Raw genomic sequence first — 72,089 nt, forward strand, 5'->3', positions numbered from 1 at the left:
GTTGAAACAACGAACGCGCAATCGAAATTCATTTACGGTAATGTTTAAGACCAAGCAAAACCATAAAGAATGTTTTTCACAATATAGTTTACTGGTAGTACGCACTTACTTACTTACATCAAACAAAAGTTGTTCTTTTTCAGTGAGAAAATATCCCCAATCAAATAAAAACTTCTTAGTTCGCGTTTCATTCATTATGCTGAGTAAAGCATTGCCATTGTTGATTCATATTGCAAACAGTGCCAACTCGCATCCACTCGCATAAAAGTTGCAACTATAATCTACTTTAATAAGGCTGATTATATAATTGCCCTCAGAAGCGGTAAATCAAACTCTTCAAAACCCAACCGGGTTCCCAACCGATGAATTAGCTGCTGCTTTCGATTGCTACTAACAGTGGCAGGAAAACAAAACCACCCTTCATAAAACATCCCTCTGCCAGGGTGGCCCCTTGAGTACACACCTTAAGACCTGACTGGTTAACGCCTCCGTTCGCTGACAAATGGATTAAAGTCACCGGCTCTCGACGCGGTGCTCACATGCACCACCTGAAGCACCGTCGAATGCACTCAGAGTTACCGGTGCTGGCGGGTATGCCGGGAAAGCTTTAACGAGTCCTTGCCCGAAGTGGTAGCTGAAACCTGACAGAAAGTTATTACATTCTATCATGAACATGGCATTCGTGGCATTACATTTGGGGTCTGTGTTTGCGGATGGAGGCATTCGTTTTTTTTTTCTTCGTTCGCTTTTATTCCACTGCCTATTTTATTGCACTCGGTACGAATAGCACAAGTGGATGCAATCGGAGCACATTTCGACACTCGTTCGTAAATGTGGCATCGAGTACGGGTTCCGAGAGGAGGGCACAAATAAAACCAACCAAACCAAAGTGGCGTAAAACTGCACCAGGAAAAACAGATTGCAAAAGCTTGGAGAATCAACGAGAGTGGCCGCCATTTAAGTGTGTGTATGTATGTGTTTATGTCTCTCCACCGTTTTCCACACGATGCACCAGGTTGTACGGTGCCCAGCAAAAATTTGTTGCAGCAATGCGACCCATACTGCACCGAGCTGCAGTAAATGAGCTCTGAATCGAGATGCAATCGGTTGTGTTTTTTTTTTCGAAGCGGACACTCCATTCTATCCTTCTGGGGATTTTTTTATCCAAAAGGAGTGAATGTTTAGCGGAATAAAAAAACATAAATAAAAACGGTTCGTTTCGCCATTCGGAGTGTATGGCTTCCGGGGAGGAGTTTGGGTGGTTGGTTTTCAGTCAGTGAAGGGTTTCTTTTATCTTTCCGTTTCCTTTTTAACGGTTGCAATTTGATGGTTTCTGCCTCGGACTCGAAACTTGGATGGAAATAAACAAAACACAAAAAAAGAAAAGAAGCAACTTTCATTCACTTTCCACCCTCAGGGTGACAGAACTTAAAGGCCCCAGAGACGCTTTAGAAGACGGAACAGTGGAAGGATCTTTATGCTACAGAATTGTTGGAGATTGTGAAGTGTGCCTCCGGGCACCCGATCCTGAGCCGAGCTGGGAAATCGGAAATGAATCAGTTAGGGAACGGTACTCGGACGAAATTCATTCCCTCCCACAAAAGGATACATCCGGTCCGGTTGTACTTCAATACGACATTCTCCCTGCAGCGGCAGGGCTTTGCTGCCTTGTGGATAAGGTATTGTCGAAATCGATTGACTAAAACCGATTTCCAAGTGCCAGGAACAATTTCCGGAAAGTTTTCACTCGATGTATAGAAAGGAGTAGAGTCTCCAGTACCTGTGCGGCCGGCAGAAGTATGGGAGCCTTTTTTGAAAAGAAAATTTACAGAAAGGAATCGCACAAGCAATACCGAGCCCTAGCGCAGGTTCGTCGCTTTTGTGCTTAAGTGAATAAACACAGCCTTCCCTGTTTGGTGGCTGGCCTGTTGACATTTCCCAAGGAAAGGTTTGTTTGCGATTTGTCTGCAAACAACATGCTGCCGTTTGCTCGCCCACAACCCGGATCGATTTAGAGTACCGAAAATCGCTTAACTTTAACGAAGAGCGCCTTCGCAAAAGTTAAATCTTCAATTGAACTTCGACGTCACTACTTGATCGTACGCTAAATGGATTGAAAACAAACCATGTTCAGGACGAATAGCGCCGGGTGATTCAGGTGACGGGATGCCTTAAAGGTAACGCGTTCAATGGCAGACTATTTCGGGATCAGTAGCTGCAGTAACTTTGACAAACTTTTGACGGCTTAGTCGGACTGGTTCTTGGCGGTTCGTACGGTGCCTGCGGCACGGGCTTGATGGGATGGGCCACCTCCGTTGGCATTTTAAACGATTGGTCGTTGAAAGAAGCACATCACGCCCATCACGATCCGTGTGCATTTCGGCCAGGCAATGGAATGTAATTAAAACCGTTTAGTGTTAATTAAACCTTCTCGATCGATCTCAACCAGGCGACGTTGGGCGTGTGGAGTTGCGAGAGTTGTAAAATGAAATGTAACGAGACGGTGAATGGTCTCGTACGCACGACGAGTCACCGGTAGTTGGTCGTTGGGAAAAGGATTAAGATTGTAGCTCCGAACCGGAGAATGTTCTGCGGACCGGTGAAACCGAACGGGTTCTTCAATTCATACGACACTGACACGGGCAACCCTGTTCTTTGATGCTCTCGTACTCGTCCGCCCGCGAAAAGTGTTACAGTTTAGCTCTTAATGAGAAGTCATCGAGATCGAATGGAACCAGAAGCCTCGAAACCCACTGGTACGGTGATGAGAGCAAGTCGCGTTACGATGCTAGTTGATGGTGATGATGGTAAATTTAGACGAACATTGGTTCGACCTTTCTCGGGAGATAATGTAATAATCCTATTAAGGGTGTTCAACGATGCCAGCCCGACCGGTGTGTGTTTTATAGACGGTGGATCTGTTTAGCATAACGTTACGTCGTTCGAGTTCGCATAATTATGATTGTGGCTGTAACGTGAGGCAGCTGATATTGTTTTAATGTACCGCACCATACGTTAGGCATCAACGAACATTGGAGGAATGGACGATAAAAGAGGTTTAGTTAAACAGTTCTACTGTCTTCAATGCGGGTAAAATTCAGAAACCTTCTGTGAATTATAATGGTAAATTAAAACAAGCTGGGAAGAGACAATGCTAGAGAAATATGCGAATGGATTCTGCTATGAATTTAATGTATATCGGTAGAATAATTGCATATGTTCTAGGTATAATTATCATGTTATGTGAAATATACATCAAGCAGCAATTCAGTTAAAGATTTGCAAATGCTGTTACATGCCTTGTTACAATGGCTAAAGTGTGAGAGATATTTGTAGTCGGACTCAATTCTAGGGATAGTCTAGATACATTTTCAAATATGCTTTATATTTTATTATCGCAGATTCGTTAGAATTTTCATCATACTAGTGACTCCTATCCTATCAAACAATTATGCTAGAACTATTTTTATGCAAAGCGAGCGAAATTTCGTATATTTGGATTTTGAATACTCTGGATATGCATTTATTTGTTCCATGTTTCTTGTTACAATGCTCTAGCGCTAACCTTATAAAATATGCAAAACTCTAATACAATGCTTAGAACATGTTGATGGAAAATAACAAAACGGTTTTTTTTAGTTTTTAATGTAATCCGCATCAAATGCGTCTATCAAAGCCGAAAATCGAACATAAAATTGTGATAGAAAATCAATAGAAGCTGTACTATAGCTAACGAGTGATATTCTGTATAATATTTAATAGCTTCATAATAATAATAATAAGCTTTCGCTTTCGTTTGATAAATAAAAGCTATCAATGAATCATAGATGATTTCGTGTTAAGGGTCTATAAACAATCTCCAAAGTTAATAATAAGATTTTTTATTCAAAAGATAACAGTTTCAAAATTCTTTTTCAACAAATGCTGGTAATCCATACCATCCATTTATGTGCTAGAAATGTTTGCATAAACGTTGGCCATGCAATAGCAAGTGCCTCTGGTTGAGTGAATGATGGCTTCAAACAAAGCATACGGTTTAGATTGATCAAACCACGTTGCGCACAATATTGGAAGTGCTTGACAAATCGCGCATTTCACGCTAATCTCGACCGATGAAAGAAGCTACCCGAGCCCAAATGCCATGGCTAACGATCAGTGTTGAACACAGGTTTGTACTTTGATACCAGTCAATCGGTGCACATCGATGCGACTGTTTTCCACACTATTACCATCTGACCAGCTTAGTATGTTGTCTTGCTTCGAAAAGAAAATACGATGGAATCCACTTCACATTTCCGTGTTCAGTAGCACCGTAAACTGAAAGGCGAACTGTAGAATCACCCATGCACGTTCGCGCCATCTCCATTGTACGGTGAAAAGTGATTTTTCGCGTAATGCCAAAGGATTAGCGGATGTGGTTCGAATGGTGAATGTGTGTATGTGTGGGTTGTGAGAGAGAAAGCGAGAGAGATAGAAAGAGAGAAAAACTAAGAGAAACCAAATGGCAATAGAGCAACAGAGTGCATTGGTTTTGATTTTTTTCTTTCTCCCACAGTAGTAGCCGTTGGTGAAAGCAGCGCGAATGTATGCAAACGTTCGATTTGTGTTTGGGCGAGTGTGGTAGACCGGTGATAAAACGTGATCGTTCTTAAAAACTTCCGCACAGCCGTTTCGGGAGGCAAAACGGCAAACCGTGTGCAAAGCAAAATAAAGCGAAAGGAATCTTCGATTGAGCAACGGCAAAAGTCGTGACCCGTGCGTTACAGGTGCCGGTGAAGTGAAGCGTGTGTATGCGAGTGTTGTGGGGGTGTCTTTTTTTCAATTCCGGTTGAAATTCGGTGCATGTGAAAGGTTCCCTTTTGAGCTGTATTTTCTGTTTTCTCTGGTGCTTTTCCGGGGAGGGATTAGTTTTACGTGTGTGGGTGCGCTTGTATGAGCGCCAGTGGAGAAAAAAAAAATGTGTGCTCTTAGCCGGCAACCATCTACCGCCGGGTCTAATGGAGGGAACAACGTGAAAAATCACCGTGAGTGAAAAGTGTTGTTTATTTTATTCAAATCTACCAACGGCAACCGGGAAGGAAGTGGTAGCATCTATCGGGATGGCACCGGAAGCATCCCGCGGTCTGGTGGTCGTGGTGCTGTCGTCTTACTTTTCCTTTCAATCCGTAACATAGTGGAGGATTCGTGAACGTGACGCGATCGTTTAAAGTGTAACCCCTGTTTGCCGGGCTTCCGATTTCCGACAAAGTGGTGGTACGGTGCAAACAGCTTTTCTTGGCGACTCAAACGAGCCGGGCTCTCTAAATAGAAGCCGTTTCGCTGTGCGGGACAGTAGTCGGGGGCGCCAAACGGTGGTCTTGTTGTTTGGCTGACGATAGGGGAGAAATAAAAACTCCAACACCGCTTCCCGTCGTCGTGGGTCGCACTGCCGCTGTGCGCTGAATGTGAAATCGGTTTTTACAGGCAGAATTGAACGTGTCAGAGCAAAAGTCGATTCGATGCTTTTACGCCGCTCGCCGACAATGGAGACGGTTTGCATGCAAATTGTGCTCGTGCTGCTGCTGCTGATAGTTCACCGGCTGGATGGTTCGCTTTCACCGGCACTGCAAGGTAAGTTTTCCACTCAACGTGGGTGATGATTTCGTTTGTTGTATTGAAGTTGGATGGAAGCGGAGTACGAATGAAGCCGTATTCTTGTAGAGGTTTTAATTTAAATTCTTGCAAAGAAGGTTTGAAGCTGTTGTGTAGCAAAGACGTTTTTTCCGTTCTGTTTCCGCTCGAGGGATTAAGTGTTTTTTAGAAGGTATTATGATTCAAAATTAAAAGTCTTTTATTTCTTAACAATTTAAGGGCCTGACAACGTTATTCTTGTGTTGATAGCAGAAAACCCCCTTTTTTAAATGATTTCAAAATATACTCCAATCTTCATTAAATGATTACTTCAAGTTGATAAGACTATAGATTTAACTTGAAGTTAACTGTGATCGACCAAAGAAACATAGAAATCTGGATGTCTGTAAAATTTTCTTCACAGAATCTTTGATGTAATTGAAGGTTAACCTCGAAACCTCGAGCTCGTTGAACTTGCACCGTCTAGAGCTATCGAAACCCTAGAAAGTTTTTTTTTCACAGACAAATTAGGAGCTGGAATTTGAATTAGTAGAAACCGTAGGGATGTGTGAATGCAATGTATATAAAATGAAAAATTGACAAGATGTAACCTAATATCACATTAAAATTTGCAATTACATAGTCTACTGTGGAAACCAGAATGTTGACAAAATGAGTATGGTTTTCAATTTCAATTGTTAATTGTTAATTTAAAGAAATTTATTCCCAAAGAGTATACTTATCCTAATTCGGAAACTCAATTGCAAATGTGTTTTTCTCCAAATAATGTACTGCAAGTGAGTATCTACCATTTTTATAACAAAAGAAACTAATTAATCAAGAAATACTACAAAACCTTTTTTTTTATATAAAATTACTATTTCTGTTTCTATCAGTAGAAATACTATTTTTTGAATCAGTTTCAGCTGAAAAATTTACGTCTAGATTTATGTTACACCATTTAATAGTAATTGGCGAATGATTTTTTCACGAAGAAAAACTTTTTACTATTTTGTTGAAATAGTCATAAATTAAACTTTAACAATAACATAAAAAATCAACATACCTTTCCTGTCAAACAGCACAGATGGTTTCCGTTGAAAAAACCACAAACAAAAATCCATTTTGAACCATTCACCAACAATCTTTAAAATTGTCGCATGTTTCGAGTTGAAGCAATTTTTTATGCCGACTTTCACATACAATCATTATTTTTATCCATTGTCGATGGAAGCAATGTTTCGTTTGGAACCCTTGAAAAGTATTATTTAATCAATTAAAAAGCTCTTCAACATTGCAGCTCCTAACGAATGCCACCGGCACTCACATTTTAACGAGCTCGTCCCTGGAACAGTGCTTCATATCTGTGGTTCTCTGGCCAAACTGTGTGCACCATGGGTAGTTAGTTTTCGGAAGAAACGTTCTCACTCACTAGAAATAATGTTTAGCAAACATGTTCGTTGCGCTGTTCATTCAGGCCGGTGGCAAGCGACAAAGTTCTGTCCAAAGTAAGAAGTTGTCAAATTATAGAAAGATTACATCGTTTCCAACTAGAGTCCATCCTGTGGGCCGCTTGAAAGTCGGTTGCATTTTATTTCCAACACTGACCAGACATGGCAGTGAGGTTTTGTTTGTGGATGGTAAACTTTCGCAAATACATTCCCAACCGTACCCGTCTACCATATAATGCATCACCCCGGGTAGCTGCATGTTGGAACGAACCGGAACCGCTGCTGGTGCTTTCCATTAAGTACCAAAAAGTGTACTACATGGAAAGCATATCCAGCTGATGTAAGTGGACGGTTGGTAGCGGTGGGCGCATTGGTGTGCCACTGCTTCAACTGAACGAAGCGAGAGAAACATTTCATTCATGTTTATTCTCCAATTAATTCATTAGCTTTATGGAGATGAAACACCAACACGGTACACGGTAGTGTCAGTACGAGTTCCACGGTAACCGGACCACGGTAACTTGAGGCTGAGTTCGGGCAACACGAAAAACATTCACAAAGTTCCGTCAGCTTTCCGAACTGGGCCGAGTGCAAGGGGAATATTGTACCTCGCAACTGACAACTATTGTTGCGGTGAAATGGAGCATCAGTACCATTGTTGTTTGGGTACATTTGTAAGCAAAGAAGGCAACATGTTTTGTAAACAAAATTGTAACTCAAAAGGGTGAAGCTTAAATTAGCTTCCGTGAATGGTTGCTCGTTGAAATTAATGGCTTGTCGTAAGATGTAATTTCTTGTTCAGATAATTTGACTAATTGTTGGACTTTCATTCCTTTTGTTCAATGCGGACGAACGCTCTGATTGCATGAAACAGTTGTTTAGATTGTTGTGACGATTATGCATGTAACAACGTTGATTTGAGTAACAGTGTATTAAACCCGTTTGTAACCGTTTTGGAATATTTAAATCTATTTTGTTTACCCGGATCTTTTATGTATATAACTTTTTTTTGCAAACAAAACAACCAGCTTCAATATAGCTGTAAAAATCGAATCAATATCGAGCCTGCAAACCATGCGAGCCTTGGTAGTGGCAATGAGTTGTATTGCCGGGAAATCTACGTTTTTGTAAATAGTGTCTTCGTTTGAATCTGTTCCACCTTCAACCAGAATTGCCGTCGGTGCTAACTCTAACGGCGAAGTCAACCAGATCGATATGCTCGAAGGCATGGGAAGTCGTGTGTCGTTCGAGTTGTTTTCTCACCATACCCAGACCGTTTCAAACTGGCTGAAGTTCGTGAATGGTTCCGTAATCGGTAAACACTTTTCCGAACAACCCACCCATACTCCGCATTGCACATCGTACAACTACGAGTGCAACATTAAATCCATAAAACGGTGTGTTCTACAGTTGATTGCTTTGCATCTAGTATAGTGCATAACAATTCCTTTAGAATTGGAAAAGGCACAATTTGTAAATGAAGCAGTAAACAAACTTTACATTGTACTATGTAATGAATTTAACGAACAGTAATTAAGTAACCAAAACTGTTGAAATTAGCTCAAAACTGGTAATTTTATTCAACGTATTTTTAAAACCATAGATGAAATAGGTCGCAGTATTTTAGTGGGTCTACTGAAGTTAGGGATTATGTGAACGGAAAGCTCCTAAGGAAACTCGTTTTTAGTATAATTTTTTAGTATAATATGTTTATACAAGTCATCGAGAACATTAAGTTGCTTAACAATTTTTCTTTGCCGTGAGCTTAATTTGAAGAATGAGAATCATTTTTCTTTTTTTGGTTTGATTCAGTATATGTAAATAAAAAACTTTAGAATGTATGTTGCCAAATAAGGTTTCTTGTTGTGAGAATTTATTTAAAGTTTTAAAGGCTTTTCGATTATAGTCGATAAATCTTCGGTGCTGGGCATAGACGGCTTTGACCTTGAGGCTGTGGTGGCATGCTGTTGAAAGCTTCTAATTTTTCCTATCTACCCGTAATCCGTACCAAAACGCTTTTGTGTGTAGTGATTTTATCTGCTAATGCCTAGTAGATGCACGATTTTTTACTTCCCTTAGGCCACGAAGAAATTGGACCCATCATGAAAGTGGATTTTAAACAGAACAAAGAGAAGGGGCGAATTTGACAGAAAATTCTCGGAACAGAATTCGAGAATTCGTTAAACTTTTACCCTATTTTTGTGATAACCACTAACCCAACCGACCGGGTTGTGTCTGCTTTTCCAGTTACAGTCCACTGTTGATTTGATTTGGTTCACTCCACATTCGGTGGGTTTTCGTGCCTTTTAATGCATCGCTATTTTTTTCTACTTGTGCTTTTTTTTTACACTCTCACCGATTTTGTCTCAGGAACAAAACCCCAGTTCAGCCTAAAAGTATATCTTTCTCCGTCGGTACCCGGTTTTTCCCGGCCAGCTACCGGAAGCCGGTGCTCGGTGGTTTTGTGTTTTAAAATTATTCATCAACTTCGGCCACCGGAAGTAACGGAACGATAAAGCCAGAGATAAATCTGAAAGCATTTAGGTTCTGTCCATGCACCGGAGGGGTCATTCGGCGTGCAGGGCTCAGTGTGGAGTAGCTGGGAAACCGGTGCTCGGTAGGAAAAACCGAAATGGGGTGGTGAAAACTTTCATATGAATATGTTAAACGAATGTTACGGTATTTTCCGGTGCCCGGTCCAGCCTGTTCCGATGTCAGGCATTCTATTACATTATGGTGTTGGGTTGGGTTGTGGTAGGTGATTGTGGATGGGCCGAATGCATGAACCAAAGGATTTGTAGATAAAATCCCAACTTTGCAATCAAAACCCTTTTTTTTCCGTTGAACGGATAAACCTTCAGACCGGTAGGGATAAAGTTTGGCTATGGCTTCAATTAGCGTAGGTTATTTCGTTTTCGAACAAATATAGCACATACCCTCACATTGGGTTATGTTTGCATTTAAAAAACGAAAAGCAAAATTATGTCTATGAATGAAAGTATAGCAATTCGGGATCAGGACTGGTGGAAATGATGGAAATATTCTTTTAAAATATTAATCCAAATGCACAAGGAAATATATATTAATGAAAAGCGTAATACGAAATGAGTAAAAACGGATAGGAAAAATAGTAGCGCTTTGATATCGGATTGTGGTTTTCAACTAAAGCATGAGCCTAAAATGAACATTACAGGGCTGCTGCGATGCGATAAGAACAACATCCGGAGAGCATTGAAATGGCATCGACTTTGCCAGTTTAACTTGAAAACCTTGTGAATAATGATTGGGAAGACAACGTCAAATGTCCACTTGAAAAAAAGTATTGTTCAAATTTTCGCATTGTTGCAACATTCAGATAAGTTTATACACAATACTTTGCAATTATTTCATACAAAACTATTAGAATGAACTCGTAAGTGTCGTAGGTTAGACAAGTCAATGCGGCGGCCAGGATCGTTACAAAATCCCATCCGGACCAATCCTCCGTACTGAGGATTGACTATTCGACTACGGGTAAATAAAGTCGAAGAAAGCCAGAAATGGAAGGCTTAGATAAAGAAGAAGACAAGACAAGTTCTTCAATAGCATGTAGTTTTACTAAAATCCTCATGAAATTAAACGATAAAACAATGCTTCATTCTGTGACAAATATTTTAAAAACTAGTTCTGTCTCCAAACATTTGCACATATATTTTTAATGAATCTTCATTGTTTTAATGAAATAAAGCATTATAAAATCATAATAAAAACTTCATAATGTACGTAAAACTTAAATATGGAAATCCTTTGCTTATTCGTTCACAGATTTAAACCAGCCACAGCAACTTCCGGTCGACCTCGAACCAGAGTTCGAGGGCACCATCCAGAACATCTCGTCCCCAACCGGTCGGGAAGCGATCCTGACCTGTTCGGTCAAGAACCTCGGCCGGTACAAGGTCGGTTGGTTGCGGGCTTCCGATCAAACGGTGCTAGCGCTACAGGGCCGTGTCGTGACGCACAACTCCCGCATCAGCGTCGTACACGAAGATTTTCGCACGTGGCGATTGCGTATCCGACAGTTGCGTGAATCCGACCGAGGTTGCTACATGTGTCAGATCAACGCCAGTCCGATGAAGAAACAGATCGGTTGCATCGACGTGCAAGGTGAGTGTCCATGCCCGCCAAAGGCGTTCCTTGCTGCCGTTGGTCGATTGAATTGGAGCTGTAGAAGAGGGTCCCTCTTGACTCTGGCCGCACCAGTTTCGCGCTTAGCGGTAAATATGTAGCGTGGGAAAAATAGAAGAAAAGCCTTCCTCTTATACTCGCCTCGGGCGGATCGGTGCATAACAGCTTTACCGGGTATTTCAAGAGCATTTCGCTGTGTGCCTATTTCGCGCATTTTTCCCCGTCAATCCCACCAGCGCGCGTATGTCTACCGATGCGTTTCATGCGTAGCACGTGGAGCTGTGTGAAGCACAAAATTAAATTAAATATTGACCGTACACCATTGTGTGCGGGTTGGGTTGAAGCATCCTTTACGTTTTTGTGAGTGCGTTCGTTAGCGTGTGTACATGTGTGTTTTGCACAAAAGTTTTCCAAACCCTAGTGCATCCGTTGGTGGGGATGGAGCGAGAATAATGGGGAGCGAGGGTGTGAGGGTGCGGTAGGAACTATGTTTTTAATTAAAATTGTATTATCCGACCAGGACCCGTGGATCGAACGCGAAAAGTTCGATTGATGGAACGATTCGAAACGAAGGTCTTCCGGTGTTTGGGAGTGGGTGGGACGGGTGCAGGGTAAAGGTAGCAGTAAAGTGGGAGTATGTTAAAATTTAGGAATATTTGCATCGATTGGCATGCCATCGATGATGGAGCAATTCGGGGACCGAGCGGGGTGCTTTATGCCGTCTTTCTCTATTTTGGGACACACCCGGGAAAAACTTTGCCCGGGCAGGCGTTTTTCGTTCTGCCCGGTTTGACAGGGTTGAGAAGAGTTTTTAGTTGGCGGATAAGAATGTGACGTTCATATATTTGAATATGCGAAAGTGGCGGCTTGTTTTCGCTTTGCTTTCTCTCTCATTTTAGGCTTTTATTTTCTGTATTCTATGATTTTATTTTCATTTTATGAACAACTGACTTCCTATTTGTGTATTGCGTTATGTACGTATTTTAACGTAAACTTAAATACGTTGTATCATTTAGTATCGGATAATATTTTTTCAAACATCATGACATTTTTCAAACACTCAAACATCAGCATCAGAAGGAACAGATAGTGCGATGCACGGTTAACCGATACAAAAATATACGTTATCCAACTCTATGCAAAAAGCTTCTTTCACGGTTGATTAGATTATCTATTTGCCAAAGTTGATCATCCCTGGAGTGAAGTAGTGAAACGCATTTAACCCTTAACCGATAGAAAACAGACCATACCACATTTTTCCGTCTCCCAGCAGTGACAAGTTAAGGGTTCGATTTCACTACGTGACCCGATAATGAAGGCGGGTGACGCCGACCCATTTAACGGTTAATACGGGCCAACCAAACGCAAATGCCCCATGCCTCCCTTTGTTGAAGCTGAAAATTTGCGAATAGCAAAATCAATATTGAATATATGATTGGAATTTTGGGATACAACTTTCGGCGTGCTCGTACGGCGTGTCCCAATCGCAGGCGGGCAGACTGGCCTGGTGGCACTTCGCTACCCATCCTAGGCCCTGTGGATGGTGGAACGTGACGTACGAGCGGAAATAATGCACCCCCACAATACATGCACAATTTCACGATCCTTTGAGAGTTTTGAACGGATCGAAAATGAACCGTTTATTTCTCGTAGATGGCCCCCGCCAGGACTTTTGCTCACAAAATCAAATAACGGAGCTATTTTTTTTTGTCGGAATAAGGGAGGATGGTGATACGATTCGATTTAGTTTCATAGCTACCATTTCTCGAGCAATTTCTTTGCTCACCCACCCACTCTAGCACGCGCACGCAAGCAGTGTGTATTGGAAAAGTTGTCTAGATCGACTATGGTGGCTTTGTGCAGGAATTTATCCACCAGATGACAGATCCCAGATGAGACCTGTGCGTCAAGAATTGTACCCATGTACCGTACCGGCAGCACATGTAGCATGTGGTTTGAAGCTAGCTGCTAACTTGTTCGATTGCATTATCGAAGGATGGTAGCACGAACGAAAAGTATGACATTTCATCCTAAGAATCAGTACAATATGAGAAATGCTTGTTATAAGATTTGGTTCCATTCGGGGCTGGTGTTCAATAGGACGTACTGGACGGGACTGTTGGGATTTTCCGATTGACATGGAAGCTATTCTTGGCGAATGATGACATTTAAACGATTGTCTGGCGGAAGATGGTAGGAGAATGCTTGAAATCGGAGGTATGAAATAGTGATATTAAGAGGTGCTGTTTGCGACATAAAGAAATAGTAAAGCTGTATTATTTCCTACAATGATCCGATCGTACGCCTGAAGTTATGCAATGTATATAGATGAAATTGTCTAACAACGGTAGAATGCTAAGGAATGTACAGGGTCGTGTTGTGATTAAGTCTAAAGGAATTTCATGAATGTGTCCCAATATCGCAGTGATGGCGAAGTATTGTGTTTGCGATGAGAAATTGCATACATCGAGGCGCCCCAGTATAGTTCAGAGAAATTATGTCGATACGAATCCTATCAAGCTAAAATTACATTGTATTAATAGCAGCAAATCAAGATATTGTCTATCAATGGATTTTTAAACTACTTTAGATGGTTTCTCATTCTTTCCTAAATGAATGCAATTTGGTACAAGAGTTTCTCCTACATATGATATCAATACGGGAAACATTCTTTCATACAGACAGTCTAATGTGTAAACTATTAACGAGCTAACGCCAATAAGCCAAAATGGCCACAAAAAATCATTAGTCAAAGAAACTATCTAACTAACAAGAACAAAATGGCACTAAAGGTTATAATACTCACTTATATAATATACCTGCATGTATAAATAAAATACAAAGAAAAGATGATTAGCTAACCAAAACAACTAATAAACACTCAACTTAATACACATCGCTTTGCTTCAGCCGTAACCTCCATCAAAGCCTACTAATTGCTGTTCAAGAGAATAATTTGTCTAACCGTAAAGCTTCATTAGACCTTTTATGATGGGTATTCTTTGACCCGCACAAAACAAACGTAGAACAAATAGAGTATTAATAAAGTAATTCTTCCAAAAGTCAATGTGCTTCAATTGCCACCTTTTCTGCGACCACCGTGAGCAAGGACAATGTTGCTAATGAATTATTCAAAGCCCTAACTAGCCGCAAACGGTCACCGCGTCGGAAGAAACGAGCGAGAAAGTGAACCGCAGCGGAGCATTAGTGCTTGCTTATAGTAAGGAGAACATCACATTGCTGCAGTAACCCGTCACTGATCGGTATTTGCTGTATGTGTGTGTGTGTGTGTGTGTGTAATCTTTTTTTATACATTTTAGTTTGTCCCGCAGTCTGGGCAAAGTTGTGCCAGTCACTTCATTATACCGTTCCGCAATCACCTGCCGCAACACGAACGAACTACGTGCACGAGAGTGAACATTTTTTGCCTTTCCTTTTTCTTATGATTTGCGATTTCGATGAATGCAACCGTTCCGTTACGGACGTATCGACACCGAGAAAGGACAACTTAATTATCGAGAAGCAAAAGTCGGGCTTACCATGCGAAGCGAAAACGAGTAACGTGCCACATTCCACGTGTTGCCGCCAACAAATCCGAGTTCTCGTCTTGTTCGGTTCGAAGCTAAGAAGTTGGAAAATCCTTTGCTCATCTCATTTGCCACCCCGGGTGTCCAGGCATGACGTGGGATACTGATACAGTCACACCCTGGCGCAGACCCGTGATTGGCTTTTGCACGAATGGTGCCACCAGTAAACTATGGCGTAAGAATTTGCTTTCAGGCAACTACCGACACTACCCGTAGGTGGGCTAATATTTTCGGGACGGTTGCGGTTTTGCGTGAGCTGGCGAAAAGTTTACCCACGCCGCAGAGGTTTTGTGTGGGAAATTCTTTTCGGTTTGCTGTTCGCATTTGTCTTCTGGTGGTTTCGGGTTGGTGCGGTCGGGTAGGATATAAGGACCGAAACACCTACATCGACAAAAATCAGTGAATTATCTCCTCCATTTTCATTTAATTAGCACTCTCTCCGGAGCGAAGGTGGGTTTGTTTTGTGATTTGGGTATTTTTTTTGTATGTTTTATTTGACCCTTTGCGTATCAGCGAGATACTTGTTGGTTACTTTACTTAATTGCGCGCCAGGTCAACCTGTACATGAATATTTAAAAGAATGTGAGGCAATTAGATAACGAAGGTATGATTTGTTTTATTCTGGGATCGAGCTTCCAAGTGGTAAGGAAGAGCTAACTGTAGCCTTGAATGTTAAATCGGTGGGCTCCAACAGTCGTGGATGTGATAGGTTGATGTAGGCCTATAAGGACGAAAGGAGTGCTTTTCATCTCTTTCACTAGCTTGTTGCTAAAATAATACTAACTTAAGGTTATTTTTCATACACGCTAAACAGCGACAAGATTGCTTCTCTTACCATAGTTATAGAATTATTTGGACTGCTTAATACCTGCTGTATTACTTAACGTATTGAAGAGTTAATGATTTTTATAATTATTTTTGATAGAATTTTACATAATTTGGGAAGAACCAGTTTATGTTTTTAACAACCGTTGCAATAATTGCTAACAGTATATCAGACTTCAGATAATAAACTAACAATCAGATAACCGATTGTTTGTATCTGGTATATTAAAAATAGATCAAGGCGAGTACAATTTTTTTAAGAAATGTAAATATGAGTTAATCAAGCAACAATTATTTTCGCTATATTGTCGCATAGATAAAATGTTCAAAATAAATATCTCGTCTCCAAAAGCCGTTTCAGTTTGTCAAACAACATACCTAAAACGTAATTCGCTTTCTCGTACGTCGTGTAGCGTTTTACGACTGCTTTATCTACGCTGCATTTATGCTTAGTAATTGAAAAAGGTTTCGAAGAAGTTTAATGTACGAAGATGGCTTTTTTTCTGTTGCCGATCCAGACAAACGCGTAGATGCATTCTGAGTGGTTTTTCTCTTGAAGGTTTCCGGCACTCAATTTTGCATTAATGCTTTTTGTTTTTGTTTCCTCGCCGTGTTTGTTGATTTTTTTATCATCGCTCTGCTCCCGTTTTTCATCGTCGATTCCGTCCATTTGGGTGCAAAACAATATCCCACGCGGTGAAGATATGACAGAGATGAGCGTCATACAGCTCAGTGTGTTAGTGACTCCGTTTGGGACATTGGGAGAAAATGGCGTAGCATAGAAAAGGATAAATTTTCTTTCCTACAGCATCGCAAGCGGCTCCATAGTACGTTTTGAGTTTTGGTGCCATTTGAATCGTACGAGCAGCAATTGAATTCTATTTTGAATGCACTTCTTGCTGTTGAGTCTAAATAAGCAACTCCCGCAGCAGCATCTTTGCAACGTTCCAATAATCGACCACATCGTACAGGCTTTTTCTGTGCATGGTGACTGTGGTAGAAATGGAAAAAAGCTCGATCTGGGGAATTTTTGCTTCGCTCAGCATCTTTTAGCCCAACCGGTCCAATTGAAGAAATTGCATTTCAAGGCTCCCCGGAAAAGGGAAGGAAAACAGAGCGCATGAAAGCATTGGACGGAATAATTAAACAGAGCCGTCCGCAGGGACTCGAGGCTCCCGGTGTCGGATGACTTTATTGGGAAAAGATTATCCCAGGGCCTGAAAACTAATCACATTCGGGCTCCGACCACAGAGTGTCAGGTTTCGATGGTGCACGAAGAGATAAACGTGGCTGGAAGCTCAAAGGACGGTATTACGGTTAAAAAGGGCGGAATAATTAAGTTGTTGAAATGATTCCTGCTGCTGCTGAGGTTTGGTTTGGATTTCAATAGGGATAGATTTTTTTTTCGTTTTTTTAGAACAGTTGCAATTATGTCAGACGAGTTTCTGCCACCCAATCCGATAATGAAGAAAACATTTATTCGACGAAAGATAATTTCTGTCCAGTCGGCAATGGAGGCAATTTGTTCTTCATTAGCAACTTTTTGTTTAGCAGTAGTACCAGTTAGAAAAAAATCAAATTTTTACTCGTGTAAAAATTTGTTCAAAATGTACATCGAGGTAAGCATTATCTCAATTAAAGATTTAAAAAAGTTTAAATTTAAATATTACAATCACAAAGATTTTTCATATAAATAGTAATAAAATGTTTCATCGGAACGCATTGTAGTGTTTCTTATTTAATCTCTTTTATCTTTTTTTCTCGTATGCGAGCTTGAAGCAGGGTTTAGTGTTCATAGTATTTCATTATGATTTTTATTAAATTAAATGTTTTTTTTGCTGATCCATTCAACCCACACAAACAAAACACATACATTCTATAAACTAAAAATAAGTCCATGACAACTTAAACTATTTTTTTCAACTGCTCGATAGTAGGTACATTAATAGCATCTACTTTCAAATACCTTCAGTAGTCATGTCGTTCTTAAAATACCAGTCACGAACATTCCCCAGCCACCATAGGGCAGGACGCAGAGCACAAATAAGGCACCCGTTACAGCTCAAGGATCGTTAGACAAATATTTGCATAACTTATTTGCTTCCAAAAAAGAAAAGCGATTAAGCGGGAACGAGAGGGAACCCACGTGAAATGCGATAGAACGCGGCAAATCGCATGCCAACCAGCAGTAATGGTTGTGTGATAGATAGTCATGTACACACTGCCACCACACCACAGAAACGGACAGCATCATCAGACACATCGCCTGTCTCGCAACGCAACGCGGTACTGCGTTGATGAATGTTTTTATTTCAGTTGCGATTCTTCTCGCTCTCTTGATCTGCAAGCTGGGAAATGATCAAAAGAAGGCATTTTTGGTCCAATGAGCTGCTAGATGATGGAAAATGCAAAGCGGCAACATAATTCCAAACATTCAGCTCAACATTCCAATGTCAATGAGTGGTAGCTGTTCGCCGGGCGGATCCGTACATCGGAGGTACCTTTCGAAGACGTATCTGCCTGCCTTCGGAAACCATTCTTTGCCGAACATTTAGAGTGGTATTCTTCTTCGAAATACCTTCTCATCATTGCCAATTGAAGGTATTGCCAGATGGGAGCGAAGTTGCGCCGCACGGTTTTGCTGGTGCATGCAAAAGATAACGGAAGGAAACTGTGTACCGTGCCTTTACCACCGCTGCAAATGATCCGAAAATCGGCACCCTAAAGATCTGTCGGGTGTGATTCCAACAACAGCAATGGGGAAGCGTTAGCACGGAGCACGCAAATCGTAAGGTGAAACATCATAAAAACCCAAAACAAAACACGAAAAAATCTTCCTTCCCTGACGTTGTTCTCGGGCATCCTTTGTGCTTTCTATGCTTTTTCTTGGGGAGTTTTTTTTCCATTTTTGAGGAAAAGCGGGAAGTGTAAAAAGGATTCATTCGCCTCTTTGTGGAGTGTTCCACTTTCTCCCTTCCGACTTTGTTCATCCGTTTATGCCTACCCGTCCGAAACCATTCAAAACAGCCACATTGTCGTTATGCTCTCAGCTTCGGCAGCTACGGTTGGAACCATGCGGCATCCATTCGGTGTTTTGCCATTTTGCCGAACTCGAATCATCCATTTTCCACACCCTTTGGAAACCGCCGGTGGAAAGCCCCCACAGATTTGGTGTGAGGAAACGATGTAATAGCCGGTTCCAGCAGTGGTAATAGTAGCAACAGAAACAGTAGCAGCAGGAATCTTTTCATTAACGACAATGAAAGGAACCGGAAGCGGCGCTCACACCTTTTTGTCTCACGTCCAAGCGCGAAAGGAAAAGATGCCGTTCGCTCCCTTCCAAACTCCGGACCTTCGGCACCGGCGGGTACCAGGACAAATAGGGCACGAAAAGGTGGTTTCCACCCGGTTTCGGAATCATGAAATTACTTTTCCCGTAACGTAACAACACCATTTCCTCGTCGGTTACTTGCTAGAGGTCGTCGTCTGTATTACTGAGAAATTCTTTTGCTTCTCGCTCATTTGCTTTCTTCGCTACCGTCGGTTCGTTTTGCAACCGTATCCATCTGATTTCGCGCCAGTATCAGTCTTGTTCAGGCCTAGCTGTTGTTTTTTTTATATTTTTTATCCCCTTAGCTTTGGCTCTTCAGCAAGCGTTCATCGGCACATTGCTGCCATATCTCTGGTGGGTAGTTTCCTTGCTTCCGTACCACCGGTTACACGGTTCGGTGAGGTATCTTTCGGTTTTCCACACTCACACATACTCATCCTTTTGCTCAGCGTGCACCGATTTTCGAGGTGTAATTACTTTCCCGGGGCTTGCACCAGCAGTAATTATCCTTTTTGCTTGCCACGTTGCTGTTGCTTTGTTGCACCCCGTATCCGTGCGGTTCCGTTCTGCTGCTGCTGATTGCTCTCTTCCACGGTCTGTCCGAGCTAGGGCTAAAGGGGACAAGCAATTTTCTTCACGTTGTGCCATCCCTCCTTCGGGAGAACCCCACGCTGTAACGTTGTTTTGTTCTCAAAAAGGAAAAAAAGCGACTCGTATTCACCCGCCAGGGACGTAATCAGACGAAGCCAGAAAGTCCATCCATGGGCGCGAAAGTACGTATCGTACCAGAAGGGTTTTGGTGATCGTCCATCCGTCCACCGACAGCGTGCGCGAGTAAAAAGAAAAACCTTCTTCGGGCTTGCCGGATGGCTCGTAAGCATCGTGCAAAGTGGAAAACTGGGACTGAATAAAAAAAAAAAAATACCACAAACCGGGATGGAGAAGGTTGAGCGATTGCAATCCGCGCTTGGGCTGAAGTTCATCCACTGCCAGATAGTGCAACAGCAGCTCGATAAGAGCATGATTAGGTTTTGGCTTCCGCAATAGACAGCGGCAAAGGATCTGGTTTCGGTTTGTATTTTTTTCAGCTTTCGTATTTAATTCGCTTGCAAAGATTCACTTTAGATACCCTTTTTGCTGTATGGAGCGGAACTGTGTAATAAGATGGTCTTGTTGCCAGTTCATTAGCTCGGGCGAATATTTTAATTACAGGAACGACTGTTGGCTTGGTCCGAGATGGGTTTTATCTATATGAAATGATGGCTTTTCAACAAACAACAGTGGATGGATCGATTATTTATATTATGCAAACATTATAAGCTTTGATTCACGATTAGTTCAAAATCCATTATGGGATAGATAACTTCAAGCTCCTTGAGCTGTGTACTCCTTGCAATTAAGTTGAGCAAGTGCTTTTCTTTGAGAGTAGTTGCATAGTATGCATTACACTATACACTTCAAAAGTAAGTTTTCATGTACGTTTTGAATTTGTGAAAAGGCAATTAGAAATTACCCTTCTATGTACACGATTACCAATTGCTGGACATGTGTGCCACAAGTAACTATCTTCATTCACGTGTTGTGTACTGAAATTAAGCTTCAAATGCTGGAAACCTGATATCCCTACACGCATGTTGACATGTTTACATTGTAGGGAAAACGAATGCAATACTTGGAACTTGGAGTGCGTAATCATTACCTTCGCCCAATTTCATCTAGGGGCATCTCCTACAACAATACACTAGTATTTGCTTCATGAAGAAGCCATTATAATCAATCTTTCCTTTATGAATGATGCTTGGATGAAAGCCGATAAAGGTTCTGAAACATTTCCAAGAATGTTAATCTCCAACAACAATGATCTTTCATTGAATTTTAATGAAAAGGCATTTATGTTCCTACCATCTCAATACATGCTCGATTTTAATCCCAGAAACAATACCGACATGTGCCTTTTGCTTAAATACCACGCATAAGAGCTCGGTTCAAACGGGCATGTGCATCCTGCACGTACCGCAATGCACCTGTCAATGCATTTTCTTCCCATTAGTGCAACAACATGACACTGCTTGCGCCTCATACCTTCGCACCCCCCTCCCGCCCGGTAGCCTAGTTAAGGTCTGTCTGTTTCATGCTCTCCAATGTCGAGTTAAACATCATTAAATGTGAATATAATATTCAATGTTCAATATCGAATTACTCTCGCTTTCCATCGCTGCCTGTGCTGTAGGCTTCAAAGTTACGCTCCAGGTGTACAACCGTACTCGGATTATTCCCCCAGCTTACCGGAGCGATCTCCCGGTGATGCCCGGTTGCCACCTGCTTCGTGGCAGGCTGGTGCCACCACTTCGCACTCCAAAGTAGCTGAACGAGGTGAATCTCTTGAAATTGAATATTGATGAAACCCGAGCACAGCTCAGGGCTTTAAGAGTTTGCGGTGCAAACGGTGCAAGGATTTCGACGCTGAAGCTTAATCCGGCCATTGAAGATGTGCACGAAAGATTTCTTGGATTAGTTCAGTGCCAGCAACATCACCAGACAAGACCAGAAACACAAAGCGTTACGAAGAAGAACATCTTACCTACACTTACGTGTGTTTTGCTTGGGGCTAAGATTCTCACACTATACGATTCCGTTTACTTGACTTTATCTTCTACATAAGCTAGTACTGTTTTCTTTGTTATATCCGTTTTACTCACTTGCACTCAACAGTTCCGCCGGACATTATCAACGAGGAATCATCAGCGGACATTGCCGTGCAGGAGGGTGAAGATGCCACGATCGTCTGCAAAGCCGTCGGACATCCAACGCCCCGCGTCACCTGGAAGCGAGAGGACGGCGAGTACATGCTGCTGAGGAAGCCCCAGAGTCGCGAACTAATACGAGGTAGGTGAGAATGGCTGTATGTTTGCAGGGGTCCAGCGGGTTGATGCGATACACGGTCGTCCGTGGCAGGGAGGTTACAAATCCTACTTACATCTTACCGGTTAGTGGTTTGAAGTACATACTCGTACTTCTGCAGAACTAACGACAGATTATTCCAGACTCCAATAGAGGATAATTAATTAATCAACAAATTGACTGTAAGCGTACAGGTTGGCGAACTTTCCAAGCACTGCTACCGTCTGTTGTTGCATTGATTTCTGTCTACAGTTATCACGTTGGTTAAAGAAGGATTATCTTTACTTAAGACCACTCGAATCCGTTCAGATATGTTCACCGCGCTCAAGAAGCAGCATTGCTCAGCTTAGGATGTGTTATCCACTGCAAGAGATGTTTCACCTCAGCCAAGGTGAATAAGCTTCTCACGGTGCACACGGTCTTTGCGATGGAAGAAAGCAGGTGCTTAACACTGATTAACGGAAAACTAGCTGAAAATTTGAACACACAACACGTCATTCTTCCACTTAACGCGCTAGTCTGTGCAAATGTTCGTACTCTTCTCATTCGCCACAAAAGCAACCTTGTATTCTTCGTTAGTTAGAACTCGCTCCATTGTCGCTGAAGGGCAATCGAAACTTTCATCACTCCCATCCGAACGATTGCTTCATCAAACACGAATATAGCACTGAAGGTAAATGGAGTAGCAATAATGAGATTATCATGGCCATCATAATTTGATGCATGGTACTGTGTGATGCAGTAGGGTGAAACTATGCACATACTTAAGCTTTAAGCACATCCTTCTTTGCACAAAGCAATTGTTGTACACTGTGTCATTCGCAATTCCTTTATGCAGTGCACAAACAGGTGCAACGAGATCAAGGTAGCTGTTACTGGTGAAAATTCTTGAAGTTTCGTAAGGAATGCTGACTAACTGAGTTAATTAATCTTTTGAATGGTTGGGTGCAGGCATCTGCTGCGTTTAAGGCATAATATAACATTAGATGGAACCTAAATTTTTGGCTCTCGCGATTTTTTGTTTTTTTACTGCATTATTTGTTCATGAGTCAGTAGAATATGGTAACGGTTTTTTTCGTATGAAGACCGACGTCTCTATCACGTAATAGTTAGGTCTCTCCAATGTTCTTTTTTGCTGGTTATTATTTCGTTTATATGAATGGTAACTATTTGATGCTATGATTGTTCTTCTTTTTGATAAAATATATTAAATAACTGATAAAAAATCGATAATGGATAAAACTGTACAAAACATACATTACAGTAAAGCACACGTTATTAAAATTAATCACAGATCTATATATTTGATTGCTTGGGAATTGAAGCATTGCTCTTATGTGGAGTAAAGAGATTTAATTTTTTTATTATTATTTATAATTACAAAACCTTAGGTTACAGCAAACCTTTTTTTATCAAATTGTCTAAACTGTTACAATAATCCTTAATAACGTTTCACTTAGTTCATTCGTCCAAGTTAAATCTGTCAATGAGTATGAACATCACCGTCAATGTAAACGAATTGTAATTTAGTAGTGTATCAAATTCATCAAGATTTATTGAGTTAAAAGACGTGAAAACCAATTTGGACATGCCTGCATTTTCTGATTCAAAGTTATTTTAACACATGTCAGGTTACGTGTCACAAAGTCAGTCGTTGCTATGCCTAAGCGGGTCGGATGAGATTTTTTTTACCATGTTCCGTCTCGTTCCCAACCACCTGTATAAAATCTGATCACCTATTTAGTTTTGAGAATGTTACCAAATTAAATTTCAAATGTACATAAATAAACAAACATACCATCGAACGACATTAAGTTCAGATATTATGTTGTAAGTCATCTGCACGGGAAAAAAGTGTGCTTGGAATGAATCAATCCCAGCACAGTTTAGTTCCTACATAACAAATTATTGTTCCCGTGAAGAAATTATTTCTTCTGGTGCGCAATGTTGCAATGTACACAGCCGTATCTCACCGATACGACAACTATTGCACATTTTTCTCCACTTCTGTAATATCCGCTTTGAAACATTATCACTCACCCATTCACTGGGGGGAAAACAGACATGCGAAATGTGCACATCGTAATGCATGTTGCCAGCGCAAAATAAATATCTTTCAACATCTCCCTGTGTGCATGGTGCTGTTTACAGCAGGGAACGTCTTTGCCCGGAAAGGATACTTTTTCGTGTACCTCTCCAATGAGCGAATCGTGTGTGTTTGTGGGGCGCTTGTAATATGTCAACTGCTAGGTAATGCCTGGAAACACACCACCCGTTAACCGGATCCGGAAACATAAATACACCATTAAACTGTCACACGTGGAGGGTAGGTGGGCGGTCTATAGCAACCCTGTGCAAGAGGCCAAATGGTTCATTCAAAAGAAAACTACTAATAAGTGTCACTTTGACGAACATTTAGTGCCGAACGCACTATGCATGCATGGAAACCCCGTTGTAAAGTGCACCGCACACACCAGACCAAACGGATGCTGGCTGGAAGTATGCAAAAATGATGTGCTATTATGTAAGGGAGAAGGGAACGGGTGGAGCAGATGGGTGGGAAGCGAGAAATATTCGCATAATTTATGCTTAATGTCGTGGGAAAATAAGATTAAATGTCGTCGTCTTGGTTTGGGCGCCGTTTCGTGCGCGTGTGTGCCAACCCCTGTTTCGTTCGCGCCCTTTAGCAGCACCACCACCCACCTGCAGCAAAAGGGTATCTCTTCATGGGGGCAAATGCCGTGGTAAAACAATGATAAAAGCGACTTCCAACTGTAAACCTCCATCCCGTGTGCGTTGGAACTTCGAAAGAGCATAGCAAGGATGCTTCTTTTTTTTGTTGTTGCTGTGCATGTGTGTGTTTGTGTGTCTGTTAATTCCATTTTCTTTCGTTAACGCAAGAAGGCACTCATGCGAATCGTACAAACATACACACACACACACACTCAGTCATACAACCGTACGTATGAAAGCAGCAAAAGTGTGCAGCTAAAGCATTAGCACCGTCGTGCTCACGGTTCGTGCACGCGTTTGGTGCTGCGAAGGTGCATGATGATCCAGAACATTTTCCCATAAACGCGTTGGTGGTGACATGGCGAGGGAACCGTAGTCCCGGACACGGCAGGGTGGCAGACGGGGGCCACGAAACGTGAGACATAATGCTCACGAGCGGGAAAAAGGATTTCATTGTTTTCAGTGTTTCGCCATAGCTGTTGCTGGCTCTGGCACTCTGGTGGCTTATGACTTGGTTCCTGTCTTTTATGTTGCCACCTACTCCGCATGGCATTCTTCCACTGCCACTTTCATCCGTACTTTAACATCCCTTTCTGCAAGACTGGGTGCCCTTTTTTTCTCAACCCACCCAAAACGAACCACCTGTGCAAAGCTTGTCCTTTGCACGAGTTTCCCGTTTTTTTCTGTGCGTTTTCTTCCTTTGCATGTCTCTACAATCTCTTCCTTGCTAGTCTTTCACCAAGTGCTTCTTTTGCTACCTTATATTGTCACTTTGGCTGTACAAAACACACACACACACACAGACGCGCACAGACATGCACGTGCACAAATTTCGAGGCAAACATTTTATCCTTAATGTGACCCCCCACTGCCCACGGTTTCCCCATCGTGCCGTGTGTGGGAAGCGTCATCCGTATGTTGCCCGGTTTTATGTGCGCAGAATGGTGCAGGACTAGAAAATGCAATATTTTAGCAACACCTTTCGCGCACTCCGCTCGCATTCTTCGGTGCTGTCGGTTTTTAATGTCAGCCCGGGGTTTTTTTTTTCTAATGCTGCACACTCTACATTCATGAAACGAACCGGAGTGCGTAGTGTTGCGTATGGTTTTTTTTTTTGCTTTTCTCTCGCACACTTGCTACGCGATGCTTTAGCAGCATCAGTGAATTTTCAATCGAGTGTAAATTCAAGCGGACGGTTGGCGCAAATTTTGTACCTTAAGGCGATACAAGGCAGGTTAAAGATTTTGTTTTTGAAGTTCTAGGAAGGAAAAAAAGGAAGAGGAAATTGAACTTGTGTGTTTCTCCGTTTGTTATTATTTTGGTCAACTTCCAACAGGCATTTTATAATGCTTAATATTTTATATATTTTTAAATTATGTTTTGTAGAATAATAAAAACACCAGGCCTGATAATACGGCAAATGCCGTCATTATGGAATAAATAAATACAAAAAAAAACACCAGGGCTACCTGACCAGTTTAGTACATTTTTATATACAAATAACAACTACAACTTCATTACCGTCATTGATTCCAGGTCAGAAATATCAGATAATAATCACATTTTTAAAGAATATTAAACAAATTATGATCAAAATTTACATTCATAAGCACAACTAGCTCCTTTTACGAAGCCATGAACAATTTCTTAAAGTTAGAACATTGTATGAAACCATGAATTAAGATAGTTGATTAAATAGCCTGAAATATAGTTTTCAAATTTTAGATGTGTTTTTTTTTTAATTTCTACTGCATGATGTGACTGTCGTTAAAAAAAAAAACATGTTAAGCATCACCTAGTTGTAAACTAGCAATATCGCTTATAAAAGCACGAATTTAAATACTAAAGGAATTTTACACCCTTGTATCGACCTATGATGAAAGTGTTATTTTTTTTTACTATGGATTAAATTAAGGTGACATATATGAACTATGTGAACCAATTTTAACAACGTAAGAACGTCTTAGCCAACACAGCCAACACTGCCTTGTGGAAGTAAAAATGCATCCTTTTATGTCGTTTCCTACTCCTCCTAGAATGCAAATATCATTTCTCCACATCATCTACAGACCACACACATGCCTGCGAATAATAATGAAACTCTTTTCCTTTGCCATCGCGCGTCGCAAAACAAACAGTCACTCAAACCATCACAAACCGGCGAGGTGTCGTGTGTGGTTTTTGTAATCCGTCTATTTCCCATTGTTGCGCTACCGAAGGGATGGGTAAAGTTTGCAACGCCAAGAAAAACATATGTCCACGTATACTGGGTAGTTTCGCGGTGTGTACTGTTCACACTAAAAGCTACTGCTCATCAGCCCCATCATCATCATCATCATCATCATGAACCAGCCACAATGCGCCATACCGTACGTCTTTCATTCCCCGCCTCGAACAATTCCACGGTAGGAGGCGGTAAGTGTGATCCTTCCTGAGTGAATTATTCAATTTATTTCGTAAGGACATGATTTACTCGCTTTCACTCGCATCTCGCCAGCGTTGCGTGGCACGGTCGGCCCCATTCACCAGCCAGGCGTGCGAGAATCGCGACCTGAAGCCTTGTTTCGTGGTTTGAAAGAGTTGAGCAGAAAGACAATGGGTTCTTCAACCGTCCCGGGAATCGGATTCCGGTGCGCTACACGGGATGGGCTTTTGGATAGTAAGCGGCAGGCGAGAAAAACGCCAGGATAAGCATAATGTACACATTTGCATAACAAATGTAAGGCAGCCGGCGTACTTCCCTCTTGCCGAAGCTGGTGCGTTTTTCGCCAGCATCACCCGCTGTCTGTGTTGGCGGGCAAGATGAAAAATGAAATGTATCCTGTGCTAATATTTGACGTGATCTTCACCGGTATCGCGGTGGTGGCGGTACTGGATTAGACGAATGATGTGCTTTACGCTCCCTGTGTATTTTCTTTGCCGAGATTCTGGCCATTTTTTGTATTCATTTTTATTCCTGCCTGCCCGTATTCATTTCCGAACGCAAGAAGACAAACGGTCTGTATCTGTGACATTAAGTGATACTTCGCAGTGGTTTGCTGACTGACTGACAGATTTATGGTTCACACTAGCACTTGATGAGCTGGCAGGAACGTATTTTAAAAACTTGGGACAGTGTTGATGTGAGAAAATAAGAGATTTTTTATCTCTTCTTGAGGGTAAAGTCCTATTTTAAATTTGGTACTCATCTTTTTATTTAGATTTTAATTAAGTTGTGCAGGTAGTCCCCGAAATACTCAGTATTTCAGTAACGCAAGTTTTGAAATTTGACAGTTGTTGACAGCTAAGTATTATTTTTGTACAATTTGTTTTATTATTTTTGGGTGGCCCGAAATTCTAAATGTGTAGCGAATAAAATTTGATTTTTTTAATTGATTTTCGTTTATTTAGTAGCAATTAGCAAACGAAGCAATTACTAAGAAATTTCTACCATATAATGGGTGAATAATGAAATAAAAATTGAACATCATTTCTCTGAAGTTTGCTTTGTTCTTTATTTTTAGCAATTATTCCATTGAAAAGCAACCAAATCAAAATTCATTTAGACATGATCAAATTTGGTAAGCGAAAACAATTTTTATATCCACTTCGAATGACTTAATGAAGTTTTCCGAAGCTTTCATTAACCTTTTCCAGCTATAACCTAGCCCAGTACACCACAAGGTTAGAACACCTATTTTCAATCATTTACATTTTATGATAAGTCTTAAGCGAGCATATTTTTCTTCTTCTGTCCAAACCTCCCCAGTTTCCCATTCCGATATGGCGAATAATTAATTTCCATAACCTTCGCTACGTGAAACGTGATTTCGCGTATGATTTATAGTGCCCAACAGCACTTCAACTTGAGTTTTTCCGCATTCACCTCGGCGCTGTCTAAATGGTTTCCTCTTGTGCTTAAGCTCGGAAAACAATTTCCCACCCACTGTGAGTCATCCATTGATTAATGTGTTCTAGCCCTATTGCCCTCGTTCTAAACAGGCACAAAAACAACCAGCCCTTCAGCCGGGATAGCGATGTGCCATCCGGTATCGCCCGTAAGGGCCAGATGAAGGTTGGAAAGATGTAGACGATGGGCAGAAATATATTTATACATCCCCCGTGAGCCATTCGCGCGAAACGCACGTACAACGGATTGCCTCTTTCCAGTCGCGAAGGAAATGGTTTATTAAATCAAGCTTCATCCCGACGAAAGGTACCCCGGTCATAAGACGGGTATGACACTTTCTCATTATCTGGCCACCCGCTTTCCACGCCACAAAAACATACACACACAGACGCTTACATCCAACGTCGACAGTGATTTCTTCGTGTTCCCTCTGGTCAGTTTTTATGGGCTCAGCCGCATCGTAAAACATAATACCTTCTCCGATTGGGTCGTTTCAGACGACAGTGGTCACGGTGGACGTTAGTCTTCACGGTCGTTACGGAAGTGCAAAGCTCAGTTAAATGGCGGTACGCTTCAGATGCAGCTGAAGCGAAACGTGAAACCAGAGCGACGCCAGTCATCCAAAAGCTTTCCCATGCGGCGTCCCGAATCCCGCGTTATGAGCTTGGAAGAGCGTTTTTCGCAACCATCGGGAGGTTGATTTTCCGGTTCAGATTTCATGACTCTCGATCGAGTCGCGTACCGGTGAGGTGGTGTTTTTTTAGGGACACTAGCGCAGATTCGCGTTTTTTTTTATCGTCTCGTCATAAACGACGCTACCCTACGAAAGGAAGCTTATCGTTTGGAAGAGCAAAAAGTGCCAACTCCGGTAAGTCTGTCTAACCCACCTGACACAGCAACGGGGGTAGATTGAAAATGGCACGTGGATGAATGGTAATAAATTAGCAAAAATGCTCACCATCTTGATGCAGGACTAGATAAACATAATTCAAGCTACCCATCGTTCCACGCCCGAAAGACCCTACGAGGAAAACCGAGGTAGAGATCACTGTTTTGTGTTTTGCTGGAAAAGAGGGCAAAACATTACCATTTATTTGGTTCATCACTCGGTGTTCAGTGCGGTTCATCCTTCAAACGAACCCATCACATTCCTCATTCCATTCCACAGCCACGCGGTGAAACTTCGTCTTCCCCATTCGGGGGAAAAATGATTGAAGATTCTTCAGAAATTGGTTCGGTCGGCGGCCAGCAGCGCACGGTTTCTCGGTTTTAATATCCGGACCAATTTGATGACGCATTCACGTTGCAAGCTTTCCGTCAGCAGCGGCAGCATCACTTTCCTTTTGTTTCGCTCGCTACTGGTGCAGTGACCGACAAATGATCTGGAAAACTGGACGAAATAGAGTGAAGGTTCGGTAACGGCTTCCCGGCAAGTGGTGAGATGTTTAGTGAGGAATTTCCCTTGCTGTCTTTCTCTCTTTTTTTTCGTTGTTTATTAAGGAACGGTTTTTTTCCTACCTATGACCATCAAAATTGCTCGAGCGTTGTGGGCAATGCGAACTTCAAAGTACCTTTCTACCTCGGTGTCCTGCTGTGTGGATGTGAGGATGATCGTTTCGTAGCTTTCCGTCAGTTCTATTGGCTAAATTTGATGCCAAAATTATGTTTCTATTTTCTGCCGTGTTCGATACAGTGTGTTGTGGTGCAGAACTTTCAGCAAATATAAGCATGTTTTATGATGGGAAATAGACTAATTTTAGATACAAATTTTGTTCAATGAGTAGCATATGTGTAAGAAATAATAAATGCTTTAAATAATGTCAATGATTTGAATGTACTTGGCATAATTAATCATCACTCACATAATCTCGCTAATTTCGATTGATTTGATTAGTTTAGTTTTTTTCTTACTTACATTACATTCCTGCGGGTGTTCGTTTGGTTATTTTTACTTGTCCACAGTTACACATTAGCCCAACAATGTGCAATCCGTAAAATGCATCAATTATGAAAACTACAATATATTAAAATTGACCTAGAGATACGAATAAAAAGAAGCGTCTATAAACAGCTTTAAATTAAAAGTATATTTACAAAACAAGCACTATATTTATTATCATGCTTTCGTTTTGATGTGATTGTTAAATTTTATGCAGTCCGCACTGTTCTGTCGTCCTTTTCTCACAACAACTACCCACACACACGCTGACATATGAACCAACAGCTGAAAAGGACAAAATTAAACCCCCTCTTCTCCTTGCTTTGATTCTCCATCAGTTCCACCACAGCATGTCTTCGGTAAAATAAAAATTGAGAAATAATTTACTTTCCCTTGATTCATTTTTCCAACACACTCACAACGATACCACCCAAACACCACATGCACACGAACCGGAACCGTGTCCACTCACGGCTTTTCTTTGCCAGGTACGAGAAATCTCTTCCCGTACCAATTCCACAAACAACCATAAGGAAGAGTTTTCCGAAACTATTTCACATCGATTCTTCTTCACCACTGTGCAGTCCTTTGCCGCGCTTTGCCACCGTTTCTGTTGTGGGTTCACTTTTTTTCTTGCTAATGGTTCGGGTTTTCTGTAGACAAGAGATAGCCTAGTTTCCGAGTCGGGATGCGGTTGTCCCAAGACTGCAGCAGTGAATTTTGCTCAACTCCACTGTTACGGAGCGAAGCGTACCGTTTGCGCCAGTTTGTGCACCGGAAGGGTCGTTTAGCTCTGTATAAAACCACGTGCCCAGGAGTTGCGTTTCGATGCGATGCCGATGGAATGTTGCTTTCTTTGTTTGTTTTGCTGTGAAAAATTATCCTCGTAAATTCAAACCCCGCACCGTACGCCGATTCCACGAACAGCGAAAGTTGCTTAAAACCAAACCCCAAAACCGTCCTCCCAAAAACCCCAAAACCCGAATCGTTTGTGCGGGAAAACTGTTATCCAGTGGGGGGAACTCGTGGGGTCCGTAGTTTGGAGCTTTCCTTTTTCCATGTTTGCGTGTGTCTCAAGTGTTTATTTGCCTCATGTTTCCTTCCGTTGGAAACAACTTCGCTCCACCAAGCTAGTGTGCCGGTGGAAGAAATCTACCGAACGGAAAGTTTCCTTCAGGGTAAAGCTCTCGTGGGGGGTATCTTCATAAACGAGACGTAAAATAAAGCTACCACCCACAAACACATGGCACATCCTTCCTTCCGCCCAACCGTGAAACACTACGCGAAGAGAAACACGGGACAGGAAATCGATATCGATTGTGTCGTGTACGATTCGCCCGGGGTGTTTTTCCTTTAGAACTTAAACGGTCAATTTCTCGGAAGGACGCTGATGATTGGATTCCATCTTCAGACGCCAATATAAAGCCGGATCGTACCGACAGACGTCGTCTCATAAAAGTGACAGTGTCACCCGATGATTATGGCATGCGAAAAACAAGCATACCCACCATGGCGACGGTTCCGATACGGTGGGAAAAGATAGTTTTCCAGCTAGATTAAGAAACGTTCGGCAATGGCACGGTGTCACACACTTTGCTGTGCTGTAAAAACATTAAGTTTAAGATATCCCTACCGGGAAAGTACCTTGTTGCATCGTGTTGCTCGTGAAGATGTTTAAGGTTTTATGTGAGGTACTCCGATACTCTCTGTCTATTATGGCGAACGGTGTTACATGTTCGTCTTTTACGGTTACAACCGAAAACTTTGCGCGTATGTTTGATTCAAAAGACATGGTTGTTCCAATAAACTTTCTTACAAATAAACAGTATGTTTTGTCCAAACATACACACAACAAAATCTTTTAAGTAACATTGTGTCCATTGGATCAGGATTTAAATTGTGGATAAATATATAGAAGAGGATCTTTTAGCAGTTTTGAATACATTTGAAAAAGTAAAAAGTAAAAATAAAACATTTTATGGTACCTTTTCAATCGTAAAGCTTAAAATTAATCACGAAAATGGTCTGTATTTTTAAAATAGAGATTAAATATAGAGAAGCTTTCAAGTTCAATTCGCAAAGTCAAAGCCATTCGTTTGTTTTGTAGAAGTTTGTTTAGAATTTGTCGAAGTTCTTTTACAAACTGAGACTGTCAGTTCAGAGTACGTGCAATTAACATATTTGTAAAGGTTACAACATGTTAACCATAGCAGGCAAATAATCCCAAAAATATGCAGGATTCTATATTCATCTTGTCAAATTATAGTTCAACTTGAACAGAGTCCAGAGATTGCCCGAATTTTTCTCACAAAAACTTTAAACGCTGTATTAGTGATCGCAAACGAGAGCTTACGATTTTATCTTGTGAAATTGGAGCTTTTGTATTGATTTGAAAAAAAAGTAAAACTATTCTGAGCCAAGAAAGATTGGGAATCACTGTCGTACTTTTGAACCCATCTCAAAAAGAAGCTAATTCAGGATTAAGCTACAATGCACAGCGCACACAAAAGAAAGAAGAGAAAGTGAATCTGTATGCTTTCTGTTGTAGAAGTTCTCTCTCGGCTAGTCTAGTTCTATTTGATACTCATCCACAAAAAGCTCCGATTTCTCGAGATAAAATCGTGAACTCTGTAAAGTATCCTATTGTTTTTCGAAAGTCTTTCGGAATACACGAAACATAAAGTTTTAAGAATAACTATAATTTTTTTAAAACAGTTGTTACATTCCTGTGTCATCTGGTATCTTGCAACACCAAACTGAAAAATCAACGTTGTTGCACTTTGATTATCCAACTCCAAGGCTTCGTTCTTAGTCTGTCTATAAATATACGCAAATACATTACCTTACCACCATAAATTGCTTTCGATTTGCAGTTAAACTCGACTGTGCTCTGCGTCACACTACTCTCGTCAGATTTGTGCCCCACAACAACCCATTTAGACTAAAAACGTACAATAACACACTACACAAAAACCACAACCGGCAAGCAATTGAAGCTCAACTCCGCAGCGAAGCACATTTCGATTGACTGGTGGCAAGCGTTACCGACCATCACCTTCTTCGCCGATATCCAGTCGTTCGTAAGGCATAGTCGCTTCAACTGTCCATGAGCGATGACATAAAAAAGAAACACACAGGCAACCTTCTCACCAAGTTTGCCTTCTATTCTGACCCAAACTGCTCCGAAGGGCCGTCAATCTTTCGACCAGCCCGACACTCGTGCTCAACTTCCCGTACTCATTGTCGTTCAATTCATTCGCCCATTCGCCGGGTCGCATGGCTGCACGATTGTTACAAAATCCCATTAAAGTTCCAATTACATAAATTTATACTCGCGAATGTATGCGCTCTTCGGAAATGCTTCACGAACATCGTGCGGAAGAAAGGTATTGTGGTTATGCTCATGTGTGCCGGTCTCGAAAGCCATTGACCAGTTCCGTTCAGAGTTGTTCCGATGCGGGGTTCAAGTTGGATGAACAATTATTTGCCTTCTGCTGTTGCACTCGCTAGACGCTCGTGCCGTTAGTATGTATTTTTTTTTTTGCTGTTGTTGTGCTAATTCGATCCTTTTCGCAAAACTTGCAAGAAACGGCACGGTTTGTTTTATTTCGGTAGGGATGTTAAGTCGTGACGGCCCATTATTTGTGTTTTGCATGTACGCTGCATCAGCTTTATTCTAATTCCTTCGTGGTTCCCTTCTCTTTTTGCTGATTTCTTCTCCGATCTCTCTAGTGGAAGCATACAACGGTACCCATCTACACCTGCCCAAGCTGGAGCGAAGACAAATGGGCGCGTATCTGTGCATCGCATCGAACGACGTTCCACCGGCCGTTAGCAAACGTGTATCACTGAGCGTGCACTGTAAGTACCACAGAACTATACGCACTTCCCTAGCTATGCCAAAGTCCAACAATACGTCTGTCAAGTTTGGAGAATGCTAAACCTGAAAGCATAGGAGTAGAGGAATAGCAACAATGCATTTACACCGGATGGTTGCAACCCATCAACAAACCCCACGGCAAAAAGATTACCCGCGGTATATGCAACTCGTCCATTTATGCATGATCGTTGCAGGTTTTGGCACGTACAGTAATACGGTATTGACCGGAGATACCGGTGACTGACGGTGAATGGAAACGTTCTGTTCATTTCAGTTACCAACCAGCATTTAGCGGTCTTTGTTGGTGAAGTCGCGTAGTAAGGTATGCTGATTATTCATTCTGTGTTGGTGTACTAAATTAACGTGCAAGCGCATCATTTTCAGCGCATTTATCATGTAAATGCAAGTAAATGTAAATGTATCATGTAGGGGCAGGGTAATGTAAAAAGTGCCTGGAGGTGTGTTTTAGTGAAGTGTGTGGGCAAACAAATATCAATATAAATATAAATATGTTGCTTTTATAAGTACGAACTTATAAAAGTTTTGGGAAATGGCAAATTTGCTAGTGTAGAGTGAACTGTAGTTTGGAGAGTGCGAGTCATTAAACTAAATGAATTAAAAATTTTCATCTATTCCAATTTAAAGCAGTTGGGATGGTTTTCAATATCATCTGTTTCATTGTGAACATATAAACATGGCAACCATGTTTGTTAACATATTTACTTTTCATTTGACGGTGTTTAGATTCTAGACAACAGTTTTGTGTTGGACTGAGAAACACTGTATACAAATTATTTAAATCATAAAAAGCTATAAAAAAGTGTGAAAAGGGTATTAATTTACCCCGGAAAATACTCTTATTTCCAAGGCTTAAGCATTTCAATAAAATAAAAAAATGTCATTCCTTCACTAGGGCTGATTGGTCCTTCTCAGTATGATAACTTTATGAAATATGCTTATAAAGATTAAACTTCTCTCGTTGCAACCAGACATGGCAAACTCTCATTGAATTCCAGGAAATAGGTGAAGAGTTGGCTTCCTTTTGTGCTATTCAGGGCTGCACATACGAAATATCTGATAAAATATATTTTGAAAACTTGAAGCATTCAACAACTTTTCCGTGAATATCTGGTTTGCATTGCATCATCCAGTGTCATATTTTCTTTTCAAGCTCTATCATTCATTCATCTTTGTATGGTATAAACAGCCAGTATATGTTTCAGAATTTTCCGAAACGTATCACGTCAGTGTTACCTACAATGGTTGTTACGGTTGTTCGGGTAAAATTGCGAAGTAGCTGGTTGGACTTGGCATGATACATTTGGTAATTATTAAACACTGATTTATTACTGTTCCGTGCTTTTTTCTTCCATCTGTGTGTATATTTTCAAACTCTCCAACACTGAAATGCAATCTCACGTACACCTGTACCTGGAAATCGACATCACCATCATCACCAGTTGCACCATCGGTGCGGCCTACGAGTCAGCTGTTGGGCGCTCCGCTCGGTTCGGACGTGCAACTCGAGTGCACGGTGGAAGCATCGCCAATGCCCGTGTCCTACTGGTTGAAGGGTGGTCGCGTTCTACCGAACAGCTTTGCAAGCGCATCGAACGGCAATTACGAGCAGCCGAGCCTAAGCCGACCGGAAATGTTGCTTGACGGGTAAGTGTATACCGCTGTGCTGACCGAACGTTGAAAAACTAAAACTACCACAAGCATGTACAAAACGAGCTGGGAGCAAAAGTTTCTCCGAAATACCTTTTCGTTCATTCCATCAATTTGCTGCATACTCGGAAAAGGGAGTGCACAAACTGCTATTGATTCCTTCCGGCAGTTTCTCCGAAAACCGAGAGCTCTGGCTGTGTACGGAAAATTCGTTTAATTACTAAAAAAGCGATCGACGAATGCCCACGTAGCAAGCTATTTAAAAGAAGTATTGTTATGCCATTCGCATTGCATAATTTAAGGAATTTCCTAACGAATGTTTGTTGATCACAAACTGTTGCAAAACATGCAAACCAAAACATGCAAACCGCGTGATAAAAACAATTTTCCATCATGTGGTTTGTGGAAAGCAAAATAATCGTAACGTCACTTTGTCAACAACTTGTTTGTTCCCTATAACAAGCCTGTCACCTGGGCGGTCACAAGCTCAGGTTGAAAACTGTGGGTTTTCGTACTAATTTCATTTCACGTTCTAATGCTTTGCTTTTTCTTAGACCCAAGTACGGCATCACAGAGGATCGACACGGGTTTCGCACCAACATGCGCCTGGTGGTACGATCGTTTTCACCGGCCGACGTTGGGACATACCACTGTGTCAGCACTAACTCACTTGGTCGTGCCGATGGCACCATGAGACTGTACGGTAAGTTTGTCCGTTTCTTCACACATTTTGACGAGCGTTTTATCTTCAACGAATATTTCTCAGCATATAATAGACCATGTATCGGGTATGGTTGTTTTAAACTCCATTCTAACAACCTTCATCATTGTTGATCTACCATGGATATAACATGCTAGAATAACGACTATTAAACCATTAATACATAGTTTTCCACACGCCACATATGACATAAATGTTCATTCTGAAGATAAGGACTGCTTTAAAGTACTGAGCGTGTTAAACTAATTCCCAAAACAAATCCACTGTCCTGTTTCACTATTATTTGACCCTATCCGCCCATCAACTTACATAGCCAGCCACTCTACAGTTGCTTCCCAAATCGTCCAAGGTGGACGGTTGAGCAGCATTCGAAACATTCACCGTCAGCATGACAGCGAACTGCACAGAACATTAAATGATCAAATTTTGCAATTTTCCCTCCAACCGAAAAGTGTTTACCTCCGTCAACCCTCACCCTGCGCTGGTGAAGCGCTTTTCTCTCGAGTTGATTGTTTTTCACTTATTTCTTTTGTTGCCCTGCCCTGGTTTTTGTCTCCCGCCTCGTAAGTAATTTCCTTCTGTTGCCGCTTTCCTCGCGTGCAAACGTGCCCTAGGTTTACGATTATCGCTGTTTAATGGCGTAACCTGTTGTCTCGTTACGAGCTTGCGGAGAAGTAAATTGATTGTTCACCTTCATCTTCCATTCGCCGCCGCTTGCAATGGCGTGCAGTGTGTTGGGCCAGCTTTTGTGTGCATGGCTTGCGGTGTGTATGGTGTGCAGTTGCTATGACTGCAGGCTGCAGGCAATTATGGTAGTATTTTGGGTTGTTTTCCGCATTACTGCAACAGTGCTGGTTTTCACCACTGGAGAGAAGCAATTTTCCCGATGGTTGTGCCCCCCCGGGTGGTAAAACGGAAATTACAAATTAATATCACATGTGTGCGGGAAGTGTTTCCTTCAGGTATTCATATTAATGTGTCTGTTAAACAGAAAAATGGTGCCCGTTACTTTTTTGGATTGAGACAATTTTATTGTCCAGTTTTAAAATTTTCTAATAAATACGCAAACAGTACTTCAAATATTGGGATAATGTTCTGGCTATTTTGAAAAAATATTGTGATAATATACTGGCTAATTTAAATCATTGCATACCTTTTGATTTTTGCCATAATGTTGTCCATACTTTTTTTGAAAAATTGAATAACAATATTGTTGCAATCGTGTTAGTTACATTCAACAAAATTTTCATTCGTAACTAAATGCCATTTTAAATTTTCATATTTTAATTATATTTGAAAGCATTCCATTTGTATTCACGGAGATTAATTAAAAGTAGTTAGTTTTCACGAATGAACTTATACACATATATACACAAATATACACAGTTTATCAACTGCAACCTACCGCATATTTATTTTTCTAAGTAGATATCAATTAGCTCACTCAATGATCACACAAAATTGTGGTTTGCTGCGGATTCGGGCTACGTCACAATTCACTTCGATTGACGTAAACGATGACGCTCATTTCGCATCATTCTGTACGAAGCAGCAGGTTTATTGCGTTCTTTTATTTCCTTTACAACTTCAAACCGCTTCCACCGAGTGACCTGTTCAGCCGATGGCAATCGGTTAATTGGAAAGCGCAAGATTGTACCGCAACCATCGACACTTGCCCGGGTATCATGTCAATATGCATATTAATTAACTTTCCACCGAATCGTCAACAACCGTCTCCACCGCTCGATTTCCATGCGGGGGTGAGCGGCTGCTCATGAATTATGACATTTTGAAGTTTAGTTAATTTTGTTGCTTCTGTGATGTTTTTGCTCCCACCATTGATACCCTTCTGTGTTACGTGAATCACTTCAATTTACCCTTCTGGATGCACCGATGCATTCATGATGTTGCTATTTATTGGCGTGTGCACTACTCCGCGTTTGGGTGGGTATATGTTTGAATGTGTGTGTGTATGGTACATGTACATATTTAATGTGGCGAAAAAAGAGCGAGCAGTCAGTCAGATTATTAGATTAATGCAGCGCAGTTGACAGGCATTCAACACCACCAAAATGCAGCTCATCCATTCGATGGGAAAAATGTGCAAGCGAGCGAACGGTCATCAGCATTATCATGAATAAATTAATTATGTGTTTACGCTCGCACGAAAATGTGTCATTCTCGTGTCACCGCACTCCGCTACGCGTCAACCAAGCGTTCCACCAGCGTCGGTAATGAATAGAAAGCATTCACTTAGATGAATGTCGCTGAAGATACAGCGGTAAATGTTGGCCAAAGGTACGAGAAAAGAAAATGATGAAATGGCATCTTTCTACCTGTGCTTGTGCACAGACTCGCCAGGGTGGCGTCCCATTCGTCATCGTTTGTCCGTCCGGCATACCGTGCATTTATGTTTGCAATCTGCACAGTGTAGGACAAATGTTGTTGTGGACGAAAGAGAACGTTAACGCAGGAAAGGATTCTATTGGATGTGCAATTTTGCTTCCAATATAGTAGTTAGCATAAATCAAATTAAATATATTAGAATACTATAAGCTGCACCTTTTCTTTCATACTTCCTCAATAGCTACGATATTTATAATACAAACCTTATACATCATTTTTGGTAAGACTATCATGGAGTTACGTATTCATATCATAAATGTGAGCAATTGCGAATTACGAACTTTTGATAATTAAGCAAAACTAAATACTTTCGTCGTAACTACTATTCTTCTATGGTATTTGTTACTACATCGAAACAAGTGTTTTGTTCATCACTGTTGCACCACAAAACTACGGTACAGAATGCGAAGAATAGCTACGAAATAAACACGAATGAAAGGGACGTTGCAGAATGCGACAGACTCAACATGGAAAGCGCATATAAAATCAACGTCCCCAAGGATGACAGTAAAGCAAGAAAAAAACGACAATCCCTGCCTCAAACGAACTCCTTTCGCATCTCAGCTTTGCTCGTATTTTACCATCTCGATGGCACTGTCCATCGTGGCACAGAAGAATGCCAACAACCAAGCACTAACAAACACATCACAGCATGGTTGGACCGGGGGAAGAGAACTAAAAGGAAAACCTGTATTTTTCTCCATTACTTTCACTTCCGGTAGATGCTAAACCGGGACCGGGCAAAGAAATCAAGACGTCCGGTAGTGAGAATCGAGGATAAAATGTATCAGAAAATTCCCTTCGAAGGATAAGCAGCACGTTATGGGTTTTTTTATCTCCTTTTGTTGCATTTTGCTACCACCTTCCCAACCCACCCCGACCACTGCTGTTGGTCCGATTTATAGGACAGAGTATGAAAAATTATGCTCGGCAAGGAGTGGCTGTTGCGCGACGGCTGGCTCATCCGATTTAGTGTCACTTTCTCACCTACTTTTCTGCCTAATCCAGACGCTAAGGTGAGCTGAACATGCAGAATGCAAGGGGACACAATCGCAGTACGTGATTTGAATAGGAATCCAATAAAGCTTTAAGATTATGATGGATTGTTGCACTAGGAAAGTGTTTTGGGGTTGGTGTACGGTGAGTGCAGACACGGTGACAATATAGCTAGCGAATGAATCAAGGCATTCAAGTCAACAACAGGCATGGACGTGTGCATGGGTAAGGTAAGCGGGAAGATGCTCGATTTCTTGCCATTTCCAGTACGTGCTTACACAGCTGCCAAAATATGGAAGATGTATTGCTCCTACCAGATAAAAAGCAACCTTAAATGACAAACAATTACACGAAAGAGATTTTAATGAGTGTGCTTTAAGAAAGGGATTTACAATCACAAAGGAAAGTAAATTAGGTTCTTTTATTTTACAGAGTGAGCTTTGTTTAGAGTTTAGTGATTTATATTATCTCTGCCTCATGCTTCAGTGAATTCTTTCAATTTATTAGAACGCTTGTTTAAAATCATCAACGTGAAACTAAGCCTTGCTACATTTACCATTTTCACGCCTAGCTAAGGGAGGTTACTTAGCGTAAAAAGGTGTTACCAGCAACAATAAAATTATTGTGCACGAGAACATTGTTGGAATGTGAGTTTAGCTTGAAGGATGGATAGCGATGTACTTAGTAGCGCGTTGCCATAGTAACCACACAACAGTATAATTGATTTGATTCTGCAGATTTATTTCGATTTCAACAGAGTTTATTGCATTTATTTCAATTGCAGAGTTGAATTGATTTTAACCATAGTATTGCCTCATCCAATAACTGGAATCATAGTAACGACCACGTAGAAACTTTTTGAGCGCCTCAATCTCCTCATTGTTGAGTTCGATATTGAGAGGATTTTTGCCCCTTCCTTCATCTCGTGAGGTAGCGGGTTCCTCAGAAGCCTGACAGACGGACAGCACTGAAAACAGAGCGAGCAGGACGAACACAATGGTGAACTTCATGTTGACTGTGCAACACATTTTCTTGGCTGTTACTGTATATCGACTGAAAATCTTACAAGGTTTTATAGTACTGAAATCGAATAGAAATATTATTCATACAGGTGGGACTATCGAAGATGCAAAAAAAAAAAATAATAAGTAACCTTGAAAACAGAAGCAGTTGCACAACTGGTCGTTCACACCGAAGTATGGTTGCGGTGCTGGTACGACCGATGGGCTAAACAGATTTCCTTGTTGCCTCGAGTCTGTTAAAACAAGCGAAATATTTGTATTCGTACTGTATGGTAAACACAATTTGCTACGAAGGCGACCGGCAGCAAATTATATAGTGACACGTTGCCATTCCGGCAGTACATTTGTACAAGTCACGTTGTTTGCTTATATTTGCGCATGAAAATTAAACTCAAAGCAACAACTCAAACACAGTTCAATGCGACAGAAGAACATTAACATTCTCGATGGTTCGATAAATTTAGAACCCATCTGATAGAACAAAAAAACTGTGCAGCATTTTTGTGAAACGATCTTAACCAAGTGAGTAAATGCATTAAGACGAAATTATTGAATTGAGTACTTTATAATGTTTCTGTTTTACATATTAAATAAGGTGAAAGCAGAATAGAAACTTAAAAAAGGGCTGCTTTGAAATGGTATGTTAATGAAAAAATCATCCAGCTTCTTTTAAAACATTTTTGAATGATACAGCATTTTACAAAGCAGCCCAGCCAAGCTCCAATGGCTTATGAAGTAATTTTCATAATCTTCGTAAGAATAACAAAATGTTAACACAACACAGATGGTCATTTTTTAGCATGAACATTTGTGTCAAACCGAGTGTGCAGTGAAGCAGAGCAGTTGTTCGAAGAGCAGATTTAAGTGTGTTTCTGCATTCTTTAAATTGCGGCGATAATAACGACTGTTTTAAACGAAATTCGATTTCGTTAAAAAATAATAAGTTATAAATTTAGTTAACAAACTGGTATATACAGTGCAATGCTACAATTTATTTTTAATTAAACAGGTTTATTTGTAATTTTCTATTGCTGATGGTTTATTATTTTTATCAGAAATTTTTATTAATTTTCATAGTTGCTTTTAGAAAAGTACAATTCTCGATAATTTATCGATAATACATCGCAAACAATGAGTAAAAAGTATTATATTATGCCCTTGCTAACATAGGCATTTACTGTTTCGAATAACAAAGATTAAACTAGAACAACTTAATGCTAGTTACTTAACATTTAAAATCCAAGCGCACTGACCGATCGAATGCAAGTTAATATTCAATTTTTTGTAAATTCAAAAAGGGAAAAATACATGCATCCATCACAATTCCAAATGGAAATAAGCAGCATTTTTGATTGCATTTTTGAAAGGAGCATATTTTCTGCAGCTCGGTTGTTTCCATATTGCACATAAACCGGCTCCCACCCGGTACAATCAACCCTAACGATTTGCCGAAACCCATGCCAGACAGACATAAATCGTGTAAAATAAACATCATACGCAGGCAAACGATCTGCCACTGCAAGCGCATGCAAATGGCATTCACCGGCACGGGAAATGTGTGCTACGTGCTTCCTGGCTGGCCCGGATGAAAAATCATTCTGATTGCACAGCCCGAACATGCGAAGAGCTGCCATTTGCTTGAGAAGAATCACCAAACATAAGAATTTACCTGCGAGGTGATCTTCTTGTGTACTTCTTCGAGTGTGTGCTTCAGAAATGCTGAGTTTGGGTTTGAGCATTTGAAACATCGGCTCTTTTTTTATGTGTTGTCCAACTTGCTGCTTGCTCGGTCCGGGGTAGGTTGTATTCGCATCCTCCCTTTCACTCTCATCGATCGATACAGCGCAACGTAGCGGTTTACATTAAGGATGGTAAGGGGCGGTTGATGGTTGCGGAAAGTGCTCGTTTATTCTGCAAACCGGAAAACAATAATCACGAGGCACTGTTTGCATCGATTCTTGCTCCGGTTTGCGCTATTGACGCTGAAGATATTGCAATCAGTGGACGTAAACATTGTTTATGATCCATTACTGCAGTCGCAGGAACGTGGCAAAATCTTGTTTATCGTTTGCTTGGAATAGGGCTTTGGTGGATGTTGTAATGGTTGCCAGTTTGTTTGTTGAACCGTCCCACTGCCCAAGTGGAGATGTTCCTTCCGAAGGGTTGTGTCAGGTGTGTTACATTTACTCACGTTTTTTCATTACATTTTTATACCGATTGGTTCATATAAAGTTATACGAAACACACGTCAATATTATTTAGTTTGCGCCAATGTCAATTATTTTTATTTCTTTACGTCAAGCGTATTCTATATTCCAAAGTACACTTAACGAGTTGAACAGTGTTATGTTTTGTTCACAACTATTGCATAGCATCCAAGGTTGAGTGGTAAAAAAATTAAACTCTTCCCTTCAACAACGATTTTATGGTAACAAACATATAAGGAAAGAGATCCGTAAGGGGTTATTTTTTTAATTATTTCATGTTGTATTACAATGCACTCATCAAACGAATTCCTCACCACTTGAACTATGGCCGAAATGCGAGCGCTTATTCTGACAAATTCTACAATTCGTAACACCAACCACCTAAAGCGAACCATGTCGCTGTGCCTTATTCATTCCAGCGGAAATTCCTTTTATGATCCAATCGCATGCACAACCACACCGCTGTACTGCGACCATGTCAAATCTGCACGGCTCTGGACTTGCGAAATTTGGTCCAAACAAGACTTTCACTTGAATAATTCGCACCTTATCAGATCGCAAGATTATTCCGGAGCTTGTGGGGTGAGCGGCGGGAAGCTGATGGTGAATGAATGGATTCTATTGTCGAACACACGATACAATCCCTATAATCATCACCACTACCATCATCGTCATCATCGTTGTGAAAACAATCAAGGGACTGTAATTAAAATGGAAAGAGTCATTGCTCCGAGTGAGAAAAACACTTCCACTACGAACTGAGAAGAGGGCTTCGGTCCACTCGGTTCAGTCCACTCTGCACGGCGAATGCTAATTATATTTTGTGATTAGGCCCAGCGTCCATTGAAAACACAGGCTAGGTACCGGATTCGGGTGTCGTTTCGATTTTGATTTCGGGATTTCTATAATAAGGCGCACAAGGCCTTTGTGGTGACATAGAGAGGCACAAAAGAACAACATAAAAAAACACAAACAGCTTTCATCCTTCGAGCTATTTGAATGGAAATGGCTTTACGACCGAATCGCATAAAAGGGCATCATCAAAAGAGTTTTGTTTAATTTCAGCGTTGCTTTCGCAAAACCATTCGTCCACGAACCTATGTTTGCACTTACCGGTAAGGGATTTAAGTTTCATCATTATTGTGTGCCCTAATTATAGGGTAGTTGCAAACGAACTTGCATTCAACGCAAAAGGAAATTCATTTCATGGTGTTATTTTTAAAGAAAAAACTTCACTACGTTCATCATTAGCGAGAGGATATGTTAGCTCAGATGAAAATGTACGCATTTGTCGTTTTAATACTTCGTTTAGTTTTTAAATCAATGTATGGTATGTAACTTAAGGCATATTCTTTATGATCCTACATGTCATCACTAGGGAACATTAGTGAGTACTTGGGCAATTGGGGGGAAAAATATAAAACATATTTTCAACTATTTTAACATTATATGAATCATATGCATATTGCATATTGCAGTGATTTATTGCTTTACAATTTTATACACGCACAATTTTATACAATATATATATTATTTTATTGAACGCTTTCGTCTTTTCAGGAAAATACACCGAACTGCAGATTAAAGTTAAATTTAAATGAAATATATCTTGAAGTCAATAAGATGCAGCGATTACAAAGCTGCAGACAATTGGTATTGCAGATGCTACGGATACGATTTTCAGAGTAACTCCATTGTATACGTCCACGAGATATTGTGATGATTCGCATCTTTCCCATTCCTGAATGGTTTTTTTTTTAATTTACAATTTTCTGTAACTTGGCGTTAGTTTCTCAATATGATGTTCTTTAGTACTTTTCGGGTTTCTCATTTACTTCTTAATACTGGTTCCTTCAGTGGACTGTAGTTTGAAAATTTATTACATAAGCATTGTGTTGTATCTTTAGATACACAATAAAATTTATTAACATAAAACTGAATGAAATACGATTTTTACAAACAACGATTAAAACTTTTCTTAGGACGGAGACCCTCAACGTCCGATCGTTGGTCTGGTGTTCAGCAACCTCAAAGACCGTTCTTCTTGAGTGTGTCAACCGAACGCACACGTCACCAGGTGGCAGTCCCTGTCACCTGTGAGTGGAGATGAAGTACGGTTTCCACTCCAACGTGCTTCATCCCGGTTGACACACATTCTCATGTTGACACATTGTATAAGAATTAGCATAGGCATTATTTATTTGATAAAACCATTACACCTTCCTTAAGTTTATGAAACCATTGATAATAATTTTTAAGTTTGTTTGCAAGATGCTTCTAATCATTTCATGTTTTGAAAATAAAAATTTAATCTTTTCTATTTTATAAGTTTCATCCTTGCAATGAAAACATTGTCATCGTTCGTAATGAAAATAAGAACTATGTGTATTTTTGCACATAATAAACAAATACTGACACTCAGCCCTATTTGCTGAGTTTTCTCAGTTGAAGTGCGAACAAAATAATCCCGCACCGAAAAAAGCAGGCTTTAACACAGAAATAATGAAAAGACACTGCGTACAAAGTGCAATAAAAAAATAAAAGATGAGCTCCAAAGTTTGAATGGACTTTTTGTTCTACTCACCTTCTACCCTGCTCTGCCTTCTGCCTTTTCTTCCCTCATTGTGCAGCAAGGCTTTCAGCTGGGAAAGAGCATTAGCTCATCAAACCCGCCAGCCACTCTAGCCGGTTCGCATCACTAGGGCCATTTGTCGCATTTTCGGCGCATTACGCCCTGATCCGAGGCGTACAACATCATTAACGGGCGTGAACAAACGAAACGAACGCGGCACCGGTACCGAAATGGCAGCTCGTCAGCATCAACATAATCATCATCAGTGATGACCGGGCTGGCAGTGCCGTTGGTCATCACAACCGACGGTCGTGAGATTCATTGTTGCGTCAATGGCTCAATAGGACGGAATGGCAGCTACACGTTTCTTCCTTTACCAGTACAAAAACGCACAATAAAGGAGGCAGAATAAATCCTCCAAAATGCAGAACACAATCACAAGCGCGAGTATCGAGCAGAAAGGGAAAACTTCGTCACACACACACACACTAAAAAAAAGAGAAAATCCCATTCCACACCCATTTGCCACCATCATCATCAAAGGGAAGGATTTCCACCGGATTCGGTAAGGTTTCCGGTTCCCTCACTGTGGATGGAATTTTCGGTGGAATTTGTTTTCATTGGTGTTGCTTTGCTTTGGTCTTCTTCCGCTTTCTGGTCTCAATCGTCACTTTCTGGCCCGGGAAAAAGGATCGGATTTTTTGTTCGTTAATTCTTCCCATCACGCTACGGAACGCAACGGGGAACAAATTTCGCACACAAATTGATGCATTGTATTCGTTTGTGTTTGTGGAGAAAATGTCAACAGTGGTGGACGATTCGCACGCATTTTACGCTTTTCTTTCACACTTGTCACATCCCGGCCGCTGACCAGCGGGTGAAGTTGTTATCGGAACCATTCTATTTCTTGGCGAGAAAAAAGGACTCGTGAAATGGGAGTCTTTCAAACGGACAAAAGATACAACATCATTACAATCCGGTTCAACGTCGTTCGGTTCGGTCGTCGTCTCGCTTCTTTCGACACGGATGTTAATCGTACTAGGTTTTTTTCACTTCCTCTTGTTCTTAATCAACCCAAAACCTGGCAACCGGCCACCATTTTCATGCGCTCTATATATTTCTTCTGTTTTCTCTTCCTTTTCACACGATAGAAATAAAAATTCATCCGGGCGGTGTGCAAACAACGGACGATCAATTAAATATAATTGGAGGTAAGTGGTTACGCGGCTGTTTGGATACATTCTTACCCATGCACACACTCAAACACGGTTCCAACTCCAGCGGGTTTTGGGGAGAAGTTCCTATCCCGCTTATCCAAATATGGAGCGAAAAATAAAAGATCTACCCACCTAACTCGGCCATCGTTTCGACCAGCATGCGTAATGAAGCGATAGAACATAATGCTGATGGGACACATTATTTTTTTCGCAAAGAATGGTTGTAATCACGTGGACGCACGTTGCAGGCCGTTGCGAACGAATGTCGTTTCGGCATTGTAATGTAACGAGCGTAAAGATGACGCTTTTTGAGGTGATGGTGTGTTAAGGAATCAGAACAGTATAATGGTCCCAGAGGTTTTTATTTATGGTGGGCGGATCACCCAAAGCAAGATGGACTAACGAACTTGAAACAGACCACAGATATCACAATATTTCAAAGGAGCTGTGGAATTATGACGAAGTTAAGGTTTTTTAAAAGGAATATTAAACACACGTTTTTTTAAATCTTGTTTATTCTTTACAATTACTTTTAACTATTCGTTGAATAAATTTTCTGTAACTTAACCACCAACTCGAAAAGCAGATTCATACATAATGTGGATTTGATTCCTTTAACATACTAGGTGTAGAACTAACGATTCTTCCGGTGGCAATCACAGCGATCACACAATCACCCAACGATAAATGTTAAAAAACAACAAATATTAGCTCAATTTCGAGTTTCCGCACCTAGACAATGCATTTGAATGACATCCTTAACGCTGATTCTTCCTTCACAGGTCTTGCGGAAGCAGCTCGGGGTCGTGGAAATTCCGCTGCCAGCTCGCTACACCCCAACCGAACGCATCATGTTCTACCGATGGTGCTGCTGCTGATAGTATCGCTGGCGTTCGGAACGATACGAACGGTCATTTCCGCCAGCAGCGATAGCAACAGCCAACATCGGAGCGGTAACAGATGACACAATTTCGACATATCCGGTGTGTGATATCGAATCGGTAGAAGCTGTTGACCATCATCGTCCACTCTCACCCCGCAGTTCAAATGTGGGAATGGAAACGGCAGTGAATGGATGGCGTGGGAAAATGACAGTTTCACCGCTAGCTACACCAACACCTGTCCCGTAGCACAAATGGCGGAGCAGCGGTTTGGTAACGATTAGGTTTTATTGAACTTTACTTCAATGGCAACAATAATATCTCGCTCGAGGGAACGAGAAACACGGCGGAATGGTTGAGGGTATGGACGGCAAGGTGCAAAGGTTTTCATTTCCATCCACAAAAGTGATTATTGCCTGGACACAAGGAATACGGACCACTTGCGTACCAAAATGGTGCAGTAAGCAAAAGATATGAAGCAAACGTCGAAATGTGTGCAAAGTTAACCCTGTTTCCCTTCTTAAAAAAAAATAAAATTCTGGTGTACAAAACGAGCTACGCTTTTCATCTTGAAATTCATGTTGCATTTATGGAAAACCCTGCTTAGTGCGAAGTGGGAACTTTCCAACATTCGTTACCGCACCGTTGATGGAAAACTTGCAAGGCCAGTGACAGCAACAGTTGTGCACATTTACCATCCAACCGACTGTGCTCGTATAGTTTACGTACAAACTTAGCTCTACGCTCACACCAAGTTCGTTTTTCTTTCCAATGTTTTATGCAGTACTGGGCGCCTCCATCGGCCGGGTCCATCGACCGGGCGCCTCCATCGACCGGGCGCCTCCATCGACCGGGCGCCTCCATCGACTGGGCGCCTCCATTGACTGGACGGGAGAGTCTTTGAAATCGTACTCCCTATTCTAAACCTTGCATTAGTTGGATGGAAAAGTTTTTGAATGATGTTAAACTGTGAATCAAATTTAATTGCTGTGTGCATCCATAAAGCTACCGTTAAACTTATTGGTACCGCTTTTGGGAACGGCGTGATTTTGGCGAGTGGTGAAAGATAGCTACAGCCAGCTCTCGATTTAAACGATCGATGATGAACGATACGATACGCTCTCAATGTTTCGTATTACTGCATCGAAATGATAACATATTTCCTATTTTAAATAAATGGGCTTAAACATTGGACAAGTGGATGACCACTCCCCGCACTTGAGTTTCGTTTACTTTAGTGTTTCACAATGAAGAAACTTATGTGAAAGATAAACCGAAGCGCAATGTAACAAAATCAAAAGAAGGGAATGCTTTAATCTAAACCAACCTAATTTACTTGGGTGAATGTTTATGTTTCCATTCTTCAACCCTATGATAACTTCTCTCCACCTTGCCAGTCCCGTGTCCGTCAAGTAGTAAACATTGAACGAAAGAATGTGAAACGCTAAACCAAATGACACGCAAACGAAAACTTCCAATACAATAACGATAAACAGTTTGACACATGAACGATCATCCATTCATAAAGAGCGCATCGCAAAGCGAGCACAATCTGGTGGTGAAACATTGTAAATATCTAGAAGGTAATTAATTCCACCAGATTCCGTGCAGCAAACACACCACAAAGCCAGATGATCGCCGTGATGTGTATCTTTAATGCCGGACACGATGCTTTAGCTAGCGTACTTTATGCTCTCTGTACACTGCCCTGCTCTCATGTACAATCTCACCCAACCACCGGGCTGTTTTCTGTACCAAAAGTTTGTTTTAATAAATATCCGTCTTTTGGCGCAAAGGGTGCAACGGTGATCAGTGTGTGCTATGGGTGAGTGAGGTGACCACAGCAGCTATAGCGAGATTTATCGGTGTGTACAAAATCCCCTCCGCAGAATGCTCGTAAAACAAAATAACAAAATCCACACACACAGATACATAAACGATGCAAGGAAAATTGAAAAACATCGGAAACACTTATAAAACCCCGAAACCAGCAGTATCGATAGGGCAAAATGTTAACCCCAACAAAGAAAAAAAGCGAAACAACACCACAACACAAGACAAGACAAAACAGTAGCTGCAACTGGGAAGCAAGTGCAACAACCGAAAACATGGTAAAACACGGCATCAACAGCAAAAAGGGACACGATACCCGATCCCTCCGGTGGATTGGTTTGCTGGCACATAATTTATGACTGAATATCATTCGAAGGGCGAGTAATTAATTATGAAAATTAATGATATTTCCACCGTTTGCCACGCTTCTGGCCCGGTTCGATCGTGATTACCCGGTTTACTTGCTTTCGGTTGCGTTGTGCAAAACGAGCCTATACCAGACTTCGGTTTGCATCTTCAAAGCTACGTTCGGTGGCAACTTTTTTTTGTATGCCTGCCTCACTCATGCATTCAGCAGCGGTTATTTTTCCGGCTTAACTTCCTATGGTTCGGTTCCATCGATTTTACTGGGCATCTTGTTTTTTCCACTCATGTCGTTGTTTTTGTGCTCGAAAAATAATCCCCAAACTTGTACAGCCATAGAGGGAATGTTAATTTTGATGCAGTCTATGATGCACTTACCGCCTGGCTGGCGGGTGACGATGAGATGGACGATTATATCAAACAATTTTTTCACAACCATTTGCAACTCATTTCCGTGTATGATTACTTTATGAGCTTCCCTTTTTAATCATTCGCATTGCATTTGATGAGCAAAACGTAGCTCATTATCGATGTTGACCAATAACCATTCAGCGTGCCATGTAGGAGTGTGTGCGTGTGTGTGTCACAAATGATTTTGTCGATGCATATTGGTTTATTCATTTCATTTTGGTTGATTATTTCAAAGTCTGATGTCCGAAAAAAAGATAATGTACACTGCAGTAATCTTTGTCACCTTTCAATTACGCATCCCAATCACACCCTAACGCAATGAAGCATCGTGTTCTGGGACTTGTACCATACAAAAAATAGTCTATCAGCAACTTCCACACATTGACCGTAACAGCTTGTTTCTAGCTTTAATGTTGACTAACACTAGTGTATAGGACGGGAGTATTGAGTGGAAGCTTCGTTTTCGTTTGCCATAGTTGGAGCAGAAGACGGTTAGGAAAGTAACAACACACAATCGAATTGAGCAAAGCTACATAGGCTTATGAAGCGAAAGGAACGCGAGGCTACATAAATAATCAATTTGAAACCGATGCTATAAACAAAACAAACACACAACTACACACGACAGAACGCAGGATAAGTGAGCGAAATAACTTGAGTAATTATAAAGCAAATGTGAAATACGGTTAATATGTGAGAAGAACTATAATAAAAGTAACAGAATAATAAATAACAGTGCAAAAGCAGAACGCAAAAACAAACAATAAGCATAGAAAGCGCCAGGTAAAATGAAACGATTTACCGTGCAAAGCTGGTACCGCAAGAACGACAAACCAGTGGAAACAAAACGCGCAGAAAAGATAGGAAATGAAAACAAAGCAAGCAAACCACTACATAATCATAAGCCAAAATGGGGGGAAAAAAAAAACAAAACGTATCAAAGCTGTCGTACATTCATCTCGATATTCGATAATAGAAGTTTTAAGGCCTGCCCTGTACATATGTGCGTTACAAAGGTGTTACAAGTCCCCATTCCGCCCTTTCCCCGCTTCCTACATCCTAACACACTTCCTCTTACTCACCCCAAACAATAGCCCAAATCGGAGCGCGAATAAAAACGAAACGGCTAATGGATGCGACCGTTAGCGTCGATGTGCATGAGTAACGAAACCTGTTCCAATAAATCAAACGAATGAAGAGGAAAAAAAAATAAAAAAAAATACATCCAAAACATCCCACAACCTGTTTCCATTGGATTGCATTCGCATAGAAATGAGGTGTTGCACTGTACGGTGCATTTCAGTATCTTACTTTTTTCCACAGCAAATGGTGGTTCGACGCCAGCCTCGATGGCGCACCGCGTTCATGGCTGACAGCCGAAAGATGACGGTTCGTTGGTTCATCCGTTGATAAGGCTGCTGGAAGCGGATTCCGGCTTGTGACAGCAGGATACCAACGACAACAGGTAGCTGTACTGTGCGTTTCCTTTCATTCGGGAAGACAGAAGACAACGAGATCCTTTTTTGGGTCTCCTTTTCCCCTTCCTACCCAGTCCTAGAGTAACAGCCGTCAGTCACAGCCGGAAATCCTTGCCAGCACTCTGGCGGCATGTTCTGCTCCGCAAGCAAAGGTGTACAACCGGCGTTGGATTCGACGGTTCCCTTTGTTTGAGGATCAGATTGTTGGCGCGAAACGGAAAGCTTAGCTCATCGTTCCAGACACGTCCCGTGTGATGGCCGGGCAGACAATCATGCCCCGAGATGCAAAGGCATACCAAACGCGACCTCATGATGACCTCGGCTGCTGGGGAAAAGGGTACCGTTTCATTCCATTCGTCCGTTCGACTGTCAGACTAAGCTTTGATCCCCATTCGCTATGGGCACGACGCTGTCGTATGTATGGGTGGTACCGGAGATACTATTTCAATCTCATCATTCCGCTCCGCTACACGGTACACCAAAAGGGCATCGTAGCTGTGGAGCATTCTGGCCGTTTGATTTGTTTTTCTTTTTTTTTTCGCTCGAGCCTTGCTACTGCAACATGACAATAATCTTCTGCTACACTCTTCAATGGCGCTGTTTCATTTTCTGCCTCTCGATTTTTTTGTTATCTTTTGTTAGGCCGGGTCTTATTTCGTGCGTTATCTCACAGTTGACATTTAGTTTCAGCGCGTCACACGCTGGACGAGTAGTGGTGCGTTCCCTCAACCGGAGCAGAAAGAATCGGGGGAGGAATCGCACGGCAAATGACAGCTGACAGCAGCTGGCAACGATCAAACGGACACGGTACACTAACAACGAACGCAGCCGAACGTCAAACGTCAACTTGCTCACGCTTAACTTCCCTTCGACTAGGCGACAGTATTGGAGTCGGCAGATTGAGGTATTTTTTTGTTGTTTAGCTGTCAACTGAAGACACGGAAAGTGGCACATTTCGGATGAGAAGGATTGTTGTTTTTTTTTGCGCTATTGTTCCAACAAAACTACGCTTCCCCGAGAAGCGGCTTCGAACCAGATCATAAAATATGAGCAACAATGCATCCGACCAACTGAGTTTGACAGGATGCGCTTTGGGAGCACCGGGCAACAACAAAAACCAACCCGTGTTTGTTATTGGGCAGCAAGTAACTGTGCTTCTGCCGCGGCAAGCACCGTACAGTACGTGAAAGAGTCAACCGTACCGTAAGACTTTGGCCGGTGAATAATTTATGCTCCATCGCTTAGCACTCCGGAAGGTAGCGTCAGTTGCGGAAAGGGTAAAAGCTTTATGATATCTCTCTGTTATGTGTGGCGTATTTGGTTTTTTTCTTTGTCTGCTCGGTCTGCATCTCTGTAAGTTTCCATCGATGGTGTTTTCAATGCAGGCGGTAATGTTGCACGAAATCGCAATCACTGCCTGTCTTTGTGAGTGTGAAGTCGAAAGGGTAAGAAACTGGGCCACTAGTGCATTGGTAAGTGTTTATACTAAATCTTAAATAGGGTTGACTTTTGGTTTTATAAACGCTCGGCCAGTGGGTATCTGAGACAGGAACTGAAAAAGAATTTGAAAAGCATCTTTGTTTATCTGGCCAACCGGTAAGTGAAGGTCAATAGGAATGGGAACACGGGTTTGCATAAAGTTATCTTTATTCTACTTCAGTGAATGAAATTAGACGACCCGCAGGTGAAAGTGTCTGCTTATTAAAAGCAGTTTAGGTGTCGGCAAAGGTGATGCCTGCCACTTCCAAGTTGAGTGTTGATATTTTTATTACGATTCCCATTACAAATACAAATGCTATTCAAATACGAAGATTCGAATGCTTGTTCGAAATGTTATGTTGCTGTAATTTACATTAGCTTATTACATTTTGTCATAGTACATAGTCAACAATAGTCATAATCTGTACTTATAACATTGTACTTGAAACAAATGATATATTAGCTACAACGAAAATATATTAACTTATTAAATTTTCGTACTCAAACTGACTAGGAATAACCATTTTATTATCAAATTCAACCATCTTCTAATGTTCGGAAATCAGAAACCTTCAATTTGAACACTTTTCTGGGTAGAATAATAAAGTTTTAAATTGGGTGCCCAATTGGCTTTCAGTTTTCATAAGAACAAATTAGTAAAAGATTAGCGATTTGTATTCCTGTAAAACAATCAAATGTAAAAACAATATTCAAAAACATTTATAACCATGAAACGAAATTCATCGGAAGCCCTTGATTGTTCGACGAATCGAAGGAAGTGATATGTTGCATTGCATTGTAAGTATTTTCCAGTTGATACCCTGAGAAGGAAATGTAATATTTGTTTTCTTCTTGGGCGGATTTCGAACGAACAACATGTACTACCAGAGTTTGATCACAAGACGGCAAGGAAATTTCACTGTTGTTTATTCTTGAAAATGTGTAAGTTTGTATCAAATAGTGAATCAAATTTTCGAATATTTAAGAGATTCCTTCCTTATAAATTCCCAAAACAGGATTCCAAGAACATCTTCGGGCGATAGAGTACAAAAAGATGAAGTTATTATTTGAATTCTTTAGTGATTGCGACTTACGACAAAAAGGCACTGTTTCACATAATATTATTAAAGATTTTAATAGCAATCTTTACAGTCGCTGTCCTTTCCTTGATGACATTCTATAGCCGTATTTGGGACCCCCAATCCTGAAAGCATCAACTAGCTGGCTCCCTTTTGTAAAACTTTTAAGCATGCAATCGAACTGCATGATAAATAAAATAAAGTTAAACAACTGCTGTGTTAGTGTCGCATACAATTCCTTTCTTTCATAATTTAAAGACTCATTGCTGTTGTCCGATTTAGTTTATTCGCAAATTACATTTGGGTTCGAAGGACTAACACCAGTGCCCAATGCATGTTTGTGGTATTTATTCCATAAACATAACACTTTATGCAACACTCCCTAGTGTATGTTTATCTTTCTCATTCATGCCAAAATCTATCAATAATTCACGGCTCAAAAAAACTGAGCTAAACGATATATCGACAAAAAAAAAACATTCCAGCAACCAGACCGAGAAGTTTATCAGCCTGTATTTCTCTACCACTTCGGCAAACATACGCATCTTCCATCAACTCGAAACGCCTCCACCGGAATTAAGTTACCGTTTTCGACAGAAATTTTGCAACTTCGACCCATCTCATCTCGGCTCGTAGTATCGGCACCGGCACGGCATCAACGCCTTGCCCAAGAGCTCTAAAATATCGATTACGCGTTGACCGTAATGTGCTGCTAACGTGCGATGGGTTCGAACGTTACCCGGGCCGCCCGGGCTGTTGGATGCGTATCGATGGCTCCGGAAGGTCCTGCTGGAACATCATCCCCTTTTGGAGGGGTGGTAAGCGATCGTAGATAGTAGTCCAACCGGGAATCTAGCCTGCGATGTGGGCTAGCTCAAGTCTGGAGCGTCTGAATATTCAACAGTTTGTCGAAAGGCTAGCTGGTTATGCCTGTTGGCCCGGGAAAGCGATACGGTGCCCATAGTTCTCATGCAACAGTTTGGAGCTGGTTCCAACCGTACAACCCCAGTACACTAACCGGTCGTCATCATCACCCGATTGTTGGTCAGTTTCCGCTTTCAGAGTTCAATAATTTGATAAGCAAACTTTACCGTCCGACCGCTCCGGAATCGAAACCGGTAGCCATGTGCCGGTGTGAGCTAGGCGCATAGCATCGCAAGGTTCACTTCTCACGAATGGGGGAATGGACGTTACCACCGGTACGATGTACTGGCTCTGTCAGGGTTGTCTGTCTCCGAGGTACCGAAAGTGCCTATCCGAATCGAATCGTAAACGAACGAAAATCGAACACAATTAAGATCTCTGGGGAGCCAAAAGCCTTCCCAATTCCAGTAGTTTCGCCACTTCGCCAGAGCCAAGTTTTCGCCATTCGCGCTACCGAGAAGCGGCTTGCGAATGCAAATGGCCATTCTGGCCAAAGTCACCAATGTTTCGCCATGTCAAACGCCTTATTCCCATTATTACGCCATTTATTTCACCTTCAACCCGTAACCTCCAAAACGCACCAGACAGATGGGGAATCAAGTCCCGCCCGTGTGTGTCGACGTGTGTGATGGGCTCATGGCGCATTAAATATAAATGTCAATTCTAAACCGATTCAAGTGAATGGTGCTGCCCACGCACCACGACCCCGCCACCCCGTCCAAACGAAGGCCACATTGATCGGTCGGCGACCCAGTTCGACAACGAGACAGATGATGCAAGCTGTCAAAAGCCATCAGTCGTAGGCTTTCCATCATATCCATATATTGTTATTGTCGTTGCTCGAGATTGTCATGGCCTGGTTTTTCGTGGTAGGCAGCACTGGAGCAGGGACGGCACATCGCAAGCATAATATGCGACGTTCAGGGATTTTACCGCTTTTATCGAAACAGGTTGAAATGGATTGAGTTAGAAGGATGCTTTTGAACCGTGTATGCAAATAATGCAAGAATTATGGTTTGAAACCCGATCGATTGGAAATTGTACGGAAGTTGGTTTTAAGTGACACAAGCGTGCTAGAAGATATTCGTTCTATTTAAACTGCAATCTTTTCACACCATCACAGTTGCGATATTTTTCACTCGAAAACTGCTCAAACTATGGACGGAACTGTATCGCGGGATAAATACACACCTCGCATAACGGAGATTTATCGTCCTTTTTGACAGTGCTTGAATAAAATATTATCACACCGTCGTAACGACCGATCGCATACGATTAGGCACTGGAACGCTTCGCACATACGGCGCTGTACGGTGCCGAAAAGAAACCTCCCAAAAATCAACCCCCTTCCTCCGCTTTCACACACACACACACACACACACACACAAACACACAGAGAATTGCGTTCATAACCCTGGAAAATCCTGGCTTCGGAAGCCATCCCGAGCAATCCATTGTGTTTGTTGCGGTACAATCGCATCAAACGTGTTTCTTTTTCGCAAGCGAAAAGAAAGTTGCTAGAAAAGGATGGACTCGTTTCGCAGATGAAAGCCTACCGAATGTTTCTTATCAGCACGTTTGGGAGCGCTCGGTTGTAAGAGATATGGGTGTCGTTTGGGTGTGAAAGGTGTGTAAAAGATAAAAATTTGATGGATCGTTCGTATGGCAATGTTTTCGTTTTTTCCCTTCTCTCTCTTTCTCTCTTTTGAGCTTTTGGGACGTTTCGGTATCTTAATATTGAGGTGAAACGTGCCAAGGATAATGTCTGCTAGCGATGAGGTCCGAACGCTGGAATTACCTACTGGGAGCGGACAAGAGATAGACGGGAGGGAGGGGTTGGGGGTTGTGAAAGAGCTTGTAATGGCAGATGATGATACATCCTTGATAAAGGTTTCCTTGATGAAGTTTTGTTTCGTTCCCAACGATCCGTTCCACCTGGACGTTCCACCTTTCCAGTGGATGGAGGCGCCCGGTACCTCAACCGAAAGGATTGCTAAAAATGAATTATGCATTAAATTTACACCTTTTCCCGTCGCATGGCCGGACTCCGTTTTTGTCTATTCCGGGTGAGTTCGTTCTGTGCCGCACAGTTCCTGGGTAACGCTGACCCTAGAGGGAACCGAAACTTCGATCGCATCTTCGTTCCCATTTTCACCGGTGCTCCATTATTAGGTCGATAAATATTTGGCCAACTATTCTAGACACAAACCCCAGCCCCTGGGATGGAGAATGGGGCATGGGAAAAAAACTCCATCACTGTCCGAACACACGTCTCCGATATGCGGGCGTACACCAGGAAGGTGTAGGTATCATTTGAAGGAAATTAGAGAATCGATTAGGATGAACTCCGACGGAACGCTGTGTGGCGTGGTAGAGTATGTGTGTGTGTGCGTGTGTTTAACGAAGATTTAAGGCTGTTTGCTGTTAGAGAATGTGTGAGCGAGAGAAAGCCAAAGTGTGGCTGCTTCTTGAAGTAACTTTTTCCGCAAACATACGTGCGTTCCGGTTGATTAACGGATGCCCTCGAGAGTGTTTCTTCTTCGGAGGATCCATCGGATCGTCGGTCGGCTGCACAACCGGGAGTGACGTTGCGTGGTGCTCCCCTTTGACGAAAGGTAAATGTTTGCGCAGAAGTTTTGCCCTCGACACGACCGACGTTGGAGGCCATGTTTCTGATGATTGTTATTTAATTCTCATATATTAGCGTAACAGCCGGCTCACTAAGTTCATATTAAATCCGTGCTCGCTTTGTTCCGATCGGATTGTACATCAAACAGCTCATCGTGAGCAAAGGTTTAATACGGTGGATAGATAATGGGCGGAGGAGATCTCATGGGTTCTTGTCTTGGTGTTCGAATTAATGCACCGAAAGTAGTACAACTGAACCATATTAGAACATGAATATCGTGGTCAGATATAACTGAGCAGCAACGCGACAAACGTGGTGCTTGTTTAACTTGATCATTGGTTCAAGTCAAAGAAGACTTTAAAATAACTTCTTTTTCGGCCCCTTTTCATTTATAAATAATAATAGTTATTACCTATTATTACCTAGTTATTACATGGTTATTACCTAAATAAGAAATTGATCTTAAAAAATTAATCAGTGTTCATGTATAAAATAAATTTAGCTACAGTTGCCAACAATTAAATTTAAAGTGTAACCTCAACGTTGGTAGCCATGTCAAACACACAAGCTTTAAATGTGTTATTTTCCATTTTTATTACTTCAGACACACAAATATAGATAAAGGTATAGCAAATTATGTATATGTAACGTGACCGAAGCGTCTAAATCCTCAGTTTTGAACAAATTTGTAGAAGTTATCCGAATCTCTCGATAGAGCGGATAATTAAATCTCCAATGTGAAGTTCTTTGTCATCTATTCGGTATACTGGCTGTCAACCATGGAATGAAACAAACCAGCTGCCTAAGAATGGTGTTAAGGTTTAAAATACCACGGAGAGGAAAGTTCTTGAGGTTTCTTGAGGTTATAAGGCGCCAAATATTTGATTGTAAACAGCTGCTCGATAGGGGTTCCAAAGAAGTTATAAAAGTCAAACATTCAGCCCTGATGGCGAATAGCCAAAAATTTACAATCAAAGATGTTTATAGTTTGGCGAGTAGTAAATATACTGCCGCTGAATCATTAGTAATAGGGCGTCATTTAAGATAAAATATTTGTAAGCTTATCCTTTTGATGTTGATTGTGGCATAACTCATGTAGCTCTAAGTTCCGCGCAAGTCGAATCCTAATGCAAAATCGTTAATACTTCAAAGTTACATAGTTGACTTCGTTCTCTGCATTTTATTTATTCCGCAATTCAGTCTTTTTGGAAGAAAACATCAAAATAAATGTTTCGAAGGTATGTTTGACTAATTTTTTTATCTTGTTGCTTAGATTTTGTGCTATAATTAATTCAGCCGGCAAATAGAGCTCTAGACCTTCTTTACAAAGGTATCAAAAGGCTGGTAATCCGCCATAAAAACACAAACTAGTACGACTCTGTATGCAAATAAACGATTCGGTTACTGTTTGTCATTCATTTAAACAATCGTATTCTCAGCTATATCACTGCTTAATTTAAACTATTGCTTATATAAAATTCGTCGAAAAAGTCAAATCAAACATAAAAAGTGTGGTACGAGTTTGGTCGTATTTGAAGAAGTGAAAAAAAAGTTATAAAATGTAATCAATCGATGAACAAATTAAATGCACTTCAACACTTTCAGTCACAGCCTTTTCAGCGACCACGAGCAAACAAAAAGCGTTGCGGTTCATTAGCACCTTTTGCCGGTGTATTTTTTATTTATGCTGATGATGAGTAACGTAAAACTAATAGCACATCAATTTTGAGCAATTAGTCGTTAATGTTGGCCGTTCTGATTTCAGCCGGATCAATATCCGACAGAATGGGTGCATTTGAAGCCAAAACCACCGACGGGCCTTTTGATGTTTTGTGCGTGTTGAATCGGCTTTAAACTTTAAGCCATGTTGTTATGTTTCATCCCTTGCCATAATGCGTAAAATGTAATAACTATAGATACCCTATGCATCGACCATTCAATCAATTCAACTTTCATAACTATCCATTTGCTCACCGTGTACTATTAAATGTTAATTAGTAATTGGTCAGTTTTTGTATCGATTAGTGCATTAGCGTTACAGGGTAACATTTTTAACCCATTCCAAACGTAGTGATAATTCGAAGTGAATCAATGTATACATTATAATACAGGCATTCGTACCTTACTTATTCTCTTGCGAAGGTTCCAAGCTTGCTCCGTAGCCAGCCTCCTTCTTGGGGGGAAAGACTGATGTGGTCTCCTGTCTCTGGTTTCTTTTTATGTTCCTTCCCGTTATTTTCGTCCTCGTCCAGCGCTTGCACGGTCAAAACGATCACTTACTTGGTTGTTTCAAGAGCTTCAATGAGGTCTCCGGTTTTTTCGATTTTAATGTTTCTCTTTCTTGATTTTGCTCTGCTCTCTTTCCATCTTTTTCCTATTAACAAATCATTTTCCTTATTTCGGTTTCCTGTTGCTGTTTTTTGTTTTTCCTTTTTCTTTTTCTTACTTCTTATTTTTTATGCTTTTTTGTTTCTTCTTTCTTTTTTCTTTCTTTCCTAATCCGTTTTATTTTTTCCTCTCACAGGATTCCCTACTTGATAGTTGTTAGTTGTATGTAAAGATCGTTTCAATATAAGTTATTACATAAATTGTCAATCCCTTGAGGCACACAATAAAACATACATGAAATGAAATATGAAATAAAAAAAGCCGTGTTTCTGATGAAATGATGATGAAAGTAAAATTATTTTTGCTATAAAGTTGGCCCTGCGTACTTCATAAATTATTATTGCTTTTCCAAACGGTTGGTCCGAAGGCAACATATCTCTCGCCGTTCAGTTCAATTTGTGATGATAGACTCATCTGATCTGTAGTTACCTCTTTTATGTTCTATTATACGGTAAAGTCAAAAATAAGTCTTACAAATCATGACCGGAAGGTATGTATTAGAAGATCAGTGACTCAAACAGAAGTTGTACTTTTAGTAGTTGTATGTATGGAAAATCTATATGAATGATCGCTTTCTATACCGAAATAAAGTACATTTAGGGAGCCTGATTTAACACACTAACAAGCAATTACCAGTATATCTAACCATCATTAATTATCGTTATTAGATTCCTTATGTTTGTCTCTGTTCTAAAGAGTAACATAAAGCAGGGTTTTCTAGTAATAACTTATACCATATAAGTTTTCGAGTTTAAGTGGTGTAGTTAGAGCCTTTTCTGGATTCTTTTCAAGTTGAACTGAAATATGTCGGTATAGATCTTAAATTTAACCGAAGTTTTGAGAACTGAAATTCTGGATAATGTTTGACAAAACTATCACAGATAACAGATATAAATTTGCTTCTAATATATTAATGGAAAAAGCAGGTTGTACAGAATCAAGTTTTCTGTGAAACGAGTTAAAATCTATCCTGGCACGATCTACCTTAACTTAAAAAGAATCCTGAAATGAATTTAGCTTTTCCACATATTCTCATAATCCCGATATTTTAGAATATTTTATGAGAAAAACACATTATTTTCTGACGTTTATTTTCTACATACAATCTTCTTCGTACACGCACCTTTCTTCACGCATTACATCAGCCACATGTTGATCTGTTGCGCTTCATTTCACAATCGGTGACCACAGGAATTACACTTCAATTAATTTCCCACGAGACCGGCCTGTCTCTCCATGTCAAAACCCGGTTGACGTAGAACTGTTCGAGCAAAATCAAAATTAACGTGTACTACATGAGTAGATACGAGTGTCCGAACATCCGGAACGAGCTGTTGATCCGCCGCCCGTCCGAAGGGTGTAATCTAGCAACGAACCGTTATCCATGCGTAACGGACAATCTTCCTTCCGGTCCGAGTGTGTGCATAAATCGCATCCCTTCACAGGTGTATCCATCCCGGTCGTCTATCAATGTACAACCGTACCGAAAAAAAAAACTGCCGGAACCGAGAGATTAGACATCATAAAGGGTGCATGATGGGCGTGCTGGGTAGGCTATGTGTTCACCGCACGGACAAATTGAACCGGAACGAACCCGCTTCCGGTAACCCATACCCGGCCCCCCCCCCACCCCCCCCCCCCCCCCCCCCCCCCCCCCCCGGAAGGAAGGAACACAGTCGGGTATCTCAATTTCCGGGGCGCTCAATTGTCGAATCGTTCTGATCACCTGCGTGCCAATATTGTCGATTGTTGTGGTTCGTGGATTTATGGTCGGCATTTAAGCTGCACCATAAATCATGCGACACGGAACGATGTCTCGGTTAACGTTCCACAGCGATGCTGGCTGCGTTAAGTGCGATAGGAACGCGATCGGATTTTTATTTTCCACGCCGTCCAATTTGAAACCCATTTTTTATGTCTGACGATTGTATGCAAAATCGAAAAAGAAAAGGCTCCGATACCGTCTAATCTTTAATGCCATGCCAATTCGGGTTATTCGAGGTCTCTTTTTTTTGTTCGCGTCACAAATGAAGTCCTTGATGGCACAAAGACATCAGCTGGTCGCATTGTAGGGTGGTTCGATAAAAAACCTACGGAAAAGAAGTAGAAATAACTAACAGGCTCACCCAATAGCCCACCATCCTCGGGCTATAGTGGATGGTATAAATCATATTAATATAAATTTATTGCCGGTAATGTATGCAATTTGTGTGAACCCTTTTTTTTCCCCTGAGGCAACTTTCATTCAACCATTTATGGCGTGTCGCATCTACTCGGGCAGCCCCCGCATCGTGTAACTACAGCCACAATTGTTCGATAGGATACAATTAATGTTGATACTTTTTTGTTTTCTTTAGTAACAGTGGGACTTTAGTGATAGTTGTATTCTGTTGTCCCGCTTAAAGAATTCATTTCGCTCAAAAAGAGCGAAAATTTATGTTTCTCAACTATGAGGTGGTAGTTTATTTATGTAAAAGATTTTTTAATTAACATTAATGAATATATAGACAAAAAAAACATGCATTTCGCTTCTTTTCTTCTATTGTTTGACTCATAACGTATACGAACCAATTGAACTTGGTAAAATATTTAAAAAACCTTCGCACTTTCGATGACAATTAATATGCTTTTTCCTTACTGATTTTAGTCTTCAAAAGTTTCAGTTTAATTATTCATTTCATCGATATGGTTTTAAACGTTATGAATCCTACGTGAAGATTTCAATACCATACTTAAATAGCAGGGTATTTGTTCAGCAGTTTATTTTGAATTTAAACCCAAGAGAAAGATTGCAGCTTTTATTTTTCACATGTAGGTGCCGCTGCAGTCAGCTTGTCTGTGGTAAAGATGAACTGTGGCTCATGGTTTGACAGCTTGCACAGATCTCCAAAACAATCGTCGCCAACGAAACATTCGCAAACAATTACAATCGAAAGCAGATAAGCCGGCAGTTGTTCAGTGCGCAGTGTAAATAAACGAAAGAAGAACAAATAGAACGCATTGTCTTATCGCGCATTTAGGGTTTCATATTAATCGCCCAATTGTTCAAGTTACTTCGTATTTTCATTAGTGAAATTTATACGAATACCGCCAAAATCATGGACCGCAAAGCAGCATTTCTCACCAGCGAGCTGCCACGAAGAATTCTGCTTTACTGTCCGGAATTGGATGGCGAAGGATCGTTTTCGGATGTAAATCTAACAACGCCGGACCATTTGGATGGTTTTATGTCGACAATCCATAAGTTATCGTTCAACTACGAGAGCAAGGACAAAAGGTAGGTGTTATCATTGTGAGCTTTTGATAATAGTTTAAAGCAATTCATTAAATTTTAGTGACACGAGAACGCTGAATCTAATGGTGAAAGTAATGAAGGGAAGTGATGAGTTCCGTGAATCATCCATGGGAAAGACACAGTTCACGAATGAAATCTACATCTACACGAAGGTGCTGCCCGTGTTCCAAGAGCTGTTGGAAACGACCGAAAGCGGTTTGGCCGGAGACTGGTGTCCGAAAGTGTACTATGGAGAAGCGGGTCACTTCCCAACCTACAGCGATCAGTATGAAACTATACTTGTGCTGGAAGACATTTCCCCGTTCGGCTACAAGGCGGGACCCCGGTTGGATCTGGAGGAAGAACATCTGCGCATGATGGCACGGCATATCGCATCGTTTCATGCGTGTACGTACGCGATGCGTATCCGAAAGGACGAGCGATTAGCAGCACTGATTGACGGAATTGTTCCGTTAGACTTTGTGTCCGGTGATAAAACCTTCACCAGTTACGATGTATTGCTAAGACTGGGTGCAAACAGATTGTACCACTATCTGGACACACACCCCGAACAGCTAGATAGTGTTGGATTCAAGCAAGACATCGAAAACATGCGCCGTCGCTACGAGGCCACTCCGATACGGTTGATGCAGGATTTACTACGCAAAGATGACGTATTCTCGGTCATTCTGCACGGTGACTACAACCGTAATAATGTGCTATTCCGGACGGACGCCAACGGTAAACCGATCGGATTGAAAATGTTCGATTTTCAGGAGAATCGTTTCGCAACGCCTGTGATCGACTTGACGTTCTTTATGTACATGAGCATGACGGAGGATCTGCGTGACAGATGTTGGGATGAGGTGGTGCTAGAATATCATACCACACTTCTCGATAGTCTCGCGGTAATTTTGAAGGTATCAAAAGACGACACACTGCTAGATCCGTATCGTTTAGAACCGTTTTTGGAACATTTCAAGCAGCATGCAATGTATGGAGTGATTGTAACACTACACTTTCTGCCATGGATGATGTGTCCGGAGGAGGAATGCGAACAGTTGTCGTACCATTTTGCGCGGGATGTACACTCCACGGAGTTGGCCCACTGGACCATGGTTTGTGGTGGGGAGAAGGTGGACAAACGGTTGGTCGGTGTGCTGCGCCATGCTAGCCGTAAAGGATATTTTGATATAGTGAAACAATAGAAGAGAACATGGTAAAGATCGTGAAATGATTTTATTGCTTTATATGTAGGACCAACACAGGGAACCATGGTGAGTGGTGCAACATTATTCCAATGATTTTCTCCAGTTGAACTGAAGCTAATTCATGTTATTTTAATCGTCTATAGAGATTCCAATCTCGAAAAGATCATTTGTCTCTAGCATCTCTAGAAGCTAGAACTTTTGTTCGCTAATATAAAAACAGCCTCATTTGCATACAGGTTAAGGTTAAGTATAAATACCACGAAATATATCCATATAACTTTCGTTCCTTCAAACATCGTAGCAGTCGTTTATAAACAAACCCGAAAAGCAAAGCAGTTACAAAATTCTTTGTAAAGCAATGAGAAGATATTGAATTGAAAACTAAAAAAATCAGTAAAAACGTTAAAAAGAGTTCAAATTCTAAACACAAATGGTAGATGGTAGTAATACAGTGATGGTAAAACTTGCTTTACACAAGATGCAACTCACATTAACAATTTCTTTACGTAGCCACGGCGTAATCGTGAAACAATGTCCATCCACATCGGACAGGCCGGTATTCAGATGGGCGAAGCAATCTGGACGCAGTACGGTTTGGAGCATGGCATTGGCAAGGACGGACAACGGATAGCAACGGAAAAGGATGGCGGGGACTTTTCGTTCACCGAATGTCCCACATTCTATTCGGATAACGGTGAAGGACGCTATGTACCGAGGGCTATATTTATCGACACCGAACCAATGGTGATAGGTAAGCATACGGGTACAACTAGCTTTTGATGGTTTACTTGCCATTTTCCTTTCACACACACACAGATCAACTTCAAACAGCCGACATAGGAGAACTGTTTAATCCGGAGTATCTGATACGCGGTAAGGAAGATGCCGCTAATAACTATGCCCGTGGGTATTACACACTATCGCACACTACGCTGGCCGGTGCAATGGAAGCCGTGCGACAGATTGCAGAAGATGCGGACAACCTGCAGGGTATGATTTTATATCACTCGTGCGGTGGTGGGACCGGTTCGGGAGTTGCGGCCCATCTGCTCCAGGAGTTTGCGGAGGAGTTCCCGCGAAAGTGTCGCCTATCGTTCTCGGTGTATCCTTCGCCGTATCTCTGCACAAGCGTAGTCGAACCGTACAATACCGTGCTAGTGACGCACCGGACGATGAGCTGCATGGAGTGTTCGTTTTTGATGGACAATCAAGCGATTTACAATATTTGCAGCGCAAGGTAGTATAAGAATTGGGTTGGTTAATTTGAAGTGCAATGATGTTGTGTTTATTTCGATTTCAATTGTAGGTTGTCGATTGCGAGACCTAGTTATACGAACTTAAACCAGCTCATCGGTCAGGTTGTGTCGGGAGTGACGGCTTCTTTGCGATTTGGAGGTGATCTTAACGTAGACATGAGCGAATTCCAAACCAATCTCGTCCCATATCCCAGGTTACATTTCCCGGTGATATCATTTGCTCCTATTATTGCCTGTGAAAATGTAAATCATGAAAGTAAGTTAAACAACAACGCACGGGATGATGAGTTGTCCGAATTTCCTAAATGCATTTCCATTGAAATCTCCGTCTCCGTTCTAGGGCTTGACATTGGAGCGCTAACGAAGCAACTGTTCCAACCGGACTCTCAGATGGTGCGATGTGGACTGGCGGGATGTGATAAATACATGGCATGCTGTTTGCTCTACCGCGGACACATACTTCCAAAAGACATAAATGAAGCCATTGCAAACATCAAGGCCACACGCAGCGTACGGTTCGTCGATTGGTGTCCCACAGGGTTCAAGGTTAGAGGTGGAATGTAACGAGCAGCATTTGAGTACAACTAACGCAACCGCCGCTCATTACAGATCGGTATCAATTCGATGACCCCGAAAATGGCACCCAATGGTGACCTAGCGCCCGTAAGACGGTGCGTAACGATGCTCGCCTCTCGGACGGCCGTTTCGGACGCGTGGAGCAACATTGACGAGAAGTTCGACATGATGTACCGGAAGCGTGCGTTCGTCCACTGGTATCTCGGCGAGGGTATGGAGCTGTACGAGTTTAACGAAGCCCGAGAAAATCTCGCTTGTCTCGAAATGGACTATCGTGAGGCGGGCTTAACAGGTTCGTTTGTATTGGACTGGAACACTTGAAGGTTTTCGATTGTCTTTTCTTCCTTCCGTTCGGTACCTTTTTGCAGACACGCAGAGTGACATCGCGGAATATTAGCCTGCCCGTTCAAGCTCCCGATTGAAACAACAAACAACGCATGGCCACACACATTTTCGTCAACTATATTCTCTAAGTAAGATGCTAATATATGCATTTAGAAGGTTTGGCTTAACGCGCACGCATGTTATGGTTTGCAATGATTATTGATTTTAATTAGCTGAACTTGGGTTTTTGCTTTTTGTTGTTTTTTTTTTTGAGGATTGTATCCTCGTTATACGATCGGTGCTGTTATTTGCCGATTTTTATTCATCCATGGATGTGAATCATCCCTCGCCTCACATTTATGTTCGCCCAACAGCATCAAACTCCGCGTTTGAATTTAGCTGTTTGGTGCATTTACCTCATTTTTTGGTCGCATATAATTTATTTTCAGTTTCGTCTTCAATATTCATACCATTTGCCGAATCATTTATTCTTAGATCCAACAGAACACATGGTTGCCAGTGCTTCCTCTAGTGTTACTGTCTACTGATCACGCTGTGCAACGTGAACGATCGTAGAATGAAGCTATCTTCCCTTCGTTCGCTTCTATCGCAATAAGGAACGTCTAACGTCAACGTCAGACCGTTTTTCCTAAAAGGGAGAATTCAATTTTTACGTGTGTTTGTCTACAATTTTGCGTTTCCGGCGCAGTGCTTTGTTTTTGCTTTCTTTCTTTTCCACTTTTCCCAACCAAGCGTCTGCACTTGGTTTCGTATAGTGTTACTACCTGTTGCTGTTTGTTTAGTTTTGTTCGTTAATTTTTCCGTCCTTTGTCTAAACTTTTACGCATCAAACACTGTTGGCATATTTGTTAGTTTGTGTTGGCTTTTTAATCACGGTTGTTTTTTTTTTTTACTCGCTCGCTCTTCTGTTTGTTTGTTATGTTTTCTCTTTCCCCTACTTTCCATTTGGCTTCGTTTTGTTTTGTTTTGTTGCTTATTTTCTTATGACATCAAGGAATACTTAGAAAGACTTTTATGCGTTCTATTTGCTTTCGCCTGTGTGAGTGTTTTGCTCCTTTTGTTGTCTTTGTTGTGTGCTGCAGGTTACTCCTTTTTTGCATTGCCACAGTCATCGTATCGTTCAAGGTACAAAAATAAGAGACAAAATATAGGCTTCATGTATATATTTTTGTGTATAGTTTAATGAGTTTTTTTTTTGGTAAATTTTCGCATCCTTCTTTTTCCTTTTCTTCTTATTATGTTATGAAGATGAAACGTTTCAACGATGGTTCCGTTCGCTACGTACTATGTGTTACGAGTTATTATACCTTTTTCCTTTCGTCTCTGTTACTGCATTCTCTTTCTAACTCTTTCTCTCTCTCTCTCTCTCTCTCCTTTTCTCTTTCTTTCCTTCTCTGTTTCTCTTACTCTCTCTTCTACGATCAAACGTGGCCCCTAGAGTGGCCCATATTTAAATAGTTGTGTATATACTTCTGCTGTATAGTAAGTTTGTTTACGAGTGTGTGAGTGTATATATAGGCTCTAGAAATCATACAAATCGTTACGTACGAATATATCGCTATCAAATTGAAGCAGCATCGGTAGCCACGTAGAAGTGAATTGCTCGCCTGGATGTTTTTGAAAACTAGCGCAACGGGCAATGCGCACGCTTTGCACGGAAAGACTTCAACCCGACATAAAGCCTTACGAGATATTGCTATGTTTTCACTACAGTTGAAATTGTGCCATGAGAGCGTTTTGGGTTTACGATACACTGTTTTTTTTTTGTTTTGTTTCGATTACAATAAAGCAAGCCACAGTGTTTTTATTTAACGATTTGTTTTGGTTCTGAGGTTACAAAGGTCCTTTGACTGTTTGTGGTCTACATTTAAAGATAAAAAACATTTTCCGGGGGAGTAATGTATGCGTTTTATGCGCTAATTGTTTGGTGGTTTTATATACTTTCTCTACGTTAGGTTTTTTTGTTGTTGTTGTGGGAAGTAGATATTGTTTTCGGTCTATTTTTTGTTTGTTTGTTTAAAAATGGTGGTTTTGTTTTGTTTTGTTGTAGAAAATTCGAACTTTTCAGCGAAACTGATATCGTTTGCCGCGTGTTACTGCAACCGCTTCTCCACTTGCGAAACACTACCGAGTGGCCACAGGAAATAGTGAACCGTAGCAGAAGACAATGTCCATCCTCACTCGTCTTCCGCTCCGTCCGGCTCCTCTTCGTCTATTTCTGCACCGGCGTTACTCGATCGTATCAGCTCGTTCTATTTCTTGATCGGTGGCAACTGCTCGTTGATCGTAACACTTAGTCGTCGAATGTTGGGCTTATCGTAGTCCTCCATGGACATGCCACGGGACAGACGTCTCGCACCGGTTGATCCTTCGGTTGAACCGCCGGAGCTGGTCGAGAACGCACGGTTCCGATCGACACCGGGCATCGCCACCGAGGTTAGCAAACCCTGGCCCTTGCAGAACAGCAGAATCGACTGTGCCACTTTGGCGGGCTGTCGGTGAAAATGCAAGAGGAGTTGAAAAATCGACCACTTCGGAATGTTTTGGTGTGTTCCGCAAAATACTTACAGCATCGGCCAACACGTCGCCAGCTCGTTCCACCTTGAGCAGTGTGACCTTCTCCTTGTTCAGATCCTTGTACAGCTTCTCGACGACGCTAGCGTACGGGCTCATAATACCGGTGATCAGCAGCAAATCAACCTTACAGTTCTTCAGAGGTAAATCTTTGCGCCTAGATGTGCGGAAACAAACATCATATCATATCTGGGCAGTAGCGATCTGGGCTTTAGTGTACTCACGACATAAATGCTTTGACGTATTGCTTTAGATTCTTGCTGTTCAGCGAGCTGTGCAGGCGGCTCTGGAACTCGGACACAATCTTCTCCTTGTCCGGATTGTCACCCACCAGTTGCTGTTAGGTGTCAGGGTCAGATACGGTTGTCGGACGGAAGAGCAAGGGTACAGAACAGAAAGCATGATTAGTATGGATGCGTTTTGGTAACGCTTTATAAACACTCGCAAACGACCGAGCGAGTGAACTACGGAGGCGCTAAAGGATAGCGGGGTTGTGTAAGGAACGGATAGAATTAATACAACGCTAGGCTGCGGCTAACAGCGAACACAACATCTAACATACGGCTCCAACGATTCCATTCGCGAGCTACCGTTCCAACACAGGCCAACCCTTAACAACGTTCTTGAGGTGAGCTATTCTTCACAAGTTTAATTGTGGTTTGAAGAATGCTTGCTCAATCTAACAGCAGTTTGCAGTTGGAATAAAAAGGATTGAAAGAAATCTAAAGAAACATCACCGAGTTTGTTATTCAAGTTTGTGTTTTTTTTAAATTACATATTCAACTGTTTCAATGTAGTTGTGTTATCTAATCTTTTTAGATGCTTTAGATAATACGAGATAAGTTTCTAAACCATAATATTTAATATCATTAGTTAGAACGAACATTTAGCCGACCATGAATTATTTTTTTCGTTTGAAATTTGGATTCATTTCATGAATTAGGTACATTATCTAACATACTTAAGTTTTCGTACATATAATGACGCAAATGAGAAAACATTGGTTAAAACAGTGTTTTTTTAAGTTATTTTTAGTACACTACATTAGTTCTGTGTTAAACAATAGTAAATGTTAGTCATCCTTTCATTTGCATTCAACTAAAACGGCCATTATGTTAGTAATTGTAACGCTATATCAGAATTTTAACGCCATTTTAATTAATATGTGCTCTTAACCAACTACAAACAACATTCTTCAGAGTGTGGGCCTCACATCTCTACCTCAACAACTACCTAAAACAACATCAAACAATAAAACCAAACAGCCATTAAACCATCCAATGCTTCTAACAAAGTTGTGCATTATTACAAAGTTGTATGTGTGTGTATGTGCGTGTTTTTGTTTTGTTTTAATTTTGCTGTGGCGCACCACATAACGAAACAAACGAAATGATCAGCCACGCAAAGCGAGAAAATTAAACAGCTCCTAGCGAGTCTTGCCAGCCCGGTGTAGTCCACACTAGCAAGCTTAATAACAGTAACAACAACTAAAGTACGAGCTAATACAACAGGATACACTAAATACCTCGGAGAAAACCTGCGTGATAGCAGTTTGGTTTTATTTTGGTTGTGGTTGGTTGGCAGAAACAGAAATTGTGTTGCAGGATGCAGTTGTCGTGGGTTGCACATTTAGATGGATCGTTGCAGAAGGAGTTTTTTGTTGTTGTGTTGATTATTGTTTCGAGTTAGCGATGTGTTTCGTTGTTATTTTAACATTTTTATTGCGATTGGTTTGTTTGAATGCATGACGCGACCAGAGCGCAGATGTGTTTTCCAAAACAATAAGATCGGTTTAATGGTGTATTGTTTTGTGTTGTAATGACAAAAAAACGATGGTACATGTGTTTGTATTAAATCATATCGCCGCATGTATGTTTATCGCAAACAAATCGCAACGTAATAAAACAATCGCAACGTAAAAGGATGCAGTTGAACCGATAAGGATGCATGTGTCGCAACCGTAGGCAAAGTATTGAATCGATAAAGTAGAAGTCGAAAAGAACGTAGTGAAAAGAGAAAAAGAAAACAATTACGTTAAATGTTTAGTTGATACTTTTTAATGTAATTTGGTGGGTTGAATGATGGTGCGGTTTAACTGATTTATGATGTGTTGCTTAATGAACGTAAGAACGGTAAAGACAAAATGGGCATTTTTCCTAGCTTAAAATCAATCTTAATTTTTTATAATTGCAAATAAAGTTTCCTTAACATGTTACATCAACTTTAAGCCGTTATTCTATTCTATATTGAGGAGGTAACACCATTAAAT

At 41.2% G+C, this 72,089-nt stretch overlaps 4 protein-coding genes across 5 annotated transcripts in view; 3 read left to right on the plus strand and 1 right to left on the minus strand.

Moving 5' to 3' along the window:
- Positions 1-5,498: 5,498 nt before the first annotated feature.
- Positions 5,499-48,083, plus strand: LOC128707677 (lachesin). Its single transcript, XM_053802634.1, has 8 exons — positions 5,499-5,610; positions 10,866-11,204; positions 21,681-21,854; positions 34,163-34,291; positions 35,771-35,975; positions 36,533-36,681; positions 47,054-47,113; positions 47,902-48,083. Exons 1-8 carry the CDS (start codon positions 5,499-5,501, stop codon positions 48,081-48,083), a joined length of 1,350 nt encoding a protein of 449 aa, XP_053658609.1.
- A 15,599-nt stretch (positions 48,084-63,682) lies between these two features.
- On the plus strand, positions 63,683-65,066 carry LOC128707238 (uncharacterized). Its single transcript, XM_053802188.1, has 2 exons — positions 63,683-63,861; positions 63,920-65,066. The coding sequence occupies exons 1-2, from the start codon at positions 63,683-63,685 to the stop codon at positions 65,064-65,066; spliced, it is 1,326 nt and encodes a 441-aa protein (XP_053658163.1).
- Positions 65,067-65,499: 433 nt separating this feature from the next.
- Positions 65,500-67,298, plus strand: LOC128717883 (tubulin alpha chain-like). The gene is made up of 7 exons (XM_053811557.1): positions 65,500-65,526; positions 65,580-65,820; positions 65,886-66,306; positions 66,376-66,581; positions 66,666-66,871; positions 66,935-67,193; positions 67,270-67,298. Exons 1-7 carry the CDS (start codon positions 65,500-65,502, stop codon positions 67,296-67,298), a joined length of 1,389 nt encoding a protein of 462 aa, XP_053667532.1.
- A 2,135-nt stretch (positions 67,299-69,433) lies between these two features.
- LOC128709536 (uncharacterized protein ZK1073.1) overlaps positions 69,434-72,089 on the minus strand; it is a 4,475-nt gene continuing 1,819 nt past the window's right edge. Inside the window, exons 3-6 of one of the 2 annotated variants that reach the window (XM_053804540.1) lie at positions 71,346-71,357; positions 70,045-70,157; positions 69,815-69,977; positions 69,434-69,738 (exon numbers count right to left, since the gene is read on the minus strand). In XM_053804540.1, coding sequence (XP_053660515.1) covers positions 69,499-69,738; positions 69,815-69,977; positions 70,045-70,157; positions 71,346-71,357 — 528 coding nt within the window. In that variant the 3' untranslated portion in view covers positions 69,434-69,498. The remainder of the gene's footprint in view (positions 69,739-69,814; positions 69,978-70,044; positions 70,158-71,345; positions 71,358-72,089) is intronic. The other variant, XM_053804541.1, reaches the window with a different exon arrangement.

The sequence above is a fragment of the Anopheles marshallii genome, chromosome 2 (genome assembly GCF_943734725.1).
Source record: "Anopheles marshallii chromosome 2, idAnoMarsDA_429_01, whole genome shotgun sequence".
Lineage (NCBI taxonomy): Eukaryota > Metazoa > Arthropoda > Insecta > Diptera > Culicidae > Anopheles > Anopheles marshallii.

Coding starts and splice junctions, on each gene's coding strand:
- LOC128707677 (XM_053802634.1), top strand. CDS start 5,499: ATGCTTTTACGCCGCTCGCCGACAATGGAGACGGTTTGCATGCAAATT. Junction 11,205..21,680: donor CGGTTGCATCGACGTGCAAG/GTGAGTGTCCAT, acceptor TGCACTCAACAG/TTCCGCCGGACATTATCAAC. Junction 47,114..47,901: donor TCAATTAAATATAATTGGAG/GTAAGTGGTTAC, acceptor CTTCCTTCACAG/GTCTTGCGGAAGCAGCTCGG.
- LOC128707238 (XM_053802188.1), top strand. CDS start 63,683: ATGGACCGCAAAGCAGCATTTCTCACCAGCGAGCTGCCACGAAGAATT. Junction 63,862..63,919: donor TACGAGAGCAAGGACAAAAG/GTAGGTGTTATC, acceptor ATTAAATTTTAG/TGACACGAGAACGCTGAATC.
- LOC128717883 (XM_053811557.1), top strand. CDS start 65,500: ATGGTAGATGGTAGTAATACAGTGATG. Junction 66,582..66,665: donor TGAAAATGTAAATCATGAAA/GTAAGTTAAACA, acceptor TCTCCGTTCTAG/GGCTTGACATTGGAGCGCTA. Junction 66,872..66,934: donor GGTGTCCCACAGGGTTCAAG/GTTAGAGGTGGA, acceptor CGCTCATTACAG/ATCGGTATCAATTCGATGAC.